The sequence below is a fragment of the Pristiophorus japonicus genome, chromosome 8 (assembly GCF_044704955.1).
Source record: "Pristiophorus japonicus isolate sPriJap1 chromosome 8, sPriJap1.hap1, whole genome shotgun sequence".
Classification (NCBI taxonomy): Eukaryota; Metazoa; Chordata; class Chondrichthyes; family Pristiophoridae; genus Pristiophorus; species Pristiophorus japonicus.
Window position 1 is genome coordinate 148,470,099 of NC_091984.1, and position 72,089 is coordinate 148,542,187.

At 49.3% G+C, this 72,089-nt stretch overlaps 1 gene segment (V, D, J or C); it reads right to left on the bottom strand.

The window, feature by feature from the left end:
• Positions 1 to 24,126: 24,126 nt before the first annotated feature.
• On the bottom strand, positions 24,127 to 43,255 carry LOC139269182 (immunoglobulin kappa variable 3-15-like). The segment is given in 4 exon segments: positions 24,127 to 24,165; positions 35,486 to 35,565; positions 42,747 to 43,019; positions 43,207 to 43,255. Coding segments are annotated over 4 exon segments (441 nt in total).
• Between the last annotated feature and the right edge of the window lie 28,834 nt (positions 43,256 to 72,089).

Genomic DNA, 72,089 nt, shown 5'->3' on the forward strand with positions numbered 1-72,089 from the left:
TGACCACAAACCCCTCACGTCCTGCTATCCAAGTGCAAGGCAATAAACGCCAAAGCCTCGGCACGCATTCAGCGGTGGGTACTCATGCTGGCATCTTCCGACTACACAATAAGGCACAGACCAGGCACAGACAACTGTGCCGATGCGCTTAGCAGGATACCCCTGGCGACCACGGAAAGGGCCGACGAACAGGACTGTGAGATGGTCATGGCAATCAATGCCTTTGAATCCACAGGTTCGCACATGACAGCTCTTCAAATCAGAGCCTGGACGACCAGCGACCCACGTTATCCTCAGTAAAAAGATGTGTTTTAATTGGTGACTGGGCAGAGGCCCGCGATGCCTGCCCCGAGGAGATCAAACCTTTCCATAGGCGCATGCATGAACTATCACTGCAGGCAGACTGCCTAATGTGGGGCAGCCGAGTAGTTATGTCCTTGCGAGGCAGAGAGGCGTTTGTCCGGGAGCTCCACCGCAAGCACCCGGGGATCATCCTTATGAAGGCTGAAGCCAGATCCCACGACTGGTGGCCTGGCATTGACGCGGACTTGGAGCTCTGCATCCGGCGGTGCACCATTTGTGCCCAACTCAGTAATACCCCCAGGGAGGCCCCCCTGAGCCCCTGGCCCTGGCCCACCAAACCGCGGTCGCGGGTGCATGGAGACTATGCGGGCCCATTCATGGGCAAAATGTTCCTCGTAGTCGTCGATGCATTTTCAAAGTGGATCGAGTGCACCATTTTAAACTCGAGCACCACCTCCACCACTGTGGAGAGCCTCAGAACCATGTTTGCAATGCACGGCATTCCTGACATATTGGTCAGTGATAATGGTCCGTGCTTCACCAGTGCAGAATTTCAAGATTTTATAGTTGACCACGGCATAAATCACGTTAAGACGGCACCGTTCAAGCCGGCCTCCAATGGCCAAGAGGAGCGAGCAGTGCAAATCGTTAAACAAGGCCTGCTCAGAATCCAAGGTCCCACGCTGCAGAGCCGCCTGTCGCGACTGCTGCTGGCATACAGATCTCATCTGCATTCGTTGACTGGGGTTCCCCCCGCGCAACTATTGATGAAACAGATCTTAAAGACTAGGCTCTCGTTAATCCTCCCAGACATGCATGAAATTGTGAGGCAAAGCGCCGGAAGCTAACTGAGTACCATGACCGAAATTCGAGGGGAAGGTGGAATGAGATAGGGGACAAAGTGATTGTGCTCAACTATGGCAGGGGTCGCAAATGGCTTGCAGAGACAGTAACAGGCAAGGAAGGAAACAGGCTACTGGTTGTACAAATGGACAATGGCCAAACATGCCGGAGGCATGTAGACCAAGTAAAAAGTAGATTCACCAACAACACTGCAGAACCAGAAGCAGACGACAATGTGGAACTCACACCATGCCTGGTGGACAGACAGAGGGAACAACCTGAGGAAAGGGCAGTCTCAACAGACAGCCCAGGCGAGATACCAGCTAACATACTGAACAAAACAGACAGCCCAGGCGAGATACCAGCAATCACACTGAACGAAAAACAGGCACCAAGGCAAACAACTGAACCACAACTAAGACACTCCACGAGAGAGCGTAGACCACCTGAGAGACTGAATCTATAAAGACAATAAGACCTTGGGGGAGGGTGATGTCATGTATCACACACTACTGTATATAACTGTATCTTACCATGCTCTCCATGACTGTATGACCTGTAACCACAAGCATACTTTACCACCAGGGGTGCACTTGCAGGAGTCACTGCATACCTGTTCCACACAGGTATATAAAGGAGGTCTCAGGCAAGTGTGGCACTCGAGAGCTGTGAAATAAAGGTGCAGGTCCAGAGTGACCTTGACTACAGCCTGTGCCTCGTTTAAATCTGTACTGTGGGGTCAGGACTTTAAAGTTTACTCCTCCAGGATACTCACCGATGTGGAAACAGGGTATTCCAACTGTGAGAGGCACTTACTGGCCACTCACTGGGCTGTGAAGAGATCTTTAATCTTCACAGGAGGGCCCCCTCTCACACTCCTCACCCACCATACACCTTCCCAGATGCTCCTGGATGGGAGGATTAAGGATGGGACAGTGAGCAGTGCTCGCATCGCTCGCTGGACCCTACTCCTCTCCCAGATGGACCTAAGGGTAAAAGGCCTCTGCGAGCCAAGGCTCGCAGCTAACATGGTCTACCCGGGGACAGCCAACCTGTGCTCTGTAGAAGGGGTATGGGAAGTCAACGTAGGTTTTCGGGTCGGGATACACCCCATGGGCCGTGAAATCTATGTGGACGGTTCGAGCACAGTAACTGCTGGTGAATGACTCACAGATGCGGAGTCTATGACCCAGAGGCGAACATTGCACTGGCTATTAAACTCCCCAGCACCATGAGCGCCCAGCATGCTGAACTGTCCGCGGTGGTATATGAGGCCACACACCCCGAGAAATTTCCTACCCCGTACACGATTTGCTCGGGCACTATGGGCCCAAGTTTCGAGCCGCGCCTAGAACGGCGCAGTCCCGACCTGGACGCCCGTTTTTTGCACCACAAAGTGCGCCTAAATAAACCTTCCAGATTCTCCACCTCCCTGCAGGTCCTCTGGCCCTCGGCGCAGCGCAGCAGGAGCTGTAGGGGGCGGAGCCAGGTCCCTGCGCTGAAAACAGTGCCGAGACCTCTGCACATGCGCACTACATTGACAAGGTGAAAGCCCACTCGACCACTGAACCTCGAGGTCAGGGAAACCAGCAGGCAGATGTGCTGGCTAAGGAGGGTGCTCGCACAGGGAAGTTTTGGGATCCATACGTCCTAGACCCCATAGCAGCAATTAGGGGCAGGGTAGGAACGGCAGGCAGGGCAGGGGTTGTATTCGCCCCGGACCTGAAAACAGTTCAAACCCAGGATCCAGTTCGAAGGACTGTTTTAAATGCACTAACCAAAGGAGAAAAGGTAGAAGGACCATACAGCGCAGCAGCCATGACCATTAAAGAAGGCATGCTGTTCACGGGAGAGCAATGGGTAGTGGCACAGCAACACAGGACGGAATTCCTCCAACTGGCCCATGAGGGTCCAGGAGCGGGGCATCCCGGACCTGAGACCACCTGGCAACGGGTGGAACAGGCAGGGTGGTGGCCAAGACTCAGGGAGGATGTCCGCGAGTTCTGCGCCGACTGCCGAGTGTGTGCTGCTAACAACCCTGACCCCCAGAAAAGGAAGGTGTCTGTGGGACACATCAGGAGGGTAGAGGGACCATGGAAGTCGATTCAGATCGACTACATCGGGCCCCTACCCACTGCCCAGAGAGGCTATAAGTACTGCCTAGTCCTGGTGGCTGTGTTCTCCAAATGGGTTGAAGCCTTCCCATGCCGAACAGCCATCACTTTAGGAACGGCTCGGATCCTTGTGAAAGAGGTATTCTCCCAGTGGGGACTACCACAGTATGTGGAGTCTGACCAGGGGAGCCACTTCACAGGTCAGGTAATGCAGGCAACCCTTAATGTGCTCGGCATTCAAGGGAAATGGCATGTTGCCCGCAACCCACAGTCATCAGTTATTGTGGAGCGTTTAAACCGCACCATTAAAGAAAGGCTGCGGAAGGAGACGGGAGACTCACCCCAAAAATGGGTAGAGGTCTTTCTGCTGGTCCTAATGGGGATCCGGAGTAGCCAGTCAAAGAGCACGGGGTATTCCTCGCACGAGCCCATGACTGGTAGTGCCATGCGAACCCCAACCCATGCCCTAGCCCTGGTGCTCACGGAAGGTCAGCTCAGAGTGGTGAACCGGGACCGTTTTGTCAAGAATCTGTTTAAACACCTCAAGCAGATTCACTGGCAAGCTGTTGAAAAAATGGGGAACCAGCATCGGAGCAACCGATTGCTGCTCGAACCCCGCAAGCACCACGAATGGGAGATAGGGGATCAGCTGAGATTTAGGAATTTTGCCCAGGTAGGAACATTTGAAGCCCTATATATGGGACCAGAACATTGTGGACAAGGCAAGCCCCATGGTCTATGCCATAAAGATGCCCCGCCGCATAAAGTGGTTCCATATCAACCATTGTAAGCTGTTTAAACCAGGGGAGCCCGAAAAATGTAAGCAGCAACCAGCAGCCGCTGACTGTGAAAGTCCCAAAGGGGGCGGGGCAGCCAGACAACAGGGCAGGTGGGAGCGATGAACTGCGTTACTGGAGGGACGATCCCACCAATTGCTTGAGACTCGGGTGCACTCCCAGTAACAGTAGCCCCAAGAAGGACTACCCGCACACCACAGCTAAAAGCCCCGTGGTCATCAGCGCCCCAGTTCCAGTAGTTCGGTCCAGGTAAGGCTGCCACCAGAAAGGGGACACTCAAGGTCAGGAAGCGTTCTAAAGATAAGGGCCCCCAGCCTGCAGCCTCAGACTGCGCAAAACCTACAGAGCAGAACTCTGCGGCCACACCAAAAGGGGCAGTGTGCTGCATCATCAAAGGGAACAGGTCCCCGATCGCCTGGGACACAGGGCAAACTCCAGTAACATTAGGGAGAGCCCTCCAGATGTTGCGGCTCAGGCCGCCTTACCTTCAGCCTTACAAGCTGCCCAGAAGTCGTCCCAACCGGAGACAAAACAGGAATTAGCCTGGCCACCCGGAGATGGGTGGCAGATGTACATACAGCAAGTTCTTAATGGTCTGGGAATTTAAGTGTGGGGAAGGATAGTTTAGATAGTTTAGTTTTAGTTATAAGTGACTATGTAAGGACTCGTTTACCTGTGCCAACCTGGAGAATTGTCACAGGGCATGGCTGCCTTTTATGTATCCCTACAGGAACTGGGAAAGAATTTAAAATGGAAAAGGTGCTGCTCCTGCTCGCCCTAATGCGGGTGAGCACCGGTGACTGAGACGACGTGGAGGAATCCCGCATTTATGGGTGCTCGGGAACGAGAGCACCAACGGTGACTACTGGGGCTGGCACACCGGGTGTGGAGGAGATCGCGATCTACTTCCACGAGGGGAAGTGGCCAGGTGGCTGGGGTCTAACTCTACTTGGTAATCCAGCCAGGACAGATTCACCAACGGGAAGTCTCCATCCCATGCCCCAGGGTACAAATGGTTGCAGTGCGGGTCAGTGTTACCGAAGGAAAGCGTGTGTGCATTACCTGTAATGGTCAGATTCCTCTGGATAGGTGGTGGTGGCTCAGGAAGCTGAGCAAGGATGCGGTAGACCACAGAACCGACTGGGAATGACTGGGGAACGATACGTACCGCACCATCACGGGGACCGAGGGGGGAGTGAGTGTGTGTTGGGATAAGTGGTGGGAGTCTGAACAGGGGAGTTATGTCTGCATGTGGGGATCAGAGAGGGTCTGTCTCACAGATATGTCAATTGCCTTTGCCAGACAATGGCAAGACACTGGAGAGGGGATGGCATGGGACTCTAGCCTGCTGGAGTGTGAGGTTCCATATTCTCCGGTCCCAATTAACGCCACTGAACTGGTAGCATGCCCCAAAAAGCCCCTGCCTACTGTCCCGACAGTACAGACAGCAATACAAAGGTGTCCTACCACCACCAAGGGACCAGGGAATGGATTAGTTCTAGTATTGACCGAAAAGGTACTCTATCAGGGGATACACTGTGCAGTAGCCTCAGTTATCTTAAACCTTACCGAAGTATACTTACCTGCATGGTGCCCCAAAGAAACGGAACAACTGTACCAGGCACTACTTAAAGAAATGTTTAGAAAATTTTACGATGTAGACAAAACAGAATTATACAATTTAGACCCCACAAACACTATGGGTACCGGGAGACAAAAGAGGGGAACCTGAAACGATGTCTTTATGCAATTCCTCCTCTACCCGAACATCTTACCTCTTTGTTGAAATCTATGGAAATATCACAAAAACATTTCTACACTCTAGATCAAAAGACAATTAAGATAGGGAGTGAGATCTTGGCTATCATTGTTCCACCCTGGTGGGACATTTTCAAAAATATAGAAGTCCCTTCTTGGATCAGGATGGCCTCCCATCTTTTGGTAGTATGTCAGCTCGGGATAGTGTTGTATCTGTGGTGTTCCAAGTGCAAAGGGAAGAACCGCAGGCACCAATCCCGATATTACAGGGTGGTGGACAAACCTTAGGAACCCTATTAGCAATTCAAGTTTGTAATTTTGTGTGATGGATTTGAAATATGTATTATTCTTGTGAAGTGAAGTGTAACTTGCCTATTTGCCTGTAAAGGGAAGAGGATGTAACTGAATGCTGTATCACGTAAAGGGGAATGTATGCTATGGGTGTTTAATTTAGGTAATTTGCGGAAGGTTGGTACTTGGGTGTCAGGTATTTTTGCTCACCTGTAAAGTGACACTATAGTTGGATAGTGTCATAGCGGGGACTGAAGGGTTTCCAAAAATTCCCATGAGTCCCTCTCCCTGAAAATTAAAGAAAAGCTTCTCTTGGACTGTTAAAAATGAGCTTTGGATTTTTCAAGTGGGGATCGAAGTTTTAAAAGGAAAATGGCAAAAGTGGGCCAACCTCCTGGAAACCCCCTCAGTGTTTGCACTTTTTGAAAAGAGAATTCAAAATGGACCTAAATTACAGAAGCCTGAGATCCCCTAAACATCTATGGGAAGGAGCATATCAATGTTAAGATTCTACAACATTTTGGCTGCGATAAAGAGTTACCGAATACAGGAGGTGGGGCTAACCTCTGTGAAGCAAATTCGTGTATTAAGGATTCCAGACTGTCTGGGGGAACTATGCAGCACCAATTCATCCCCAAAGAGACAATTAAATTACAAGCCATTATCTAAACGACAGAACTCATCCAAAATATGCAAGAAGCCAATTACCCAATCAACCACTATGGAAATCATGGGCCCAACTAGATGGCCAGGAAACGGGACAATCCTAAAACAATGCAAAACCAGTGATAGCACATTATCATACCCTAATCGAGTTACTGCTCACTAGCCCACCAAAAACACTGACAAAGTAAACATTTGAAAATCAAAGGATAGAACAGTTTAAACAAAGCCCAAGAACTGATTTGGCACGAAGATAAGAAAGCCTGTTTTAGTATAATTGAAGGCCTGTTCTGTCAGTTAAGGGTGCTTCTAGAGACACTATTAAGGTAGCAGTCTCGTGGCATAAGTTTAGCACCAGCCTCAAAAAGTGGGACCTCGAAACATCGGCGAAAGGAATCTCTAAAACCCAGAAGGACAGCACCACGACAGCAAACAGGCTTTCAAAACAACTATCAGAAAGTTTCGGGCCATCGCGACTGTTGTAGAGAGTAGAAATATATATAGACTTAGGCATTAGGCACCTGCTGGATATTTAAAACTCACATAAGCTTAAATGGACACACACATAAAATGGCTGCCCAGGCATTATGGGAAATCAGGTAGTCAAACTGTGAACTGTTGAACGTTCACTGACCGAGCAATAACCCTGTGAGGCCCACTGTAGGAATGCCTGGGAAGACAGAGATAAGAAGGAAACCATCTCCTGTGAACAAGGCCATGAAACCAATTATTTCAGGAAGAAAGATAAGAGGGAAACCATTTGCTGTAAACAAGGATATATACCAATTATTTCTCCCAGATGAAAGAACTAGGGAGAGAACCTATAAAGCCATCGATCAGCCCAAGCTGACAATAACCGAACATATGGTTCCCTGGATATTAGGAGAATTCTATTGGGTTAAAGAACCTATATGTAATCTATAATCGTTGTGATTGGCTTGTGTCCAGCCGTGATGGGCTGTGTAACTGTAGTAAACTGTTTTGTAACTGTTGTGAAACATATAAAGGTACATGTAACTCTTTGTTCTGTGGAGAGAAACCTGGATACGGTCCTGTGTGTTTCCTCCCCGCTGAGCGTTATTAAATACCGTCAGGCATTGGAACCGACTCTGAGTGTTGAGTGATTCTTCAGAGAAAACACTAACGCTAACAATGGCGTAGTCGACGGGATTCCCCGAAGTCGCTGAACGCACTTGGAGTAAACCCGGGTGAGTATAAACACAAACGATTTTTAAATTATAAAAGTGCGGAAGGTGGATGCTGGTTGATCGACACGAGGGAACGGTCCAATATCTCAAACACCTAGCCTGAGCCTGAATTAAGAGGACAGTAGTCCCACGTAACGGCCAGGAATTAAGTAGGTGCCGGGAACACACTTGGACCGTGGGATCGTGATACCGAAAGACACCTTCCGGACCCAGTAGTGTAATTGGAGATAAACCCCGGGGTAGAACCAAGCAGTGTGCAGCGGCTAACGGAATCCAAACCTGTGAACAGGGTCGGACCAACGGGCCGAGCGGTGGTAGGTAGTCGTTAAGGATATGTAGAGCACTGCGGGAATTGCTTAAACGCGTTTTTAAGAATTGTATAAGTTTGTGTAACAGCAGAACTTGTGACCTGACAGTAGCCAAGAGACAGTTTACTACAAGTCGCGCTAGAAAGAAAGCGGACCTCTGAGAGTAGATTCCTAACGGTACTAGTCCTACCCAGGAATGGCCATGGAAACGAATAAACTTGAGTGGGGACCAGAAGGGTCACTTACCCGCCACCTGGCGGAAAAACAAAAGAAGCTAATCGAAAAAATGATCAAAGCAGGGTGGAATCCTCAGGAACTACCAGCGAAGCAAAGGGAATGGTGGGAGAAGGAAAAGAAAGATAAAGAGGAAAAGGCAGTAATTTTGATATTGCGAGCACATATAAAGTTAACAGAAAAAGTTAACCGGTATGTGCAAATAAAAAGGAAGCAAGTAGAGGCTGATAACGGACAGACAGTTTTGCCAGTTCTGGCAATAAATAGCCCAAGTGCACCACCTAGTGAGGAAGACTGGGAAAGCCTAGAGAATGAAACAGATAGTTGCAACTCCATTAAAGGGGACGTCTTACCTCCCCCATATAATACTATTAACTCAGCTCCGGCTGCCCCGTTGAAGGTAGAACATATACCCAGGATCCCAGCCGGGACAAGACGTCATGACAGTCCCGCTATACCCGCGCAGACACGAGTAACATACTTATCGCTGACCCCAGGGGACACGATGCAGTTGTTAGAGAAACTGCCACCCCTAGTGCCCCGCCATAACAACGCAACCTTCTGGCAGAAGCTCAAAGAAATGACAATTTGCCACCAGCTCCATAACCGAGATATCGCTGGTATAGTTAGGATTAAAATGCCAGAGAGTTACTGGGACAGACTAGATAATGATCACCAAGACGGTACCTGGTGTGCCGACCTGTCCGCTACAAAAGAGGAGCAGGAGGATTCCATGATAGAATTTAAAGCGAACGTGATACGCGTTTTAGGCCAGGTCCCCGTAAACTGGAACGTTATAGTGGGAGTAGTACAAAAGAAGGATGAACGGGCACCAGAATACGGGGCAAGGAAATTTGAGACGTTCCTAGCACACGGCGGAATACCCGGAGCCGACCGGCAGAACCCGGCTTTCATACAATTGTATAAGGACGGACTAAGCCCTGCACACCAAGCCATTTTAAAAACAGGCTTGGTGATGTACAATAATTTTGATGACCTGGAAAGATGGGCGACCTCGGTAGATAATCAACAAAGGTCCAAAGTAGCCGCAAGTACAACGGAGGTCTGTGCAGCCACTGACAAAAAGGCGGCTGAGACATGCTATAATTGTAACAAGACGGGGCATCGCCGCGCTGAGTGTAGAGCCCCAAAACGCAACGGACGAAAAAAGTGTAGCAATTGTGACCGACTAGGCCATGAGGCAAAGGACTGTTGGGCCAAGGGAGGTGGCAAAGAAGGGAAGGGACCTAGATCGGGAAAAACGATCAATGAAAAAGCCCCGGACGTTAGTGCCCTCGGGAACCAGCAGCTGCTGGACATCATACAGCAGCTGACCCAGAAGCAGGCGAGTCCCCAATGAATCGCATCGGCCCCCGGCCAAGAACCCGATCCCCGTATGTGGATCAACGCATCGTTAGGGGGCCGGCGATGCGATATGTTGATAGACACCGGGGCGTCGGTATCCATAACGAACCTCGACATACCCACTACCCGAAGATCCATCACGATCCAAGGGGTAGGGGGGGACAGGACCACGGCATATCAAAGTGAAACCCAAGTGCTAGAGGTGGACGGTATAATGATGCCGGTCCAGTTCTGGGTATGTAAAAACTCAGAGGGAACTATACTAGGGATGGACCTACTCCGCGAATTAGGAACAATAGTGGATGCGCAGCGAAAACGGGTAACCTGGAAAGGTACGAAAGGGTATAAGGATAAAGTGGCCAGGAAATGGGCACTAGTAAAGAACATAGCCACATTAGGTAAAACGGATACTCTGACGAGAGACTGGTCTAAGGACGGGATGTTGGGATTACTGTGTCAGGCTATCCCGGGAGTTTGGGCAAAAAGCAAACAGGACTGCGGACTTGTTGACATGACACCGGAGAAGGTCACGGGACCGGTACACCCTCCCCACAAGCAGTACCCTATCAAACCAGAGGCCATGCGGGCCACTGAGGGGATAATACAAGCCCTGGTAGAACAGGGCATACTACGACAGACCGTGTCAGTCACAAACTCCCCGATGTGGCCAGTTAAAAAGCCGGATGAAAGCTACCGACTAACGATAGATTACACAGCCCTGAATAAAGTTACACCCAGGGAACACCCGATTGTGGCCAGCCCAGCGACTATCTTCAACGGTCTGAATCCGGAACATAGGATTTTCACCGTCTTAGATATCGCTAACGGATTTTGGTCAATCCCGCTGGACCCGGAGTCTCAGGAGAGATTCGCATTTACATCCAGAGATAGACAATACACATGGACCCGACTCCCTCAGGGATTCCATAACAGCCCGAACATTTTCCACCGAGTCATGAGTAACGCTTTGGAATCATGTAACCTAACCCCGTATAATAGTACAATCCTTCAGTACGTGGACGACATCCTAATAGCCTCATCAAGTGACCGAGAGCATTTAGGGGCCGTAGCCATGGTCCTAAGGACTCTAGATAAGGCAGGGTTTAAAATAAATCCAAAAAAGGCGCAGATCGGACAAGCCACGGTTCGATATCTGGGACACGATATCAGTCAGGGAAAAAAGACTCTTCCGACAGACCGAAAGACAGCCATCGTTGATATGCCCCGACCAACTACAGTCCGGGCAGTGCGGCGGGTGATGGGTTTGTTCAACTATTGCAGGAATTTCATTCCTCAATTTGCGAACATAGCCGAACCCATTCAGCGACTAGTGAAGGGAGGAAAACCAGGAACAGAGCAGGTAGACTGGGGATCGGAGCAAGAGGAAGCCTATGGGAAATTAAAAGCCGAATTGGTGGCAGCCCCAGCGCTGAAGCTACCGGATATGACAAAGCCGTTCCATGTACATTACGATCTCGATGGAGGTTTTTATAGCGCCATTATAACCCAGGAGAAAGGGGGGGTAATGAGACCAGTAGCGTATTACTCAACACAAGAGTCCCCGGTAGTGAAGGGACTCCATCGGTGTGTGGCTGCCCTCGATTGTGCCGCTTGGGCTGCCAGGATATGCGAACCAGTCACAATGTCGGGGCAGATAATTTTACACACGAAGCACACCATAGTGGAATTGCTAAATACCGGGAGGTTAAAAACAGTGTCAGATGCGCGACGAGCTACCTGGGAAGCAGTACTATTACCCAAAGATCAGTCCATACAAATAATTAGGGATATAGGCTTTAATCCCGCGGAGGGAATAGTAACCGAAGGTGAACCCCATAGCTGCAAGACTGAGATAGACGAAGAAATAGAAGGGGGAATAGCCGACGAACCTCTGAGGGACCCCGATTTAACCCTTTACGTTGATGGGTCCCGACGATATGTCGACGGAAGATTCCGCACCGGGTGGGGCGTGGTAGATCAGGATGGTGTCACCCTCCTGCGAGGGGCACTGGAAGGAACAGTGTCCGCCCAAGTGGCAGAGCTTGTAGCGTTGACCGAAGCCCTCAAATGGGCAGAGGGGAAGCGTGTAAATGTTTATACAGACAGCCGGTATGCATTCGGGGTAGTACACGATTATATGATAGCGTGGAGTAGACGCGGATATATAACCTCGGGGGGGGGACACATTAAACACGAGAATATAGTTCGGGAGCTGGTCGAAGCCGTTAAAAGGCCTACGACGGCAGCAGTAATAAAGATCAAGGCACATCAAAAGGTAGAGACCAGGGAACAACGGGGAAACATGCTGGCAGATCAAGCAGCTAGGAGCGCGGCAGAAGAAGATGAGCCCCAGATAATTAAAGTGGCCATGATAGGACCAGGAGAGCTAAGTGTCCGTAAGATACAGGAAGAAAGTAGCTCGGAGGAACGGTCACAATGGGAAAGCAAGGGGGCCAGCATTGGGGAGGACGGGGTGTGGAGGAAGGGATTACAAGTAGTCGCCCCGTCTTCAATCCAGACCGAACTACTCCGGCTACACCATGAGCCGGACCACACTGGGCGAGACGGAATGCTGAGCCGTCTGCTCAAAGACTGGTGGTGGGCCGGGGTAGGGCGAGATGTAGCCAAGCACTGCCAGCGCTGCATAGTATGTGCACAGCATAATCCAGGCAGACCCGTAAAGGTCAGAATGGCACATCAGACACGTCCCAGGGGCCCGTGGGAGAATCTACAAATTGATTTCACAGGACCCCTACCCCTCAGCCGGGGAAAGAAATACTGCCTGGTTATTGTAGATCAGTTTACCAGGTGGGTTGAGGTCTTTCCCACCCGGGATTGCGGAGCATCCACGGTCGCGCAGATTCTCGCATTCGACATAATCCCACGGTGGGGAGTGCCCCTTCAAATTGACTCGGACCAGGGGACGCACTTCACAGGACAGGTCATGAAGCGGGCATGCGGTCTGCTTGGACAACGGTTCCACATCCCGTACCACCCCCAGAGCTCAGGAATGGTGGAGCGAATGAACCGTACCCTTAAGACAGCAATTGCCAAAGCTATAACAGAGACCGGGAAGGAATGGGTAGACGTTTTGCCCTGCATATTAATGAGACTTAGGGCTACCCCTAACCGAACCACAGGACTGACCCCCTTTGAATTAATGACAGGAAGGGCAATGAGACTTCCTGAAGGGATCATAACAGGGGGGGAGGAAATGGGGCCTCTACGAGATCGGATTAAACAATTTGTAAAACAATTAGATTCACAGCTAAAGGAACTAAGGAAAGAGGTGGTAGAGCAAGAGGCCCTACGGGACTTGGAGACCCAAAACAATGGGAAGGCCGACGCATCCCTTCCACAGGTAGGCGACAAAGTATTAGTCCAGGTCACTCCAGGCAGGACGGGGTTTGCCCCGAGGTGGACCGGACCGTATGACATCATTTTGACAAGCGACACGTGTGCATGTGTCGATATGAAAGGAAAAGGCCGGTGGAAGCACTGGTCACAACTAAAAAGGTATAACCCAAAAGAATAATGGCCGAACCAAGGGTGATACGCCTAGACGAGACGGAATGGTATGCTGTAAAGTACCAGGAGTGGTTAGACACCCTTTCGGAAGGGGTGTTCGGAGGAATAGCTTTGGCTTTAATGTTAATAGGAGTTTGGGTAATATTTAAGTGGGTAAAGACACGGGCGAACGCCCCACATATTCAATTCGAAATGATTCAATTGTAACCCTGTGCTTCTGATTTTGCAGGGTGACCGGGACACTCGTAGAAAAACAAAAAAAAAAACTTTAACCCCTGGTGACGACCAGGCAGTCTGTTTAAAATTACAGATAATACTTACCGAGATGGGAATACGGACGACCCTACTCGTAATATGGATAGCCCTGCGACATACACGAACCCTGGGCAACACCGACGGACAACAGAGCACGCTGGAAATAAACAATTACATGAACTATGGAGTGTTGTTCAATTTGACGGACGGAATATGTGTTCCAGCGACTAAGGATTGGAGCAAGGACAGAACTTATTTTAATGCATGGTTACAAGTGAATCCTAATAAGGACCGGGTATGTGTACAGTGCTCCACGGGTATAAGGAGCAGCTGCATTAAACGGAGGGATGTCAAAGGGCCCGATGAATGCACTTTCGGCATAATTTGCGCGCCTCCGGGACAATCCCAGCAATCAGTCATCCGCAAAAAGGGCATGGGGCTGTGTGGGTATTACGAGGAGGTGGGGGCGGCTGCTATATCAATGTATGTATGTTTCTCACCCCCTCCAACACCGCGCCCCATAAGAACCACTACATTGCCCGAAGAACTGCCTTGTCCCATAACTACTAAGGGACCAGAAAATGGGATTGCAATGTACAACGAAGGGGAATTATTGTATGATAATGTTAAACATGAAATTGTGCCTGTTCTGATCAATATTTCAGGCATCCAGATGCCGGAATATTGTACCGAACAGTCAAGGAAGATGTACAATGTATTAAGTAAAGTTGTAATGCAGCAGGCTGCCGATGCAATGGGTGCCAGTAGGTTCCGGGGACAGGGGTTAGCCCCCAGGATGAAGAGGGAAATAGTAAATGATGTTGCTACCGTTTTCAATACAGGAACCTCCGTAGTGAACTCGATAGACATACAAGGGTTAAATGAGAGGGTAGAACAGCTTAAAGGGGTGATGAAGGGGTTATTGGAGAGGGTGGAGCAAAACCAGGAAGACCAGGCCAACCTAGGAAAGGAGGGGGCCGAAATCCAGTTGGATGGCATCTCAGTCCTGGAAGCTCACGCTAAAACCATTAATCACCTCATTGATAGAGAACAAGAAGATACAATAAAGCAAAGACAGGGGCAACTCTGTCATGCTTATGGTCTGTGGATGGTGGGACAGATCCGCCACAACCTCGACCAGATCCAACGCGGGGAGGTACCCGATTGGATAGACAGTTCACATTTAGCTCAGTTGGCGAACCAAAGGGGGACACTGGATAATTGTACTCTGAAGGGACTGACCCGAGTATACCCCGCAATTCCAGATTGCCAGATGGGTAGGACTACCGGGATAGGGATAGTCCTGTTGATCCCTATAGCAACGCCGGACTCAGGGCCGTTCCCCTTATACCACCTAGAGAATATTGGAGTAATCCGGGAAAATGTCTCCATACGCTACTACCTAACCACCACCTCTGCCGTTCGTCGAAACAACATACTTACTGGGATTTCCCTAGCTGATTGCAAGCAAAGGGGGGAAATCACAGTATGCCCTCACCCGGTGGGCCGAGGGGAACTAGACGAGTGCGGGTTTAACCGAACCAATGGGTGTGTACTAGAAATAGTGCCCGCACACATGCACTTCGCGAGGGCAGGCTACGGAGGGAGGGGAAGATACTGCGTCTCTACCACAGAGCGTTCATACCAGTATAATGACCTACAGTGCCCTATACCGCAGCCCAACTTTTGCTTTACACCGCTACGACCTGTCGCGATCGGGCAAGCACATATCACCCAGGTTAGGCGCCGGAAGTCCGAAGTTATTGAAATAACTGATCAGCTCCATGATCATTTGCAGGATTATGACGAGCCAGAGCAAGTCCCTATCCCACATCTAACCGAGGTATTACGGGAGTTAAGGCTCAGAGTGGGGCAATCCGTAAAACTCTATCACCAGATACAAACTAAAATCAAAGAACTGGAAGAAGATACCGAGGTAGACTTACAAAGTCAGAGTTGGTGGAGAAAAGTCTGGGACTGGGGAATAAATGTGAACATCCACCCATGGATCCAAATTATTTCACACACACTGGTCGGGATACAATTAATCTTAGCAATAACATGGGGCGTGATGGCCTGCCAGGTATGCAGGCGCCACAAACGGCGGAAACGGACCAATCACCGTTCCCTGGATATTAAACAAGCCTGTTTGATAAGGGGACGGGAGGAGCTAGCCTTTGTTAATTTGATCTAAGCAACCGGGACTCCTGAAACCGCGTGACTGGCCAGCACGTTGAGGCAAGGAGTACCGGGCAGTGCACAAATATCAGATAAAGGCAGTACGGTCGGTTAAAAGGGGACTAGGACTAGTCCCTTTACCGAAAGGGGGGAATTGTTGTAGAGAGTAGAAATATATATAGACTTAGGCATTAGGCACCTGCTGGATATTTAAAACTCACATAAGCTTAAATGGACACACACATAAAATGGCTGCCCAGGCATTATGGGAAATCAGGTAGTCAAACTGTGAACTGTTGAACGTTCACTGACCGAGCAATAACCCTGTGAGGCCCACTGTAGGAATGCCTGGGAAGACAGAGATAAGAAGGAAACCATCTCCTGTGAACAAGGCCATGAAACCAATTATTTCAGGAAGAAAGATAAGAGGGAAACCATTTGCTGTAAACAAGGATATATACCAATTATTTCTCCCAGATGAAAGAACTAGGGAGAGAACCTATAAAGCCATCGATCAGCCCAAGCTGACAATAACCGAACATATGGTTCCCTGGATATTAGGAGAATTCTATTGGGTTAAAGAACCTATATGTAATCTATAATCGTTGTGATTGGCTTGTGTCCAGCCGTGATGGGCTGTGTAACTGTAGTAAACTGTTTTGTAACTGTTGTGAAACATATAAAGGTACATGTAACTCTTTGTTCTGTGGAGAGAAACCTGGATACGGTCCTGTGTGTTTCCTCCCCGCTGAGCGTTATTAAATACCGTCAGGCATTGGAACCGACTCTGAGTGTTGAGTGATTCTTCAGAGAAAACACTAACGCTAACAGCGACCAATCAAACAGTGAACCGGAACCAACCCGACAAAACCGAAGAAAAACCGAAGATTTTTCCACTCTACAAGCAGGTCCTCTGCTACCAAGGGGTAAAACATTACCTAACGGAACTTTTAAGACTACCCTGACCAAGGAAAAGTGAATATTTACCCCACAAGTCCAATACGCACCTTACCGCATCAGCGGACTCAGCTCAACTGAAGAAGTGACGCAGGTTGAAGTCCCCAACGAGGTCCAGGGTACAGACTACAGAACCTGGACAACTAAAGCGAACTCTAGAGTTTGGAACAGGACCAGGACAACTGAGGCGAACCCCGGAGTTGGAACTGTCAAAAGGGAATTGGTGAGCATGGTCCCTGAAACCCCAGAGTTCTAACCTAGCTAGATAGTGGGTCTGGGAGGTTGGGGTTTTTTTCTTACTGTTCCTACCTGTTGATGTTCTTGTGTGTTTTCCCCTTCCAGGTTTAGTGCATAAGTATTTTGGGAGTTGGGTGGACAGTGTTCTTTTAATCTGTTATATGTGTTATGTGTTCTTCCCAAATATAGATAATTTGAGTTGCCATTTCTCTCTATTTGTACCTGATTACTATGATTATTAAAAACGTGCACTTTTACTCTGTTTGAACACAATGAAACCAGTTTTCCATCCGACCCAACTGACTCTGTCTCAGTTTCTCACAACACCCAAATCAGTCCACAGTCTAGAATCCAGGGTGTGGGGCACCTCAAAAACGCCAAGGAGTCAGAAGACCTGACAAAAACACCACCCTCTACACTACAGAAATTGGCGAGCGCGGCAGGACCTCGGCGTTGGGAATAGGATCACGGACACAAAACCAGGGCAAGAACCCCGAGGGAGATTTGGTTACGTCTAAGGTCGGCTAAAGTAGTCGAAAATAATCTTCTCAAGGGTGGCTAGGATGACCAGGAGATAAACAGTCTCAGACAGGCAGGATTAGTCTCGAGTCGACTAGGGTAACCAGGGAGAAAAGAAGTCGCAGGTAGGCCTGCGCGGGGGTCTCAGGGAGACCATAGTATGCTCAAGGGCAGCTAGAGCAGCTGGCAGAGGAAGGAAACAGTCTTGGAAAGGTAGGAGTAATCCCGCATTGACGAATGTAGCTACCGAGAAAGCCGCAGGCTTATTGCGAAGGGGTCTCAGGGAGGCCAAAGTAATCTCAAGGGGGACCAGGGTAGCCAAAGAGCTCCGGCTGACTAAGGCAGCCACTGGGAGAAGTAATCGCAGGTAGTCTGCGCAGGGGTCTCAGGGAGACCAGGGATAATCTCACGGGCGGCCAGGGCAGCCTGAGGAGAGAAACAGTCTCGGATAGTCTGGAGTAATCTCGGTTGACTGAGGTAGTCACAGAGAAAAGTCAATAGTAGTCTCTAATAGTCTCAGGGAGGCCAAGGGTGATCTCAAGGGCGACTAGGGGACCAGGAAAGAAAGTCTCTGACAGGCCAGAGTAGTCTCGGGTTGACTAGGGTAGCCACAGAGAGAAGCCAGAGTAACAGGAACCGCAGGTCACTGCGAGGTGGTCTCAGGGGACACCAAGGTAGTCAGGGAGAATTTCTCAGCCAGAGGCACTGGAAATGGGCTCACCGCAGCAAAACGCGGTAGAGCCCGCGGCTAACAGCCATCGTAGGAAGTCCATGGAGGCTAAGGTACCTGCATATATAGGCAACAAATTGGACATTTCAGGGCCATGGGCACAGGAAATGCTGCACTCTGGGGATCCGCAGGAAAAAGCGGCAGAGTGGACAGTCAGTAGTAACCACAAAGGGTCAAAAAAGAAGGTGATTTGGCTCATGTACCTGCAGAAGCAGACACAACTGTTCAGAGAAAGGGTAGGAAAGCTGGAGAAGGAGAATAAAGAGTTAAAGGGCGAGGTAGGCAGTTTGGAGAAGGAAAGGCAGGACCAGGGTAGGAAGGAAGAAACGGCACGGAATCACTTTGAGTATTTAGGTGACCGAGTGCAAAAAGCAGCAGCAGACCCACATTGAACAAAGTGAAAGGCATTTAGAAAGAGCCAAAGAGGCAGAGGACCAGCTCAGGAGAGTCGATAGCCTATCAGGTAGCTCAGAAACAGGGTTATGCGAGAGCAGATCACGGACCTTGTAAGGAAAAGATGCACCAGTTAACGGCAGAGTTAGATGGGACCAAAGGGATGGTTTGTCTCAGGGCACCCGGAACAGGTGAGGAAGATTGGGATCCAGAGGGGAAAGAGTCAGATGATGGGCCTGAGTATAGCGAGCATCGGCCGGCTCCCGAGGCACCGGGACCCCCGAAACCGATGTGTCCTTTGAGACAGCAGAAATTCAGCCCACCCCCACCAAATGGTGGTCCGGCACCATTACAGAGCGACTATGTGATCCCATACACACCGCTTCAGCTGCCGGAGATGCTGACGGGTGTAGTACAGTTAAAGCAAGGAGGAGATGTCTCTGTTCATTTTACTAATATAGAGCAGATAGGGGGTATCAATAACTGCAGCGAGGAGGAGAAAGTGAAGCTAACACTGCTCTCGCTGGAGGGGAAGCTTTATCAGAGCTTGTCGACAGCCACCAAGTTAGGTGCAGGAACCCCACAGGGCTTAAAGGAGCAAATCATGGCAGTGCTCGGGTACAGTCAGGGTAGTCCGTTCTGGCAGGTAGAACAGACTAGGCAGCAAGTAAACGAATCACCCGATACGTTTGCAGACAGACTGTGGGCGATGTATTTAAGGGCCGCTGGAAGAAATCTGGTGTGGGCAGATTAAATAGGAGAAACCAGGGACCATTGGCTGAGAACCGTAATGGTAACAGTTTGCCACGGCTCAGAGCAAAGGTTGAAGCATGGTTTGACCCAGACCATCTCCAGAATACAGAGGCAGGGGTGCTGAGAAGATTAACTCTAGCTTTAAGTCCAGGCAAGGGGAGGAGGAGAAACTAAACGGGAAGGTACACGAAGTAAAAGGAGAGGTTAGGCCACAGAAAGAATGGAGACAAGAGGGAGGTAATGCGGGTCGATCGAAAGGTGAATGTTTTAACTGTGGGAAGTTGGGACACTGGAGCAAGGATTGTAGGCTCTCTAAAGGAGGGAAGCCAGGGTACGAGGTGCTGAGGCAGGAAAAGGCCAGAAGAAGGTAGCCGACGACCCAGTGCAGGTTTTAGTGGCCGCATTACAGCAGGTTATGGTCACGGGTGGAGGAAAGCTGGACGCAGCAGTGGGAGAAAAGGGACCCAATGTGTCGGCACCCCCACTGTGACGGTGTGCCCAGCCAGAATACCTGTGTCTGCTCGTATATGATGGGTGGGGCAGGCCATGTGTGGATGTGAAGGTGGAAACAGTTAGGGGAAGGGATCTAGTAGATACAGGAGCCTCTAGCACGGTTGTCCACTCACCGAATCCGACCACTTCCCCGTGGTCGAGCGGAGTCCCATTCATACTGATGGGTTTTACGGGTAATGAGCAGGCTGGGGCAGTGTGGAAACCCTTAACCGTAGAGTTAGGACCGAACATAATGAAATGGGAGTTCTCGGGGCCGATTGCATGTTGGCGCACCATGCCATAGTGGATATGGAAAACAATTGTCTATGGGGGGCAGTTGATGCAGATAGGATGGGAGAGATCGTAGTGATTCCTAAAAGGTTCTGCAAAACCAACCATGGAGACATGTGGCAGGGAGAATGGGAAGATGCCATCATTGAAATGACCAACTGCAGCCAACAGCCTGTAAACCACGGAGGATGATGGGACTCTGGCCACCCTGTACAGGCAAAATCTCCCCAGTAATACACAAGGCAACACAAAGGGTATCAGTTTGAATAATTAAACAAAGGCCCACAGGTCTGATGCAATCAGTTTGGCCAGCCCAGACAGAGTGGCACCTCTGTCAAGATAGTGAACAATCATCTTCATTCCAGACAGATGGATACACATCGAACTGCCATTCACACCCTATGAACAGACTATAAGAAAACCTGTAAAAACACACAAGGAAGTTGGAGAGGTTGGAGGTTTTGGAAGGTGGGAGAGATTTTGGAGAGGGGGGAGGTTTTGGAAGTTGGAGAGCTTGGGGCTTGGAGCTGGCAGCTTGCAGCTTGTATCTGAGAGAGCTCTCTCTCCCCCTCGCTCTCGCTCCACCAGAGGAAGAAGCAGCAGTTCCACAGATGAAGCCACCGAGACTGAAAACCAGCAGGCAGTGGCAGTGACTTCCCACAGCTGAGCTGAGCAAGGAAACCAACCAGAGGTTGGAGGTTGGAGTCAGCTTTTGGGAGTTGAGTCAGCTTTTCACAGGGCCCTCGCTCTGGGGAAGGTGTGCTTAACTCCAGCAGCTTTTTGCTTAGGAGCCAACCGAAAGGCAAAGAGAATAAACCGACGCAACATCGAGGAGGAAAACCGAACCGACCAACAACGTAAAACCCACCCCAGAGGGACCCCGAGCTGAAATAAGTGCCCCCAGAACCCCAGAGTTGATAGGATTGTGAGTGTAGCCCAAACCCCCTCACAGACACAATTTAGGACAGGAATTGGTAAGAAGGGTGGAAGTGGGAGGTGTGGTTGTGTGTGAGTGGAATGTTTTAACCTCTTATTTTCCCCTTCCCTGTTGCGAGATTTTTCGTGTTGTTGAGTGAGATTGTGCCATTACTGCTATTTACGAACTCTTCCTATGCCCTCTATCTTGGTGTTTAATATTCTAAAAAAACAACATGAGCCATTTTGTACTTTTACCCACTGTGTCTGCTGCCTCATTACTCACCCATCCTCATAAATCTACATACAGAACCCCAAGGAGTATGGAATCGAACCCATACCCCAAGCTCCCCTTACATTCCCAGGGACAGTACAGACAAAGGCAGCATCTGCACGAAGAAGCTGAAAGGGAGTTGTGACTTTGAGGGATTAGTCGATAACATTCCGGCCCGATATCAAGGGTATGTACGGAAGAATATGGTTGCATTTGCCATGCACAAGCACGATTGCGGGAGAGTAACTGGGGTAGAGGTGAAGATAGACGGGGATCCAATGACACGGCCTCAAAAACAGTATAATTTTCAACCTCTCCGGCCCAGAAAGGATACAACTGAAACTGTGGAGTCTCAGTACTGCCCCTCCGGCTGTGCAGTGTTCCCTCAGTACTTACCCTCCGACAGTGCAGCAATACCTCAGTACTGCCGGTCGACAGTGAAGCACTCCCTCAGTACTACTCCTCCGACAGTGCGGTGCTCCCTCAGTACTGCCCCTCTGACAGTGCAGCACTTCCTCAATACTGCCCCTCCAACAGTGCAGCACTCCCTCAGTACTGCCCCTTCGACAGTGCAGCACTCCCTCAGTACTGCCCCTTCGACACTGCAGCACTCACTCAGTACTGCTCCTCTGACAGTGCAGCACTCCCTCAGTATTGCCCCTCTGACAGTGCAGCACTCCCTTAGTATTGCCCCTCCGACACTGCAGCAATCCCTCAGTACTGCCCCTCCAACAGTGCAGCAACCCCTCTGTACTGCCCCTCTGACAGTGTGGCACTCCCTCAGGAATGCGCTGTTAAGTCCTGACTCTAATGTACTGATTTACACGAGACACATGCTGAAGTCAAGGTCACTCAGGACCTGCACTTTTAATTCCAGCTCTCCAGTGCTGCACTTGCCTGAGACCTCCCTTTATATACCTCAGTGGGACAGGTATGGAGTGTCTCCTGCAAGTGCACCCCTGGTGGTAAGGTATGCTTATTGTTACAGGTCATATCCAGTTGCAGTCATGTATAGCATGGTAAGATACAGTTATATACAGTAATGTGAGATACATGACATCACCCTCCCTCAAGGTCTTATTGCCTTTATAGATTCAGGCTCTCAGGTGGTCTACGCTCTAGCGTGGAGCGTCTTAATTGTGGTTCAGTTGTTTGCCTTGGTGCCTGTTTTTCGTTCGGTGTGCTTGCTGGTATCTCGCCTGGGCTGTCTGTTGAGACTGCCCTTTCCTCAGGTTGTTCCCTCTGTCTGTCCACCAGGTGTGGTGTGAGTTCCACATTGTCGTCTGCCTCTGGTTCTGCAGTGTTGATGGTGAATCTACTTTTGACTTGGTCTACATGCCTCCGGCAGGTTTGGCCATTGTCCATTTGTACCACCAGTAGCCTGTTTCCCTCTTTGTCTGTTACTGTCCCTGCAAGCCATTTGGGACCCCGGCCATAGTTTAGCACAAACACTTTGTCCCCTATCTCATTCCACCTCCCCCTCGAATTTCGGTCATGGTACTCAGTTAGCTATTGACGCTTAGCCACAACAATTTCATGCATGTCTGGGAGGATCAACGAGAGCCTGGTCTTTAAGGTTCGTTTCATCAATAGTTGCGCGGGTGAAACCCCAGTCAATGAATGGGGATGAGATCTGTATGCCAGCAGCAGTCACGACAGGCGGCTCTGCAGCATGGGACCTTGGATTCCGAGCATGCCTTGTTTAATGATCTGCACTGCTCGCTCCGCCTGCCCATTGGCGGCCGGCTTGAAGGGTGCCGTCTTAACGTCATTTATACCGTGGTTAACTATAGAATCGTGAAATTCTGCGCTGGTGAAGCATGGACCATTATCACTGACCAATATGTCAGGAATGCCGTGCGTTGCAAACATGGTTCTGAGGCTCTCCACAGTGGTAGAGGTGGTGCTCGAGTTTAAAATGGTGCACTCGATTCATTTTGAAAATGCATCAACGACTACGAGGAACATTTTGCCCATGAATGGACCCGTATAGTCTACATGCACCCGCGATCACGGTTTGGTAGGCCAGGGCCTCCCTGGGGGCATTACTGAGTTGGGCACAAATGGTGCACCAACGGATGCAGAGCTCCAAGTCCGCATCAATGCCAGGCCACCAGACATGAGATCTGGCTATGGCCTTCATACGAACGATCCCTGGGTGCTCGCGATGCAGCTCCCGGTCTAACGCCTCCCTGCGTCGTAAGGGCATAACTACTCGACTGCCCCACATCAGGCAGTCTGCCTGTAGTGAGAGTTCATGCATGTGGCTATGGAAGGATTTGACCTCCTCGGGGCCGGCATCGCGAGCCTCTGCCCAGTCACCGGTTAAAACGCATCTTTTAACGAGAGATAACGTGGGGTCACTGGTTGTTCAGGCTCTGATTTGGCGAGCCGTCATGTGCGAATCTGTGGATTCAAAGGCATTGATTGCCATGACCATCTCACAGTCCTGTTCGTCGGACCCTTCTGTGGTCACCAGGGGTAGCCTGCTAAGCGCGTCGGTACAGTGGTCTGTGCCTGGTCTGTGCCTTATTGTGTTGTCATAAGCCGCCAGCATGAGTGCCCACCGCTGAATGCGCGCCGAGGCGTTGGCGTTTATTGCCTTGCACTCGGATAGTAGGGACGTGAGGGGTTTGTGGTCGGTTTCTAACGCAAACTTGGCCCCGAAAAGGTATTGGTGCATCTTTTTGACACCATACACGCACGCGAGCGCCTCCTTCTCAACCATACCGTAACCGCGCTCCGCCCGCGAAAGTGACCTGGAGGCACAAGCAACGGGCTACAATTTACCCGCATCATTGACGTGCTGTAAAACGCACCCGACCCCGTTCGCTGACGCATCACACGTAAGGACTAGCATTTTACCTGGGTCAAAAAAGGCTAAAACACTCTTGGAACACAGAAGGTTGCGTGCCTTATTGAAAGTGCATTCTTGGGCGTCCCCCCAAAACCAATCGCACCCCTTTCTGAGTAGCACGTGGAGAGGCTTCAGCAGCGTGCTCAACTTCTGCATAAAGTTCCCAAAGTAATTGAGTAGCCCGAGAAAGGCGCGTAGTTCCGAGACATTCCGGGGCCTGGTTGCAAGGCGAATCGCTTCGATTTTGGATTCGGTTGGGCGGACTTCATCAGCGGCAATCCTTCTGCCCAAAAATTCAACCTCAGGTGTGAGAAACAGACACTTGGATTTCTTAACTTTTAGGCCTACCCGATCCAATCGACTTAGTACTTCCTCAAGATGGCGGAGATGAGAGTCGGTGCCCCTGCCCGGGATGAGTATGTCATCTTGAAACACAACCATCCTCGGGATGGACTTGAGCAGACTCTCCATGTTGCACTGGAATATAGCAGCTGCCGACCTGATGCCGAATGGGCATCAATTGTACACAAAAAGATCGTGATGTGTGTTGATGGTGGTGAGTAGCTTAGACTCTTCGGTCAGTTCTTGCGTCATATACGCAGATGTGAGGTCAAGTTTCGAGGAAAGTTTTCCTCCAGTCAACGTGGCAAATAGGTCCTCCGCTCTGGGCAGCGGGTATTGGTCCTATAGGGAGACTCTGTTTATGGTAGACTTGTAATACCCACAGATTCGCACGGATCCATCAGGCTTCATGGCAGGGACGATGGGGCTTGCCCAGTCACTGAATTCCACGGGAGAAATTCCGCCTTCCCGCAGAAGCCGGTCCAGTTCGTTTTCAATCTTTTCCCTCATCACATAAGGCACAGCTCTAGCCTTGTGATGGACTGGTCTGGCATTCTGTGTGATGCAGATTCTAACTTTAGCCCCTTTGAAGGTGCCCACACCTGGCTGAAAGAGATGTTCAAAACGGCTTAGAACTGTTGAGCAGGTGGTCCATTCCTCTGACGACATGGCGTGAACATCATCCCATTTCCAATTAAGTTCTGCTAGCCAGCTTCTCCCCAACAGGGCTGGGAGATCCCCAGGGACAATCCACAGGGAAAGTTGGTTCACCATCTCTTTGTGTGTGGCTGAGAGCATGGCGCTGCCAAGGACGAACGATTTCTTTAGTATAGGTCCTTAGTTTGGTGTCGATCCTTGTGAGTTTTGGTCTGTTGCTTTTGTGCAGCCACAGCTGTTCAATTTGTTGAACGCTCATGAGAGATTGACTGACCCCCGTGTCCAGTTCCATGTTGACGGGTATCCCGTTGAGTAGAACCCTCATCATAATTGGAGGCGTCTTGGTGTGAGAACAGTGGACATTGATCGTGTTAACCCGCTGTACCTCGGCGCCCCGTGCACTGTTCCAACCATCTGCTGGTCCGCTTTCCGACCCTTCTGATTCGTATACCAGCCGAGCTGCTGTTTTACTGCACATGCGAGCCAGATGCCCTGTGTTGTTGCAGTTTCTGCAAACGGCATGCTGAAATCGACACACCCTGGTTGAGTGCCTTCCCAATCTCCAACACAGACCGTTTCCATTGTTTCCGAAGGATGAGCTGCGTCTGGCTGATCTCCCTTGAGCTTCTCTCAATCTGTTGTTGATTTCTCGCATTGTGTGTTGATGAGGTGTGATCGGCCGTTCATGTGGTCCTTCATTTTGATGGCTTGTGGTGCCACTGTCTGCTGTTGAAGGCCTGCTCTCCTGCCTTTGTCTGTGTGTGGGGGTTGCGGTTTATATCACAATGTGAACCTCTTGTTCCGATGCCTCGTTGATTGTCGTACCCGAAGAAAAAATCAGCCTCGTTTCTTCTTCGCCTGCCAAGAATGTCTGTGCGACCAGTGCTGCTGTCTCTAGAGTCAAGTTCTTAGTCTCAATAAGCTTTCGGAATATGCCTGCGTGGCCTATTCCTTCAATAAAAAAATCTCTCAGTACTTCTCTCCTTAGTTCATTGGGGAACTCACATGAACTAGCCAGCCTCCGAAGTTCCGCCACGAAGTCGGGTATGCTTTGGCCCACACAGCGTCTGTAGTTGTAGAACCTGTGTCTGGCCATGTGGAGGTTGCTCACTGGCTTCAGGTGGTCTCTCACCAGTGTGCTCAACTCCTCAAACGACTTGCTTGCTGGTTTCTCGGGTGCCAGCAGGTTTTTCATTAAAGCGTATGTTTTCGAGCCACAGCTGGTCAAGAGATGGGCTCTTATCTTGTCTGTCTTACCATCGCCTAGCCAGTCTTTGGTCACAAAGATTTGCTGGAACATTTCTATAAAGTTATCCCAATTATCTCCAACATTGTATTTCTCATCTGAGCTGTTGGTAGCCATTCTGTGGATTCTGTGATCCCATAACTCGTCGCCACTGTTAAGTCCTGACTCTAATGTACTGACTTACACAAGACACATGCTGAAGTCAAGGTCACTCAGGACCTGCACCTTTAATTCCAGCTCTCCAGTGCTGCACTTGCCTGAGACCTCCCTTTATATACCTCAGTGGGACAGGTATGGAGTGTCTCCTGCAAGTGCACACCTGGTGGTAAGGTATGCTTATTGTTACAGGTCTTATCCAGTTGCAGTCAGGTATAGCATGGTAAGATACAGTTATATACAGTAATGTGAGATACATGACATACATAGTAGTGTCAGTCTTTATTTTGCACTCAGGCCATGAGATAAGGAGTCGGGCAACGTCGGTGAGAGATGACAGTCCAGGGTCGGTGAGAGGCCAAGAAAAGGCATGCCAGTGCAACTACAGGAAGAAGGCAAAAAAGAAGTAGAAAGAAATACAAAGGTGATGTCACAGCCAAGGGGGTAAATGATGGTGACTGGTAAGTAGTTTTTCTTTTTCTCTTCTATTTCACTGAGTAACTTTTAGCATTGTTGTTGCCAATTTAAGTTAATCTAAGGGTTAAGTCATGGCAGGAGAGCTCGGACACGTGTTATGCTCCTCCTGTACTCTGTGGGAAATCAGGGACTGAAGACTACGTGTGCGGGAAGTGTATCCACCTCCAGCTCCTGACGGACCGCGTTGCGGAATTGGAGCTGAGGGTGGATTCATTCTGGAGCATCCACGATGCTGAGAATAACATGAATAGCACGTTTAGTGAGTTGGTCTTATGGCAGGTGAAGGGTCCACAGCCAGAAGACCAAAATAGACAGCAAGGCATTTTGGCAGTGCTAAATGATATATACTTCAATGCAAGAAGTATAGGGAATAAGGCAGATGAGCTGAGAGCACAGATAGACACTTGGGAGTACGATATTATAGCTATTACTGAGACATAGCTGAAAGAAGGGCAAGTATGACAGCTCAACATTCCTGGTTACAGGGTTTTCAGACGGGATAGAGAGGGGATAAAAAAGGAGGGGGTCGCAGTTGTGAAACAATTGAAAGAAACAATTACAGCTGTGAGGAGGGATGATATGTCGGAAGGATCATCAAATGAGGCCATATAGGTCGAATTGAAGAACGAAAAAGGGGTAATCACACTGCTGGGAGTGTACTATAGACCCCCAAACAGTCAGAGGGAGAGAGAAGAGCAAATATGTAGGCACATTTGTGAAAAGTGCAAAAACTATAGGGCAGTAATAGTAGGGGATTTCAACTACCCGAATATTAACTGGGATAAAATTAGTGTGAAAGGTATAGAGGGTGCGGAATTCCTAAAATGCATTCAGGAGAACTTTTTTAGCCAGAATGTAACAAGCCCAACAAGGGAGGGGACGGTTCTGGACTTGGTTTTGGGGAATGAAGAGGGCAGGTGGAAGGGGTATCAGTGGGAGAGCATTTTGGTGCTAGTGATCATAATTCAGTTAGATTTAGGGTACTTACGGAAAAGGACAAAGATAGACCAGGAATAAAAGTTCTCAATTGGGGAAAAGCCAATTTTGCTGAGCTGTGATGAGATTTGGCCAAAGTGGACTGGAAACGGCTACTTGAAGGTAAATCAGTGTCAGAGCAGTGGGAGGCATTCAAGGAGGAAATCTTGTGGTTTCAGAGTAAGTCTGTTCCCTTAAAGAAAAAGGGTGGGGCTAACAAATCTGGAGGCCCCTGGATGTCAAGGGAAATACAGTGTCGTAAAAGTAGAAAAGGGAGGCTTATGACAGATACCGAGGGCTCAATACTGCAGGAACTTTAGAGGAGTATAGAAAGTGCAGGGGTGCAATTAAAAAGGAAATTAGGAAAGCAAAGAGAGAGCATGAAAACATTTTGGCAAGTAAAATCAAGGAAAACCCAAAGAAGTTTTATAAATACATTAAGAGCAAGAGGATAATTAAAGAAAGAGTAGGGCCTATTAGAGACCATAAAGGTAATCTGTGTGTGGAGACGTAAGACGTGGATATGATTCTCAATGAATACTTTGCATCTGTTTTCACAAAAGAGAGGGGCGATGCAGACATTGCAATGAGGGAGGAGGAGTGTGAAATATTAGATGAACTAAACATAGTGAGAGAAGAGGTATTCAGGGGCTTAGCAGCTTTGAAAGTGGATAAATCCCCAGGGCCTGATCAAATGTATCCCAGGCTGTTAAGAGAAGCAAAAGAAGAAATAGCAGAGGCTCTGATCATCATTTTCCAAGTACTGGAGGGCTGCTAATGTTGTACCTTTGTTTAAATAAGGGAGAAAGGGATAGACCGAGTAATTACAGGGCAGTCAGCCTGACCTCATGGTGGGAAAATTATTGGAAAAAACCCTGAGAGACAGGATAAATCTTCATTTAGAAAGACACGGATTAATCAAGGACAGTCAGCATGGATTTGTTAAGGGTAGATCGTGTCTGACTGACTTAATTGAATTCATCGAGGAAGTAATAAGAAGTGTCAAAGAGGTTCGTGCGTTTGATGTAGTGTATATGGATTTTAGCAAGACTTTTGATAAGGTCCTACATTACAGAATGGTCATGAAAGTAAAAGCCCATGGGATCCAGGGCAAAGTGGCAAGTTGGATCCAAAATTGGCTCAGAGGCAGGAAGCAAAGGGTAATAGCTGATGGGTATTTTTGTGATTGGAAGGCTGTTTCCAGTGGGGTTCCGCAGGGCTCAGTACAAGGTCCCTTGCTTTTTGTGGTATATATCAACGATTTAAAGTTGAATTTTGCAGGTATGATAAAGAAGTTTGCAGATGCTACGAAAATCGGCCTTGTAGTTAATAATGAAGAAGATAGCTGTAGGCTGCAGGAAGATATCAATTAAATGGTCAGGTGGGCAGAACAGTGGCAAATGGAATTTAATCCAGAGAAGTGTGAGGTCATGCATTTGACGAGGGCTAACAAGGCAAAGGAATATACATTAACTGGTAGGAAACTGAGAGGTGTAGAGGAACAAAGGGACCTGGGTTTGCATGTCCACAGATCCCTGAAGGTAGCAGGCCAGGTAGATGGGTTTTTACGACAATCTGGCAGTTTCATGGTCACCATTACTGACACAAGCTTTTTATTCCAGATTTATTTAATTAACTGAATTTAAATTCCCCAGCTGCCGTGGTGGGATTTGAACTCATGTCTCTGGATCATTAGTCAAGACCATAGTAGTCCATAGCTTTGTCAAAGAGCCAACACAGGTTTGACAGGCTGAATAGCCTCCCACTGTGCTGGGAGATGCTGTGATTAAGGAGCGGGGCTCCAGCTAGCGTCAGCAATGTGGGTTCAAGGGTTGAAATCAGGGGTTTGGGTGGAGCCCATATAGATGTACCACAAGGGGGCGCTACAGCATCGATTGATCCAATTATTGGCAGCGGGGAAACCGGGGATGGAAATAGATTCAATAAAATGTATGCTACGACTTTTAAAGTGGTCAACACCACCAGCACGATCATAGAATCACAGAAAATTACAGCACGGAAGGAGGCCATTTTGGTCCATCGTGTCCGCGCCGGCCAACAAAGAGCTACCCAGCCGAATCCCACTTTCCAGCTCTGGGTCCGTAGCCCTGTGAGTTACGGCACTTTAAGGGCACATCCAAGTACTTTTTAAACGTGATGAGGGTTTCTGCCTCTCCCACCCTTTCAGGAAGTGAGTTCCAGACCCCCACCACCCTCTGGGTGAAGACTTGTTTCCTCACCTCCCCTCTAAACCTTCCAACAATTACTTTAAATCTATGCCCCCTGGTTGTTGACCCCTCTGCTAAGGGAAATGGGTCCATTCTATCCACTCTATCTCAGCCCCTCATCATTTTATACACCTCAATAAGATCTCCCCTCAGCCTCCTCTGTTCCAAGGAAAACACCACCAGCAGATCCAATCTTTGTTCATAGCTAAAATTCTCCAGTCCTGGCAACATCCTCGTGAATCTCCTCTGTACCCTCTCGAGTGCAATTATATCTTTCCTGTAATGTGGTGACCAGAACTGCATGCAGTACTCTAGCTGTGGCCTAACTAGTGTTTTATACAGGTCAAGCATAACCTCCCTGTTTTTATATTCTCTACCTCGGCAAATAAAGGCAAGTATTCTGAGTGCCTTTTTAAGCACCTTATCGACCTGGCCTGCTACCTTCAGGGATCTGTGGACATGCACTCCAAGGTCCCTCCGTTTCTCCACCCCTCTCAGTACCCTCCCATTTATTGTGTATTCCCTTGCCTTTTTGCCCCTCCCCAAATGCATTGGAACAAGGCTGCAGTTAGAGCAACCTTTCCACCCGCTGACAGCGTTCACTGAGTCTGACTCATGGCATCGATCAACTGGACATTGATCTGGAAACACCAGCCCCCTGGTGAGGGAATCAAGGCTCTGATGCGACTGATAAAAGTCAAGATGAGGTTGCGGAGAGGGACACAGCTGCTGCTGGGCACAATGAACAGGAGGAGGCCATTCAGCTCCTCGAGCCTGTTCCCCCATTCAATCAGATCACGGCTCATCTGTATCTGAACTCCATCTACCCACCTTGGTTCCGCAAGTTCCAAGTCCCATACTCTCCAGAGTTTAGAAGAATGAGAGGGGATCTCATTGAAACATACACAATTCTGACAAGGCTGGACAGGGTAGATGCAGGGAGGATGTTTCCTCTGGCTGGGGTGTCTAGAACCAGGGGTCACAGTCTCAGAATAAGGGGTAGGCCATTTCGGAGTGAGATGTGGAGAAATTTCTTCACTCAGAGGGTGGTGAATCTCTGGAATTCTCTACCCCAGAGGGCTGTGGAGGCTCAGTCCTTGAGTATATTCAAGATGGAGATCAATAAATTTTTGAATATTAAGGGAATCAAGGGATATGGGGACAGTGCAGGAAAGTGGAGTTGAGGTAGAAGATCAGCCATGATCTCATTGAATGGCGGAGCAGGCTCGAGGGGCCAAATGGCCTATTCCGGCTTGGGAGGGGCGGAGGGGATGGGAGGGGGGAGGAGAGGTGTGTGAGGTAGGGGTGCAGGAAGATTGGGAGGGAGTAGTGGGTGAGGGATAGGGGTGTTTGAATAGCAGGGAGGGATGGTGAGGGAGGGGTGTGAGGAGGGCGGGAGTGAGGGAGGAGAGGGAGGGAGGCGGGGGTGCTGCTCGTTGGTGGTAGGGGGGAGGGTAGTGACAGACATTGGCTTCCGGTCAAGCAACACCTTGATTTTTTAAATTCTCATCCTTGATTTCAAATCCCTCCATGACCTCGCCCATCCCTATCTCTGTGATCTCCTCCAGCCCCACAACCTCCCGAGATGTCTGTGCTCCTCCAATTCTGCCCTCCTGAGCATCCCTGATTGTAATCGCTCAACTATTGGTGGCCGTGCCTTCTGTTGCCGAGACCCCAGCTCTGGAACTCCCTTCCCTAAACCTCTCTGCCTCTCTACCTCTCTTTCCTCCTTGAAGACACTCCTTAAAACATCCCTCTTTGCTCACTTATACTAATTTCTTCTTATGTGACTCGGTGTCAAATTTTGTATCTCATAATACTCCTGGGAATTGCCTTGGGACATTTCTCTACGTAAATGGCGCTATATAAATACAGGTTGTTGTTGTTGAATGGACGGAAAATCTGGTATTCTGGATGTCACCGCACCTTTTAACGCCCTCTCCAAAGCACGCACAGCAAATGTAACACCCCTATTTAAAAAAGGAGACAGACAGAAAGCAGGAAACGATAGACCAGTTAGCCTAACATCTGTCGTTGGGAAAATGCTGGAGTCCATTATTAAGGAAGCAATAGCAGGACATTTGGAAAAGCATAGTTCAATCAAGCAGAGTCAGCACGGTTTTATGAAAGGGAAATCATGTTTGACAAATTTACTGGAATTCTTGGAGGATGTAATGAGCAGGGTGGATAAAGGGGAACCAGTGGATGTGGTGTATTTGGATTTCCAGAAGGCATTCAATAAGGTGCCACATAAAAGGCACAAGATAAAAGTTCACGGGGTTGGGGATAATATATTAGCATGGATAGAGGATTGGCTAACTAACACAAAACAGAGAGTCAGGTTAAATGGGTTATGTTCCCGTTGCCAAACGGTAACTTGTGGGGTGCCACAGGGATCGGTGCTGGGGTCTCAATTATTTACAATCTATATTAATGACAAAGGGATCGAGTGTAAAGTAACCACGTTTGCTGGGAGGACAGAGGCACCAACATTAGCGTCCTCGACCAGTCCAACATCCCCAGCATTGAAGCACTGACCACACTTGATCAGCTCCACTGGGCAGGCCACATTGTCCGCATGCCAGACACGAGACTCCCAAAGCAAACGCTCTACTCGGAACTCCTTCACGGCAAACGAGCCAAAGGTGGGCAGAGGAAAGTTACAAGGACACACTCAAAGCCTCCCTGATAATGTGCAACTTCCCCACTGACACCTGGGAGTCCCTGGCCAAAGACCGCCCCCAGTGGAGGAAGTGTATCCGGGAGGGCGCTGAGCACCTCGAGACTCATCGCCGAGAGCATGCAGAAATCAAATGCAGGCAGCGGAAGGATTGCGCATCAAATCTGTCCCACCCACCCTTACCCTCAACAACTATCTGTCTCACCTGTGGCAGGGACTGTGGTTCTCGTATTGGACTGTTCAGCCACCGAACGACTCATTCTCAGAGTAGAAGCAAGTCTTCCTCGATTCCGAGGGACTGCCAATGATGATGGATGGGAAAGCAAATTGTGAGGAGGACAGAAGAAATCTGCAAAGGGATATAGACAGGCTAAATGAGTGGGCAAAAAGTTGGGAGATGGAGTGTAATGTGGGAAAATGTGATGTTATCCACTTTGGCATAAAGAATAGGAAAGCAGTTTATTTTTTAAATGGAGAAAAAATTGCAAGCTATTGCAGTACAGAGGCACCTGGGGGTCCTTGTGCATGAAACACAAAAAGTTAGTATGCAGGTACAGCAAGTGATCAGGAAAGCTAATGGAATGTTGCCCTTTATTGTCAGGGGGATGGAGTATAAAAGCAGAGAAGTCCTGCTACATCTGTACAGGGTATTGGTGAGACCCCCTGAGAACCCCCACACCCGATCGCCCAGGTTCTCCCCCCCCCCCAGTTCCCACAAGGTCAGCCCCCGATCACTCCCTCTGGTCTCCCCTCCACTCCCCCATCCCCCATCCCCCCAGCCTCCTAACGACCCCCGACTCCCCCAGGAGCTGGAGCATCACTGCGGAGCTCTCCTCAGGCCGACATAACCGTGCTGGGTAACACTCACACACACACACACACACACACCTGCAGACAGTGCTGGGTAACAGTCACACACACACACACACCTACAGGCGGTGCTGGGTAAGCCACACTAACACTCAGGAACATGTACACGGTGATACACTGACTGCTCCTCTCCCTAAGCTGAGGCCTCACTCGGTACAGTTTTGTGCTGCTACCATGAGCCACACGTTAAGGAGAGAGAATGCAACGTTGTGACTGTGGCCTCCTGCCCCCAGATTGCCCCCAGCAGTCAGCACACAGTGCACAGTGCGATCCCACCATCGGGGGCTGCCCCAACACCCTCAGTGTGCTGAGTGAGAGCCAATGCTCAGACAGAGAGGGTTTAATTTTTTTTTTTTAATTTTTCGTTGCCAATCTTTCCAATTCTTTGTCAAATCACAAACGCCAGAGGTCACCTTGCACACATCATGGATCACTCTGCGCCAATGCTTTTAGCCAAAAGGCCGGGAGCCACTGCACTGTTCCTGGAAGTACTGCAATACCAGGTTCGTGCCATGGAGGTGGATGGGTCAGGTCCCCCACACACCTCCGTGGAGGTGGATGGGTCAAGCCACCCCACCCACCCCAGCAGCTTTTAGTGTCTCTGTGTTTAATCTTGTTCACTCCAGGGGTTCAAGGCCAAATTGATCGTTTTAAAATGATTGATAACAGGCTTTGAATCAAATTTCCTTCTGATGTGCCATTGATTGACAGCCCACCCAGCCAATCAGGACAGACACTTACTGAAATGCAGCCAATCCAGTTGAGGGGGAGGTGGGACATTTCCAAAGCATTCGCCAGACACAGACTGAATATTCTTCACGTTTATTGCCTTTTACAGATTCACATTTACAGAAATAAGACTTGAATAAACAGCCCAGTGAGAGCGAGCTGGAGACATTCACAGGGAGAATGCAGCTTTATTAAAACAGTTGTGGGGATTTTCTCCACACCGTGAGAATCCTGTCCCTTTAAACGGGGACAAAACCTTGAATTATAACAGCAGGGTAAGCAGGGAGGGGATCTGCTTACTGAAGCGGCACTTCGCAGTTTAACATTAGTTTTACTCTGCGGACAGTCTTCAGCATCTTCGAGAGGTTTTACGAGTCAACACTGTCCCATCAAACACTCCCAGGGCAGGTACCGCACGGGTTAGATACAGAGTAAAGCTCCCCTGACACTGCCCCAATAACATGCCTTACCCCCTGACCCTCAGATGCTTTCCCTGACATAGTCCCGAGAAGGAAGAGAGTAGAAATGCAGTGCTGACAATGACCTTTGGCCTCCCGGCTCACCCCCTGTTCTGTTTAAAGTTGCGTCTCCCCCGCGGACTGTCCCTGACACACTACGCACATTCTGCTCTCCTGACGCCCTTGCTGAGGGGAGAGGAGAGGCTCTCGTGGGTGAGGCTGCAGGAGAAGCTGGCGTTGGACTCCCAGTCGGAGCCAGAGAGGGTCAGCAGGCTGCTGACACTGTAGGTGTTGTCCGAAGCTCGCAGGTAGTCGCTGGTCTGGACCCCGGCCGAAATGGTCGCCCCGTCCTTCTTCCACTCCACCTCCACCGCATCGGGGTAGAAGTGATCGGCGAGGCACACCAGGGTGGCAGTGCCCTTGGTCGTGACCTCCTCCGGGGAGGGGGGCAGCAGGGTCAGCGTGGGTGGTGTCTTCCCTCGACCTGAAAGGGAGGAGAAATCTGTTTAATAGATGTATATTAGTGTGTGTGTGTGTGTGTGTGTGTCACTGTGGGTGTTTCCGTGTGGGGATAATTCAGATCTGATAACGGAGACCTGGGTTAATGAACTCCTGGCTGGCGATTAACCATTAGAGGCGAGCAACACTAATTCTTCATCTTCTTTGCCTCGCTTGATAAGTTTAATCTAAATATAAATGCGTTTAATGTTAAGGTGTAGAATTTACCAATATTTCGCAAAGATTCCTAGTACCTTTCCCCTGCAGAGGAGAAGAATCCCTTTCTGGACTTTTAAAATGAGTTTAAAGGGGCAGACGGCGCCTGCAGGGGATAAAAGGGGATGCATTCATGGAGACCTCCCCTGTGTTTGGACTTTTTGAAAAGAGAATTCAAAATGGACCTAAATTACAGAAGCCTGAGATCCCCTAAACATCTATGGGAAGGAGCATATCGATTTTAAGATTATACAACATTTTGGCTGCGAAAAAGAGTTGCCGAATACAGGAGGTGGGGCTAACTTCTGTGAAGAAAATTCGTGTATTAAGGATCCCAGACTGTCTGGGGGAACTATTCACCCCCTAAGAGATAATCGAATTACCCAATCAAGCATAATGGAAATCATGGTCAGAAAAACTGGACAATCCTAAAACAATGCAAAACCAGTGATAGCACATTCTCACACCCTAATCGAGTTACTGCTGACAAAGGAGACATTTGAAAGTCAATGGATAGAACAGTTTAAACAGAGCCCAAGAGATTTGATGGGAGATAACGGAACCTTTTTTTGGGATATATCTATCCCCCAGTTTTACAAGGAAAAACTAACAGAACACAGACTGGAACTCGCACAGACTCGAACAAGGACACAGACTGGAACACAGACACAGACAAGCAGCCTGCTTGCTCTACAGTGAAGAAATGGAATAGTGAAGGAAACTACCAGAACTGATCAGGAACTGACCGAGCACGAGGCCCACGAAACGGAAGGTTGTCAGCAACCAAATTGACAACCACTCTACAATCTACTTCTGAACGTCCCAATGGGGAAGAAATTACCAAAAGGGACTCACTAAAACTATTCCTAACCAAAGAAAATGGGTACTTACCCCATACATCCAAAACGCAACTTACCGCATCAACGGATGCATCCCAACCGAAGACTACGCAGTCCGAAGTCCTCTCCTCCATCCGGGGTACGGCTAGCCTAGAAGGCCAAGTGCAGAGAACCCCGAAACTGTGATTCACCGGCAACTGTCTAAAGGGATTGGTGAGCATAGCCCCTGAACCCTCAGAGCTCTAACTTAGTTAGTTAGGGGAATTGGGAGGGGGGAGGCTGGGATAACTTGTGTAAATGTATCTGCATTCTCCTCTTTACCCCATTTAGAGTTGAAGCTGTATTCTTTTCCCCACAGGCTGTAATTTGACAATTTATTCAATGTATTGTACTCCTCAGTGTGTATTGGTCTGTGTGTGTTATTAAAGGTGTGCCTTTTACTTCTTTTTAAAAACAATAAAGGCATACCTGCTTCCTACCTTGAAACCGATTGTCTGTCCAAGTCTGTCACAATCCCTTCATAATTCCAATGTCTGGGACCAAGGGTGTGGGAGCGATTCGAAACCGCTCATATAAGGTCAGAAGGGAAAGCTGACCCCCTGCAAACCACCCCTTACAAAGGTGATTAAAAAAAATAAAAGCCATGCATTTATATTACACCTTTCACAACCCCCATACGTCTCAAAGCACTTTACAGCCAATGAAGTACTTTTGGAGTGCAGTCACTGTTGTAATGTGGGAAATACGGCAGCCAATCTGCGCACAGCAAGCTCCCACAAACAGCGATGTGATAATGACCTGAAAATCTGTTCTTCTGTCATGTTGGTTGAGGGATATATATTGACCAGGACACCGGTGAACTCCCCTGCTCTTCTTCAAAATAGTGGCATGGGATCTTTTACATCCACCTGAGAGGGCAGACGGGGCCTCGGTTTAACGTCTCATCTGAAAGACAGCCCCTCCGACAGTGCGGCGGTCCCTCAGCAATGCACTGCAGTGTCAGCCTAGATTTTTGTGCTCAAGTCCCTGGAGTGGGACTTGAACCCACAAACCTTCTGACTCAAAGGTGAGAGTGCAATGCACTGAGCCACGGCTGATACTCAAAATCATATTGGACTGTTGTATTAACATCTGCAGTGCAGGGTTGGCACACATTCAGCACTGAAATGGTTAACAGTAAGAGTCGGTAAAGACTGAGTGTCCCGTTAAGATGCTGTTCACTGGCAGGAAGCTCGAACTGTAGATGGGTGGATACAGGGGAAACAGGCTCAGCAGTGAGAAAGCTCAGATCACACACAGATCGGGAGAACTTTATCCGGGAACATTGCGGCACACTTGTATAAACACACTTCAGCAAGGCTTCATGTTGGGTGTCGGTGTAGAAGCTTCTAGATTGCGTTTAAAAGCTTGCTGCCCAGCACCGGGGTGAGATCAAAGGTGAGGCTACAATTAGCCTCAGTGTACCGGGGTCAGGCAGGGTCACTGCTCCCAATGATCCCGTGAGCTCCTGGAAGGTCAGAGTGCGCAGACAATGGGCGAGGGTCAGGATCAGGGCCGTCCCACTTCAATGAAAGAAGGCCTTGAAATTATATAGCGCCTTTCACAGCCTCAGGATGTCCCAAGGTGCTTTACAACCAATTGCACACAGGAAGATTTACGAGGATGTTGCCTGGACTGGAAAATTTTAGCTATGAACAAAGATTGGATCTGCTGGGGGTGTTTTCCGTGGAACAGAGGAGGCTGAGGGGAGACCTTATTGAGGTGTATAAAATTATGAGGGGCCGAGATAGAGTGGATAGGAAGGCTCTATTTCCCTTAGCAGAGGGGTCAACAACCAGGGGGCATAGATTTAAAGTAATTGGTGGAAGGTTTAGAGGGGAGATGAGAAAACAATTCTTCACCCAGAGGGTGGTGGGGGTCTGGAACTCACTGCCTGAAAGGGTGGTAGAGGCAGAAACAATCTCCACATTTAAAAAGTACTTGGATGTGCACTTGAAGTGCCGTAACCTACAGGGCTACGGACCCAGAGCTGGAAAGTGGGATTAAGCTGGAGAGATCTTTGTCGGCCAGCGAAGATACGATGGACCAAATGGTGTCAGCCAGTGGCTCAGTTGGTAGCAGCCTCACCTCTGAGTCAGAATTTGAGGGTTCAAATCCCACTCTGGTGTCCTGGCCGATATTTATTTCGCAACATGACAAAAACAGGTTATTTGGTCATCAGCACATTGCTGTTTGTGGGAGCTTGCTGTGCACGAATTGGCTGCTGCATTTCCTACATTACAACAGTGAGTACACTTCAAAAAGTACTTCATTGGTTGTAAAGCACTTTGGGATGTCTGGTGGTCGTGAATGTCCCTCAGAGCCGAGCGTGCAAGTGACTGAGCCACGGCTGATACCTCACTGTCGATAAGCATGACACACTCAGTCTCAGGGATCACACTGGAACAGTGAGCCCACTTAGGGAGGGGAGCTGTGCCCCAGCCAGAGGTAGTGCCTTCAGGAGTGAGATGGGGAGCAGATGACGGGCAGCCTGTGGTGTAGAGGTGCGACATTTTAACGGCCGAGGGCAGGTGCTAAGCCCGTTTACCTGTAAGAATATGGTAAGTGGATGGGGAAAGTGGGCCGGGCACTGAGGTAACGTCCTGCGTTGCTGGTGGAACTCCTGCTGTCTGCTCCATCACGTATGACAAACATGAAGACACATCAGATGGACATCTGGGATGGGGGGATTGTCCTATGGAGAGATTGAGTAGACTAGGCCTATATTCTCCAGTGTTTAGAAGAATGAGAAGGGATCTCATTGACACATACAAAATTCTGACAGGGCTTGACAGGGTAGATGCAGGGACGATGTTTCCTCGGGCTGGGGAGTCTAGAACCAGGGGTCACAGTCTCAGTATAAAAGCTCGGCCATTTAGGACTGAGATGAGGAGATACCTCTTCACTCAGAGTGTGATGAATCTGTGGAATTCTCTTTCCCAGAGGGCTGTGGAGGTTCAGTCCTTGAGTATATTCCGGAGATCGATAGATTTTTGAATATTAAGGGAATCGAGGGATATGGGGACAGTGCAGGAAAGTGGAGTTGAGGTAGAAGATCAGCCATGATCTCATTGAATGGCGGAGCAGGCTCGAGGGGCCGAATGGCCTCCTCCTGCTCCTAATTCCCAAGTTCTTATGGAACATTAGTCCGTGTTCTGGGGATTTTCTGCTGGGTCCAGATTTAATCAGCAGAGGAATTGTACGATGCCCAGTTAATAAAAAGAAAAGAGAAATTAAAGAAAGGCCTGCATTTATATAGCGCCATTTACACCTCAGGATGTCCCAAAGTGCTTCACAGCCAATGAAATACATTTTTGAAGTGCAGTCACTGTTGTAATGTGGGAAACAGGGCAACTAATTTGTGCACAGCAAGCTCCCACACACAGCAATGAGGTAAATAAGCATTTTAAGCGATGTAGGTCGAGGGATAAATATCGGCCTGAACTCGAGCCACAGAAACAGCAACTGAGAGTCTCCCCACAACCCTGGAGCACTGCAGCTGCCGGATTGGAGCCCTGCTGCCCCTGTTTGTGATCAGAAGTTGGACAGGAGGTGAGCGGGGGCTGGACAGATCAGAGTTGGAGCTGGGGGAGGCGGGACCTCGGGAGTGTCAGTGTGCTGAGGCTGAGCTCAGTTATATCAGAGACTGTGACAGGAGCACAGACTGCCCCCAGCGAGCTCACTCACTCACACCCACACTCTGCCCGTGTCTCACACACCGTGTCTGTCACACTGAGACAGGCAGGAGGCTCGGGAGCGATTTCCGGGGATGGTGCAGGGATGGGACCGCAGTGTGCCAACGTCCAGATCTCCTCCACACGGTGGGTAACAGTTCGTTACTTGTACTTTGCTGGGTGAAGGGGGAGTGTGGGTAAAGGAATACAGCCAGGCTCCCTGTCATACACAGCACTCTTCAATTAACCCTTTCATTCACCGCAGCTCCCCACCATATTATATAACCCATACACAGGCACTGGAGAGGGTGCAGAGAAGGTTTACAAGGATGGGACCAGAAGTGCGAGGGTTTACATATCAGGAAAGGATGAACAGGCTGGGGCTCTTTTCTCTTGAGGCTGAGGGGTGACCTGATAGAGGTCTTTAACATTAGGAAAGGATTTGATAGAGTGGATACAGAGAGAGTGTTTCCACATGTGGGGAAGAGCAGAACTAGAGGCCATCAATATAAGATAGTCAGCAAGAAATCCAATCGGGAATTCAGGAGAAAATTCTTTACCCGGCAAGCGGTGAGAATGTGGAACTGGCTACCACAGGGAGTGATTGAAGTGAATAGTATCGATGTATTTAAGGGGAGGCTAGACAGGGATATGAGGGAGAAGGGAATAGAGGGTTATGCTGATAGATTTAGATGAGGAAAGACGGGAGGATCGAGTGTAATCATATGTAAACTAACACCTTCGCACATTCAGCATTTGTGTCTTAGAAAGATTCAGTATTTAAAGTGTTAATAACGGAGCATTGGGTTTTACTTACTCAGTCTGAGCTTGGTTCCTTTACCGAACGTGAGCCACAGTGACAGCTTCCAGTGCAGCGGCTGTACAATATCCTCCGTCCCTGGCTCACTCAGTCTCTCTCCCCCGCTCTCTGTCTGTGTATGAGTGTGTCTCACTCACTCTGTTTCTCATACTCTCTCGCTCTCTCTCACAGTCTCGCTGACTCTGTTTCTCCCTCCCTCTCACACTCTCTCTCTCTCCCTCACTCCCTCTTCCTCCCTCCCTCTCTGCCGCTCCCTCTCCCTCAATCTGTCTCCCTCCTTCTCCCTCCCACACTCACTCAATCTCTCTCCCATTACAATCACGCTCTCTCGTGCTCTCTCTCTCTCTCTCACTCCCTCCCTCTCCCTCTCTCCCTCCCTCTCTCTCTGTGTCTGAGTTGCCTGTGGCAGTGCCCGGGAGAGTTGGGAATCCGACGTGTTTGGGACAAATCTCCCAGCTGCCCTTCCCGCCCCATCAGACGGTAACCCTGGGGCCATGGAATTGCTGGAGAATGAAAGTCCCCCTCACACAGGGCTCACCTCTTTGTGCCCCTTGAACAACGGGCTCCGTCTGCAAGCGAGATGTTTGTGTTGCTGACACAGGCCTTCCTCGGGGATCATTATAAAATAACGAGTTTCAGGGGCTTTAGAAACCTGTTTCCTCAGTCCGTGACCCGTGTGTACATGGAGTGTGAGAGGATGCAGCCCCTCTTCCACTATTTGAAGGGGCTGCTCCTCGATTTCTGGCTCCACTTCAGTCCCACGCTCCTGGGCCTGGTCACCCGGTGCGGGGGGAGTGGACGGGTCGGAGGGCCTCCCTGTGGGCCTGCTCCTGGGCCTGGCCACCCGGTGCAGGGAGAGTGGACAGGTCGGAGGGCCTCCCCATGGGGCTGCTCCTGGGCCTGGTCACCCGGTGCAGGGAGAGCGGGCAGGTCAGAGCGCCTCCCCGTGGGCCTGCCCATGGTGGCCATCCACAGGTCCCAGTTGGACGGGGCTCATGGGGTGGTCGCGCTGCCTGCCTGCCTCCCTTCGAGGGCTATGTCCACATCAGGATGACCCTGGGGATGGAGCCCAGGGTAGGCTTGAGGCCTTCTGCGACGAGTGGGCACCGCAGGGCCTGGAGTGTGGGGTGGGCAGTGAAAGAGCACGACCATTTCACTTGTTCACTTTCCTTTCATGTTTATGCCTTGAGTTTTATTAGTTGTGGCCCTCTCAATAGTGGGGGGTTTGTGAGATTATTTGGATTGAGGACAGAGGGACCATCCAGTGTCTCCGTGCTGTCTGAATGTACAGAGTAGAGCTGTGAGATTGTCAGTGATGAAGACACAGCCCCAACTCCTCTCTGACCCACTCCATCCTTTCCCAATTCACTGCAGCTTCCAGCTGAATATTCCTGCCGTCACTCCCATCGAGCTGTGTGTCAGTCATGTGTTAAACCGTACAGGAGGTGGGGCTGTGTGTCCATTATTATATATTATATATAACTGTGGGGTGAGTCAGTACAGGAGGTGGGGCTGTGTATATTGAGGTTTTTGTACGGCTGTGTATCACAGTGTCCAGCGGAGCTATACCCATACTGACAGTAATAGTTTGCGACATCCTCGCTCTGCACGTTGCTGATGCTCAGGGTGAACGTGTTGGACTGGTAACTGCCGGTGAAGCGATTGGAGGTTCCAGTGAAACGATCTGTTGCCTCATAGATCAGCAGAGTGGGTTTCTGCCCGGCTTTCTGCTGGTACCAAGCAACATCATTGCTAACGGATGCACTGGCAGTACAGGTGATCTTTGCAGTCTGTCCCTCACTCACTGACAGCACCGGGGGAGACTGGGTCATGATGATGTCCCCACTGATACCTGAGGGGGAAATGGGGAAAGAAAGTGAAGTAAGCACTGTCACAGAAAGACGCTGTAAAATGAGAGATTGCTCGAGACACTGAGTTCTCCTCTAGTGTCAGCATTTGCCCTTCAATCACTGGTCAGTAGAGTTGGACAGAAATCGACAGCAGGAAGATATTAAACGTGGAAGGAGAGAGATTGGTACCTGCGACGCAGAATGCCAGAGGCCAGATCAGCTGGATGGGTGAAATCATGGTGTCTGCTCCTGTCCCTGTGCCTGCTTACTGATAAACTGCCCTTCACTGGGCTCTGCTTTATAAACCTGCAGCCTGAGAGAGTCTCACTGCCCATCCCTCAGTATGTAAATGTCTTCACCCAGAGAAAGCCACGTCAGCACCTTGCACTTCCTCTTCTTCTATCCCTCCCTCCCACCATCACCCTCTCCCTTCCTCTCTTTGTCTGTCACCCTCTGTTGCTCTTTCGCGATCGCACCATCTCCATCTCCCCCTCTAACCTTCTCCCCCCTTCTCTCCCCCCTTCCCTTCTCGCCGTTCCTCACCTTCTCTCCCCCATCACCTTCTCCCCCCTCCCCTCCTCCCCTCCCCTCCTACGCCCCCCTCCCCTCCATCCTCCTTCCCTGCCTCACACCAAGTGCTGATCCAAAATGACCCCTGAACTCACTGACCTGCAGCCCCTGACCTCACTGACCTACTGCCCCTGACCTCACTGACCTACTCATCATCCTCATCGACGGTCCCTCGAACGAGGATGACTTGCTTGCACATGAGTTCAGAGATGTTTCAATGAAGGACCCGATGTTCCAGTCCTGAACTCCAATTGAAGAGGTTGAAGATGCCTGTGCATGGATTGTTTTAACGTGTGGTGACTGTTGCACATCAGCCACTACACAGGCTTGACAGAGCTAGGCCTTTATCCAGTGGCAAGGGTTAACCAGGACGACTGGAGACCTGCTCTACTGCATGGGCCTAGTGCGCACACATATCGCAGTGTAGCCTGGTCTATGCTGCTCTTGGGCCCTCGGCTCTCCTGGTGCCGAATCCTCATTTACCGCACCTCCACCATGATCCCTCACCAAATCTCCGCCACGATCCCTCACCGCTCCTCCGCACCAAACATTGGCTGGAACTCCGCCATGACCACTCAGCAAATCTCAGCCACGATCCCTCATCGCTCCTCCCCTCGATCACTCGCCACACCTCCCCGTGACCTTCCCGCTTCTCTGCTTTACCTAGGCTCAGCCGATGCTCCTGCCCATGCTCCAAATGGCGACCTGGGTCCTGATGACGTCACCCAATCGCCCACCTCGAAGCTGTCGCTCACTTGGAGCAGCTCGCGCTGGAAGTTGTCGTGGTATGACTTGTAATGGGTGATTTTAACCTCCCTATTGATGGGACAAATCAAATTGGTCAGGGTAGCGTTGAAGAAGAGTTCATAGAGTGCATAAGGGATGGGTTCCTTGAGCAGTCTGTAACGGACCCAACTATGGGGCAGGCTATCTTAGATCTGGTCCTGTGTAATGAGGCAGGATTAATAAACAATCTCCCAGTAAAGGATCCCCTTGCAATGAGTGATCATAGCATGGTTGAATTTCAAGTTCAGATGCAGAGTGAGAAAGTTGAATTTCTAACCAGCGTACTAAGCTTAAATAATGGAGACTACAAAGGTATGAGGGCAGAGTTGGCTAAAGTGGACTGGGAAAATAGATTAAAGTGTAGGATGGTGGATGAACATTGGTGTACATTTAAGGAGGTATTTCACAACTCTTGAAAAATATATTCCAGTGAGGAGGAAAGGGTGTGAAAGAAAAGATAGCCATCCGTCGCTCGCGAAAGAAATAAAGGATGATATCTAATTAAAAACAAGGGCATACAAAGTGACCAAAACTCATGGAAGGACAAAAGATTGTGAAGCTTTTAAAAGTCAGCAAAGAATGACCAAAAAAATAAACAAGAAAGGAAAGATGAAAGTAAGCTAGCACAAAATTTAAAAACAGTTAGCAAGAGTTTCTCCAGGTATATAAAAAGGAAAAGAGTGGCTAAAATAAATGTTGGCCCCTTAGAGGATGAGACTGGGGAATTAGTGATGGGGAACATGGAGATGGCAGAAACTCTGAACAAATATTTTGTAGCAGTCTTTACGGTAGAGGACACTAACAATATTCCGACAGTGGATAGTCAGTGGATAGTGGGGGGAGGAACTGAACACAATCACAATCACTAAGGAGGTGGTACTCAGTAAGATAATGTGACAAAAGGCGGATAAATCCCCTGGACCTGATGGCTTGCATCCTAGAGTCTTCAGAGAAGTAGCGAAAGCGATAGTGGATGCATTGGTTGTAATTTACCAAAATTCCTGGGGAGTTCTGGGGAGATCCCAGCAGATTCAAAAACTGCAAGTGTAATGCCTCTAATGATAAAAAGGATGCAGACAAAAATCAGGAAACTATAGACCAGTTAGCCTAACATCTGGAGATGGGGAAATATTGGAGTCCATTATTAAAGAAGCAGTAGCAGGACATTTGGAAAAACATAATTCAGTCAGGCAGAGTCAGAATAGATTTATGAAGGAGAAGTCAAGTTTGACAAATTTGCTGGACTTCTTTGAGGATGTAACAAGCAGGGTGGATAAAGGGGAACCAGTGGATATAGAAACATAGAAACATAGAAAATAGGTGCAGGAGCAGGCCATTCAGCCCTTCTAGCCTGCACTGCCATTCAATGAGTTCATGGATGAACATGAAACTTCAGTACCCCCTTCCTGCTTTCTCGCCATACCCCTTGATCCCCCGAGTAGTAAGGACTTCATCTAACTCCCTTTTGAATATATTTAATGAATTGGCCCCAACCACTTTCTGTGGCAGAGAATTCCACAGGTTCACCACTCTCTGGGTGAAGAAGTCTCTCCTCATCTCGGTCCTAAATGGCTTACCCCTTATCCTTAGACTGTGACCCCTGGTTCTGGACTTCCCCAACATTGGGAACATTCTTCCTGCATCTAACCTGTCTAAACACGTCAGAATTTTGAAAGTTTCTATGAGGTCCCCTCTCATTCTTCTGAACTCCAGTGAATACAAGCCCAGTTGATCCAGTCTTTCTTGATAGGTCAGTCCCACCATCCCGGGAATCAGTCTGGTGAATCTTCGCTGCACTCCCTCAATAGCAAGAATGTCCTTCCTCAAGTTAGGAGACCAAAATTGAACACAATGCTCCAGGTGTGGCCTCACCAAGGCTCTGTACAACTGTAGCAACACCTCCCTGCCCCTGTACTCAAATCTCCTCGCTATGAAGGCCAACATGCCATTTGCTTTCTTAACCGCCTGCTGTACCTGCATGCCAACCTTCAATGACTGATGTACCATGACACCCAGGTCTCGTTGCACCTCCCCTTTTCCTAATCTGTCACCATTCAGATAATAGGCTGTCTCTCTGTTTTTACCACCAAAGTGAATAACCTCACATTTATCCACATTATACTTCATCTGCCATGCATTTGCTCACTCACCTCACCTATCCAAGTCACTCTGCAGCCTCATAGCATCCTCCTCGCAGCTCACTCTGTCACCCAACTTCGTGTCAACCGCAAATTTGGAGATACTACATTTAATCCCCTCGTCTAAATCATTAATGTACAATATACATGTGGTGTATTTGGATTTCCAGAATGCATTTTACAAGGTGCCACATAAAAGGCACAAGATAAAAGTTCATGAGGGAGGGGGAGGTAATATATTAGCAGGATAGAGGATTGACTAACTAACTGAAAACAGAGGGTCGGGATAAATCGTTCATTCTCGAGTTTGCTAACAGTAATCAGTGCTGGGACCCCAACTATTTACAATCTATATTAATGACTTGGAAGAAAGGACTAATTGTAACATAGCCAAGTTTGCTGATGATACAAAGATAGGAGGAAAAGCAATGTGTGAGGAGGACACAAAAATCCTACAAAAGGACATAAACAGGCTAAGTGAGTGGGCAAAATTTGGCAGATGGAGTATAATGTTGGAAAGTGTAAAGTTACGCACTTTGGCAAAAATAAATCGAAGAGCAAGTTATTATTTAAATAGAGAAAAATTACAAAGTGCTGCAGTACACAGTGGGACCTGGGGGTCCTGGTGCATGAAACACAAAAGGTTAGTGTGCAGGTACAGGATCAGGAAGGCCAATGGAATCTTGGCCATTATTGCAAAAGGGATGGAGTATAAAAGCAGGGAAGTCTTGCTACAGTTATACAGGGTATTGGTCAGGACACATTTGGAATACGGCATACAGTTTTGGTTTACATATTTACGAAAGGATATACTTGGTTTGGAGGCAATTCAGAGAAGGTTCACTAGGTTGATTCTGGAGATGAGGGGGTTGACTTATGAGGAAAGGTTGTGTAGGTTTGGCCTCTACTCATTGGAATTCAGAAGAATGAGAGGTGATCTTCTCAAAACGTATAAAATTATGAGGGGGCTTGACAAGGTGGATGCAGAGAGGATATTTCCATTGATGGGGGAGACTAGAACAGATGTCATAATCTTAGAATAAAGGGCCACCCATTTAAAACTGAGATGAGGAGGAATTTCTTCTCTCAGAGGGTTGTAAATCTGTGGAATTCGCTGCCTCAGAGAGCTGTGGAAGCTGGTTCATTGAATAAATTTAAGACAGAGATAGTCAGTTTCTTAACCGACAAGGGAATAAGGGGTTCGGGGAGCGGGCGGGGAAGTGGATCTGAATCCATAATCGGATCAGCCACGATCATATTAAATGGCGGAGCAGGCTCGAGGGGCCGTATGGCCTACTCCTACTCCAATTTCTTATGTTCTAATCCTTCCCCCTCTCCAGCGCTCTCTCCTCCATCAAACACCATCCTTTCACCCAGGCCTTCAATCACCCTTCCTAAAGCCCCCTGAACCCACGCTCCCCTGTTCTTACAGCAGTGATGTGAAGCATCTTGAGACCTTTGGCATGTTAAAGGCACCAGATCAATGCACGCTGTGTGTGGATTTCGGGTGAGGACAGTGCTGGACACAGTGGTGAGGCCTCCTGCAGTCGTATATCCTGCTGAGAGGGTCCAGGCTTACACACCTGGAATGGGGAAGTGGGTGAAGTCGGAACGTGCTGTCGGGGCCCATGGAACTGGACCCCAGCATGAAGCCTTCCTCAGGAGAGGAGAGGGAACGTTCAGAGCCCTGGGCTCCATTTCCCATACCAGGCATTTCCTGTCCCAGTGAATGAATGAGATGCTAATGTTGTGCCCAGGTTAGGGGCAGTCTAGTGCTGTGGGCCCAGGTCTGCAAGAGGGAATTGGATATATACTTGAAAAGGAACAATTTGCTGGGTTACGGGGAAAGAGAGAGGAAGTGGGACTAATTAGGTAATTTTTTCAAGGAGTCGGCACAGGCACGATGGGCCGAATGGCCTCCTTCTGTGATGTAAGATTCTAGGCTGTGAGCGCGGTTCACAGTTTTCTCCCGTGTCATGAACAAACGTACAGCTGTGACAACCTCCCTCTTTCACTTCCTCTGTGGGTGAAGTTTCATTCTTCCGATCTGACAATCTCTTCAGTTATTTTTTGCACGGGGGATTTCTGCTGTGGTCTGTGTCTCTAATAATAACCGTCCAATCAGGCAGAATAACAGCAGCTCGGACCGGCTAGGACAGTGGACCCAGGCTCAGTGCTGACCCTGCAACGTCCTCCTCACCAACATCTGGGGACTTGTGTCAAAAGTGGGAGAGCTGCCCCACAGACGAGTCAAGCACCAGCCTGACATAGTCCTACTCACAGAATCATACCTTTCAGCCAATGTCCCAGACTCCTCCATCACCCGAGGTGGCGGCTCAGTGGTACACAGTCGGGAGGGAGTGGCCCTGGGAGTCCTCAACATTGACTCCGGACCCCATGAAGTCTCATGGCATCAGGTCAAACACGGGCAATGAAACCTCCTGCTGATTACCACCTCCCGCCCTCCCTCAGCTGATGAATCAGTACTCCTCCATGTTGAACACCACTTGGAAGAAACACTGAGAGTAGCAAGGACATAGAATGTACTCTGGGGCAGGGAACTTCACTGTCCATCACCAAGAGTGGCTCGGTAGCACCACTACTGACCGAGCTGGCCGAGAGGGGCGATGCTGACATTGCAATCCCAGGTACTGGAGGACTGGAGGACTGCAAACGTGGTACCTTTGTTTAAAAAGGGAGAAAGGGATAGATCGAGTCACTACAGGTCAGTCAGCCTAACCTCGGGGACGGGATAGGAGGAATCTTCATTGAACAAAACACGGATTAATCAAGGACAGTCAGCTTGGATTTGAATAACTAGATTGAATTTTTTGAGGAGGTAACCAGGAGGATCGATGAGGGCACTGTGTATGATGTAGTGTATATGGATTTTAATAAGGCTTTTGATAAGGTCCCACATAGAAGATTGGTCATGAAAGTAAAAGCCCATGGAATCCAGGGCAAAGTAACAAGTTAGATCCAAAATTGGCTCAGAGGCAGGAAGCAAAGTGTAATGTGTGACAGGTGTTTTTGTGACTGGAAGGATGTTTCCAGTGGGGTTCTGCAGGGCTCAGTGCTGGGTCCCTTGCTTTTTGTGGTATTTATCAGTGATTTAGACATGAATGTGGGGAGTATTATTAAGAAGATTGCAGATGATACTAAAATCGCTGTGTGGTTGATAATGAAGATTAAAGCTGTAGACTGCAGGAAGATATCAATGAACTGTACTGCAGCTGTCATGTATCCTACATGGCCACTGTTGGTACTATATCAAGATGTGCCATTAGAGGGCACAGCAGTGAGAGACTCGTAGGTTACCTGTACAGGCGTGCCTGACATAGTGTAAAAGGCAGGCCACCAGGTGTGATCCTTACTCTGGAGTTAACTAATAAAGGCCTAAGGTCACTCCAGTTCAAGCACAACACACTGCCTCGTGGAGTCATTGTTAGCGCATCTAAGCACACAACAGCAGCATTTTGTAATCTCTGCCCATTTAAATAATAATCTGCGTTTTTATTTTTCACATTATACTCCATCTGCCAAATCTTTGCCTACTCACTTAGCCTGTCTATATCCATTTGCAGAATCTTTGCGTCCTCCTCACAACTTGCTTTCTCACCTATCTTTGTACATCAACAAATTTGGTTACATTACACTCAGTCCCTTCATCCAAGTCATTTACATAGACTGTAAATAGTTGAGGCCCCAGCACTGATCCCTGCGGCACCCCACTAGTTACAGATTGCCAACCTGAAAATGACCCATTTATCCCGACTCTCTGTTTGCTGTTAGTTAGACAATCCTCTATCCATGCTAATATATTACCCCCAGCCCTATGAGCTCTTATCTTGGGCAGTAACCTTTTATGTGGCAAGGACGGCAGGTTTCTTTCCCTAAAGGACGTCACTGAACCAATTGGGCTTTTGTGACAATTTGACAGCTTTGTGGTCACTTTTACTGAGACCAGCTTTTTATTTCTAGAATTTAAAAAAGAGCTGAATTGAAATAGTCAAAGGGCCATGGTGAGATTGTGGGGATTATTAGTGCAGGCCTGTGGAGTGCTCTGCAGCAACATAACCACGACATGACTGTACCCACAAGAGGTGTGTGTGCTGCTGGTGCCCGCGATCACAGGGCAATCATCGGCAAAGCAGCCCTGATAACATTCAGCTTTGGCTTTACATTGATCATTGTCCTGGATTGGTGCTGGGCACATCTCCTTGGGTTCTGTCCTCGGGTCTGGTGCTCACATTGTGCATACTATGGGGAGGTTGTGAGTGCATGATGTCACAATCAATGTTTACAATGTTCCTGTCTTGATACATTGAGTATTCCCACCACTTCAAAGTTCTTGCCTTCAGTGTTTAATTAACAGTACGATTTCTTCGGATGAGACATTAAACCGAGGGTACAGAGGAGATTCACGATGGTGTTGCCTGTGTTCTGCATGTAAACCTGTAAATACCATGTCTAAACACCAGAGGGCTCATCCTCTGGAGTTCCAAGGGATCCCACAATCCCTTGGGAGCACCTGCATATAAAGAGGCCTCACAGGCTGGAGAGGCACTCTGAGATCTGTAATAAAGGACGACAGTCACACCTTACTTTGAGCTTGCAGTATCTAGTCTGACTCTTTATTCAAGACACAACAATTGGTGACGAGATACAGATGACAACGCAGAGAAGCGTGGGCATCCTGGAGGAATTTTCAGAGGGAGATGATTGGGAAATCTTCATGGAGCGACTCGACCAATACTTCATGGCCAATGAGCTGGAAAGAGAAGCGAACACTGCTAAACGAAGGGCGATCCTCCTCACTGTTTGCGGGGCACCAACGTATGGCCTCATGAAAGATCTGCTCGCTCCAGCGAAACCCACAGACATGTCGTACGATGAGTTGTGCACACTGGTCCGCGAGCAACTAAACCTGAAGTAAAGCGTTCTGATGGCGAGGTATCGGTTCTACACGTACAAGGCCAGGAAGTGGCAAGCTACGTCACCGAGCTAAGGCGCCTTGCAGGACATTGCGAATTTGAAGGACACTTGGAGCACATGCTCAGGGACTTCTTTGTATTTGACATTGGCCATGAAGTAATACTTCGCAAACTTTTGAATGTAGAGACCCCAAACTTGAGTAAATCCATAGCGATATCCCAGGTGTTTATCGCTACCAATGACAATACCAAACAAATCTCTCAGCACACTAGTGCTGCTCCAAGTACTGTGAACAAAGTAATGTTGTTTTCGAATCGAAATGTACATGGCAGGACTTACACACCTGCAGCTGCACGTCTGCCGTTGAATCAGAGTCCACCATTAAGGGTGGTGAATATAAGGCCATTAACAACTTGTTGGCGCTGCGGGGGTGATCATCGTTTCCATTCATGTCACTTCAAAGGATACGTTTGCAAGGGCTGTGGAACAATGGGACACCTCCAACACATGTGCAGGCGAGTGGCAAACCCTGCTAATCCTGCAAACCACCATGTTGCAGAGGAGGACAGATCCACAGTGGATCACGAAGAAACAGAGCCTCTGGCCAAGTAGGCAGATGTATATGGGGTGCACACATTTACCAAAAAGTTTTCCCCGATAATGCTGAAGGTTGACTTAAATGGACTCCCGGTGTCCATGGAGCTGGACATGGGCGCAAGCCAGTCCATAATGAGTAAAAAGACTTTCGATAAATTGTGGTGCAACAAGGCTTCAAAGCCAGTCCTGACTCCCATTCGTACTAAACTGAGAACTTACACAAAGGAACTGATTCCCGTAATTGTCAGTGCTACCGTAAAGGTCTCCTACGATGGAACAGTGCATGATTTACCACTCTGGGTGGTACCGGGCAATGGCCCCATGCCGTTCGGTCGGAGCTGGCTGGGAAAGATACGCTGGAACTGCGACGACGTCCGAGCGCTTTCTGTCCTTCGACGACACCTCATGTGCCCAGGTCCTAAACAAGTTCCCCTCGCTGTTCCCCAGGCATCGGGAAGTTCCAAGGAGCAAAAGTGCAGATCCATTTGATTCTGGGGGTGCGAACCATCTATCACAAGGTGAGAGCAGTACCTTACATGATTAGAGAGAGGGTGGAGATCGAGCTGGACAGGCTGCAACGAGAGGGCATCATTTCGCCGATCGAATTCAAGCAGTGGGCCAGTCCAATTGTTCCAGTCCTCAATGGAGATGGAACCGCCAGAATCTGTGGCGATTACAAAGAAACTATCAATCGTTTCTCACTACAGGATCAATACCCGTTACCAAAGGCAGATGACCTATTTGCGACACTGGCGGGAGGGAAACCGTTCAGGAAGCTGGAATTGACCTCGGCCGACATGACGCAGGAGCTGGAGGAATAATCGAAAGGCCTCACCTGCATCAACATGCACAAAGGTCTCTTCATTTACAACAGATGCCCGTTTGGGATTCGATCGGTCGTGGTTGATACGTCCTTACTATACAGTATAAATGCACACGAGGCCCATGCTTGAGAGAAGGTCAGTCTGTGACCTGTCCTTTATTCCTTAGCACTCAAGTGATGAATGTGGGTGGAGCTTCCCCTTTTATACCTGAAGGTCCAGGTTAGGAGTGTCTCCCACCTTGTGGTCATTGTTCTCACAGTGTACAACTTAGGTCAGATTATACATGGGTTACAATGCTGGTTGACATCACCGCCCCCGCAAAGTCTTATTGGGATCACAGGTTGAGTCTCTCTGGTGGTTTACGCTCTCTTGTAGAGCGCCTGAGTTAGGGCTCTGGTTGTTGGGCGCTGGCCTGAGTGTCTGCTGTTTGAGGTGCCTCAGGCCTAACCAGACTGCCCACAGTGATTGGGCTCTCCTCCTTTTGGTTCCGGTGTTCGGTCACCTGTGGTGGAGTGAACTCGACATCGTGTTCTTCCTCTGCTTCTTCTATGGGGTTGCTGAACCTCCTTTTTGTTTGATCCACGTGTTTGCGGCAGATTTTTCCATTGGTAAATTTAACTACCAGAATCCTAATTCCCTCTTTGGCAATCACAGTGCCTGTGAGCCATTTGGGCCCTGCAGCGTAGTTGAGGACAAAAACAGGATAATTTACATCAATACATCGCGCCCTCGCATTCCTGTCATGGTAGTCATATTGTGGCTGGCGCCTGCTCTCGACAATTTCTTTCATGGTGGGGTGAAAAAGGGATAGCCGGGTTTTGAGCGTCCTTTTCATTCGCACCTCTGCGAGTGGAACCCCTATGAGCGAGTGTGGTCGGGATCTATAGGCCAACAGGAGGCATGATAAGCGGGTTTGTAGGAAACCCCCTTAGATTCTGAGCATCCCCTGTTTGATTATCTGCACTGCTCATTCTGCCTGGCCGTTTGAGGCCGGCTTGAACAGTGCTGTTCTGACATGGTTAATTCCATTACCTGCCATGAAGTCCTGGAATTCAGTGCTTGTGAAGCACGGGCCATTGTCGCTGACCAAGACGTCCGGTAGACCATGGGCGGCGAGCATTGCCCACAGACTTTCTACCGTGGCAGAGGCTGTGCTTGAATTTAAAATGACACATTCGATCCATTTGGAGTAGGCGTCTACTACAACCAAAAACATTTTTCCCATGAAAGGACCTGCGTAGTCCACATGGATGCATGACCAAGGCTTGGCGGGCCATGGCTAGGGGCTAAGGGGGGCTTCCCTGGGCACATTGCCCAGCTGGGCACACGTGTTGCATCTGCGAACACAAAGTTCCAGATCTGCGTCTATCCCTGGCCACCAAACGTGTGACTTGGCAATTGCCTTCATCATGACAATGCCCGGGTGCTCATTGTGGAGTTCTCTGATGAACACCTCTCTGCCCATCTGGGGCATGACTATGCAGTTTCCCCACAGTAGGCAATCGGCCTGAATCGAGAGTTCATCCCTGCGCCTGTGAAATGGTTTAAATTCCTCAGGGCATGCCCTGTACGTGGCTGCCCAATCCCCATTCAGGACACATTTCTCGACGAGTGACAATAGCGGGTCTCTATTTGTCCAGACTTTAATCTGATGGGCTGTCACGGGTGAGCCTTCATTTCCGAAAGCTTTAACAGCCATGACCATCTCAGCAGCATGCTCAGTAGCCCCCTCAGTGGTGGCTAGTGGGAGCCTGCTGAGTGCATCGGCGCAGTTTTCGGTGCCCGGTCTGTGCCGAATTGTATAGTCATAGGCGGCTAACGTGAGTGTCCACCTCTGTATGCGGGCCGATGCGTTTGCATTTATGGCCTTGTTGTCGGCCAAAAGGGACGTTAGGGGTTTGTGATCTGTCTCCAGCTCAAATTTCCTGCCAAACAGGTACTGATGCATTTTCTTTACAGCATATAAACATGCGAGCGTCTCCTTTTCTACCATCCCATAACCCCTTTCTGCTGGGACAGAAACCTGGAGGCATAAACTACCGGCTGTAACTGACCCTTGACATTGACATGCTGCAACACACACCCGACACCATAGGACGACGCATCGCACGTTAACACAAGTTTCTTACATGGGTCGTATAGTGTTAACAGAGTGTTGGAACATAACAAATTTCGTGCTCTATTAAAAGCCCTTTCCTGCCTGTCCCCCCAGAACCATTCGCGACCTTTGCGTAGGACATGTGTAGCGGCTCTAGCAGCGTGCTCAATTTGGGAAGAAAGTTACCAAAATAGTTCAGGAGCCCCAGGAACGAACGCAGCTCCATCGTGTTACGGGGTCTGGGTGCTCTCTGGATCACTTCCGTCTTGGACGCAGTAGGGCTGATCCCGTCTGCTGCTACCCTCATCCCCAGGAATTCTGCCTCTGGAGCTAGGAAGACGCACTTCACCTTTTTCAGTCGCAGCCCTACCCGGTCCAGTCTGCGTAGCACCTCTTCCAGGTTGTGGAGGTGTTCTTCAGTATCGTAACCCGTGATGAGGATGTCGTCCTGAAAAACCACCGTCCCTGGAATCGACTAGAGGAGGCTTTCCATATTTCGTTGGAAGATCGCGGCGGCCGAGCGAATCCTGAACGGACATCTGTTGTACTCAAATAACCCCTTGTGTGTCATGATAGTGGTCAGCTTCTTCGACTCACTCACCAGCTCCTGGGTCACGTAAGCTGAGGTCAGGTCCAAGTTTGAAAAAAGTTTGCCACCGGATAGCGTCGCAAAGAGGTCCTCCGCTCTCGGTAGCGGGTACTGGTCTTGGAGTGACACCCGATTGATGGTGGCCTTGTAATCACCACATATCCTGACCGACCCTTCCACCTTGACCACCGGCACGATCGGGCTCACCCAGTCACTGAATTCGACTGGCAAGATGATGCCTTCCCTCAGCAGGCGGTCCAATTCGCCTTCTATATTTTCCCGCATCACATACGGCACCGCTCTGGCCTTGTGGTGTACTGGCCTGGCGTCCGGGTTTATATGAATCACTACCTTGGCCCCCATGAAAGTGCTGATGCCGGGTTGAAATAATGAGTCAAATTTGTCCAGGATCTGTGAGCATGATACTCGCTCCACAGAGGAAATTGCATTGACATCGCCCCATTTCCAGTTCATGACAGCAAGCCAACTCCTCCCCAGTAGTGCGGGACCATCCCCTGGGACAATCCAGAGTGGCAACCTGTTCTCCGAATCTTTGTGGGTCACGACTACCATGGCGCTGCCGAGCACCGGAATGATCTGCTTTGTTTAAGTTCGTAGCTGTGCGTCAATCGCCGATAATTCTGGCCTCCTGGCCTTGGACGCCCACAACTTTTCGAACTGTTTGATACCCATCAGGGACTGGCTGGCCCCCGTGTCTAGCAAATTGATACTGGGATGCCATTGAGGAGCACTTTCATCATTATCGGTGGCGTCCTGGTGTATGAACTGTGTACATGCTCCACATGAACTCGCTGAACTTCAGCTTCCAGCGATTTCTCCCAGCATTCACTTCTGCAATTTCTGCAGGTATTTTGCTCATCTCTGCAAACTCCGGCTGAGTGTGTGTCTCCACACATCCAACATGAGCTGTTGTTTGAAACAAAAGGTCCCTTGCCAGTCGATCGTCCCTGACTGCCCCTGTGACTGTCCTTGAATGTGCCATTAACAAGTGTTGATGGCCCCATTACTGGCCGCATTGTCCCTTGCAATGGTGTGAATCGACGTTCAGCTTGCCTCTGTCGAACTCCTCCTCTGGGTTCGACTACATGTTGGGTCATGCCCGATTGCCCTTGTCTGCGTGGAGAACTGTGTGCTGCTTTAACAATGTTGAATCTCTGTCCCAACCATTCCTTAACACAGTACCTCTCGTCTGTTCTGCTAGTGGCCATGCTCGCGTGGTTTAAATCCCAGTTTCTCGTCGCCATTGATACGTCCGTACTATACAGTATAAATGCACACGAGGCCCATGCTTGAGAGAAGGTCAGTCTGTGACCTGTCCTTTATTCCTTAGCACTCAACTGATGAATGTGGGTGGAGCTTCCCCTTTTATACCTGAAGGTCCAGGTTAGGAGTGTCTCCCACCTAGTGGCCATTGTTCTCACAGTGTACAACTTAGGTCAGATTATACATGGGTTACAATGCTGGTTGAATACATGACAGTGGTGATATTCCAGAGGAACATGGAAAACTTGTTGAAGTCGGTCCGGCGCACCATGGTCTTCCAGGACGCTAGCTTGGTTACAGGTCAGGACACCTTCAAGCACCTGCAGAACCTGGAGGAGTTTCTTAGTCGGCTTAACCGTGTGGGGCTCAGGCTAAAATGCTCGAAGTGCATTTTCCTGGCGCCTGAAGTGGAGTTCCTGGAGAGAAGAATCGCAGCGAACGGCATCAGGCCCACTGATTCGAAGACGGAGGCAATCAAGAATGCACCGAGACCACAGAAAGTGACGGAGCTGTGGTCGTTTCTCGGACTCCTGAACTATTTTGGTAACTTCTTACCAGTTCTTAGCACATTGTTAGAACCCCTGCACTCTTTACTGAGTAAAGGAGATGAATGTGTATGGGGTAAAAGCCAAGAAAATGCCTTTGTAAATGCTAGAAAATTGTTAGACTCAAACAAATTGCTTGTGTTGTATGATCCATGTAAGTGTTTGATACTAGCATGTGATGCATCGTCGTATGCCGTGCTTTACCAGTGCCGAGTTCAAGGAGTTCATGACCCGCAATGGGTTCAAACATGTCACACCTGCCCCATTCAAACCAGCATCCAACGGTCAGGCAGAACGAACAGTTCAAACAATCAAGCAGAGCTTGAAAATGGTAACTGAAGGCTCACTGTAGACGCACCTATCCCGAGTCCTGCTTAGTTACCGCAGAAGACCCCACTTGCTCACTGAGGTCCCTTCCGCTGAACTGCTCATAAAAAGGGCACTTAAGGCAAGACTCTCATTTGTCCACCCTGATCTACATGAATAGGTAGAGAGCAGGCGGCTTCAACAGAATACATATCATCCTCACGCAAATGTGTCACGCGAAATTGAGATAAATGATCCTGTATTTGTGTTGAACTATGGACAAGGTCCCAAGTGGCTTCCTGGTACTATTTTGGCCAAAGAGGGGAGTAGAGTGTTTGTAGTCAAACTCTCAAATGGACTCACCTGCAGGAAACACTTAGACCAAACCAAACTCAGATTTACGGACTATCCAGAACAACCCACAAAAGACTCTACTTTTTTCGACCCTCCAACACACACACAAGTGGCAACCGATCCAGCGGTTGACCACGAAGCAGCACCCATCACCCGCAGCAGCCCAGCAGGACTCCCCACCCCCAGCAGCCCAGCAAGGCCAACTGTGCAGCAGCCCAGCGAGGGTCCAAAAATGACTCACTAAAACCAACATTTGCACCGAGATGATCTACCAGGGAAAGGAAGGCCTCAGATCGACTCACATTGTAAATAGTTACACTATTGACTTTTGCGGGGAACGGCGGGTGGGGAGTGTTGTTGTGTATGTAACCCTGTAATTACCATGTATAACCACCAGAGGGCTCATCCCCTGGAGTCCCAAGGGTTCCCACGATAGGAGTCCTCACAGGCTGGAGAGGCACTCTGAGATCTGTAATAAAGGACTACGGTCACACTTACTTTGAGCTTGCAGTATCTACTCTGATTCTTTATTCAAGACATAACAGTCTGGACTGGAGAATTTTAACGATGAGGAAAGATTGGATAGACTGGGTTTGTTTTCTTTGGAACAGAGATGGCTGAGGGGAAACCTTATTGAGGTGTATAAAATTATGAGGGGTCTAGATAGAGTTGGTAGGATGGATTTATTTCTATCAGCCAGAGAGATCAACACCAGGAGGTATAGATTTAAAGTAATTGGGGGGAGGTTTAGAGGGGACTTGAGAGGAAATTTCTTCACCCAGAGGGTTGTGGGGGTGTGGCCAAGGCCCCAGGGGCAGCACGGGCCAGCCCACACTGCGATATGTGTGCACACGCGGTCTGTGCAGTAGAGCAGGTCTCCAGTCGTCTTGGGTAATTCTTGCCACTGGACCAAGACCAAGCTCTATCAGGCCCGTGTGGTGACCATACGTTAAACAAATCCATGCACAGGCATCTTCCACCCTTCAGGATGTAGTTCGGGATCTGGAATATCAGGTCCTTTATTAGTAGAGGCAGAAACCCTCACCATACTTAAAAAGTACTTTGATGTGCACTTGAAGTTCCGTAACCTGCAGAGTTATGGACCCAGAGCTGGAAAGTGGGATTAGGCTGGATAGCTCTTTGTTGGGCGGCGCAGACATGATGGCCTGAAATGGCCTCCTTCTGTGCTGTAAACCTCTGTGATTCTATAATTCTATGACATATCTGCCAGACTGGGCCCAGAGCAGGTGGGGAGAGAACCAACACGAGGGAAAAACCTACTTAACCTCGTCCTCATCAATCTACCTGTTGTGGATAGAATCATCGAAATTTACAGCCATTTCAGCCCATCGTGTCCACGCCGACCAAGAGCTAGCCAGTCTCATCCCACTTTCCAGCTCTTCATCCCTAGCCCTGTAACCTTTGCATCCTCTGCACCCTTTCCAGTGCAATCACATCTTTCCTGTAATGTGGTGACCAGAACTGCATGCAGTACTCTAGCTGTGGCCTAACCAGTGTTTCATACAGTTAGAGCATAACATCCTTGCTCTTGTATTCCATGCCTCGACTAATAAAGGTAAGTATCCCATATGCCTTCTTAACCATCTTATCTACCTGGCCTGCTACCATTAGGGATCTGTGGACCTGCACTCCAAGGTCCCTTTGTTTCTCTGCACTTTACAGTGTCGTACCATTTAATGTGTATTCCCTTGCCTTGTTAGCCCTCCCCAAATGTATTACCTCACACTTATCTGGATTAGATTCCATTTGTCACTGTTCTGCCCACCAGACCAGTACATTGATAACTTCCTGCAGTCCGCAACTTTCTTCTTCATTATCAACCACATAGCCAATTTTAGTTTCATCTGCAAACTTCTTAATCATACCCCCAACATTCAAGTCCAGTTCATTGATATATACCACAATAAACAAGGGACCCAGCACTGAGCCCTGCGGAACCCCACTGGATACAGCCTTCCATTCACAAAAACACCCATCAACTATTACCCTTTGTTTCCTTCCTCTGAGCCAATTTTGGATCCAACTTGCCACTTTGCCCTGGATCCCAGGGGTTTTACTTTCATGATCAGTCTGCGATGTGGGACCTTATCAAAAGCTTTGCTAAAATACATATACACAACATTATACGCACTGCCCTCATCGATCCTCCTGGTTACCTCCTCAAAAAATTCAATCAAGTTAGTCAAACACGACTTTCCCTTAACAAATCCTTGCTGACTGTCCTTGATTAATCCATGTCTTTCCAAATGAAGATTTATCCCTCAGGATTTTTTCCAATAATTTTCCCACCACTGAGGTTAGGCTGACTGACCTGTAATTACTCGGTCTATCCCTTTCTCCCTTTTTAAACAAAGGTACAACATTAGCAGTCCTCCAGTCCTCCGGCACCACACCTGTAGCCAGAGAGGCTCTGCACGCTTTTGGGTTCGGGACGCATTTCGCCGCCCGGATCTGACTTTTGTAAGTTGCCGCGGATTGTCTGATTAAGGTCTTTGACAGCACCCCTTCGCTTTGGGAGAGAGGTGCGCCAGGGATGCCCCATCTCCGGCCAGTTATATGCCATATGCCTGGAGCCTGTCCTGCGCCACTTGTGGAAGAGGTTAATGGGATTGGCTCTGCAAGGATCGGGCGTGGTGGCCGTCCTCTCGGCTTATTGACCCCATTGACCTGTGGAGGATGCGTGAGTGCCACGAGATTTATTCGGCCACATCCTCCGCCAGGATCAACTGGGAGAAATGTTCTGGACTCCTGGTGGGTCAGTGGTGGGTGGACTCCCTGCCGAAGGAGCTCAGGCCTTTTGCCTGGAGAACAACCCATCTCCTCTATCTGGGAGTCTACCGTAGCCCTGATGAGGAAGCCTGGCCGGTGAACTGGCAAGAACTGGAGGCCCAAGTCACAGCTCGCCTAGTGCATTGGACAGGAATGCTCTGAGTGCTGTCCTACAGTAGTCGAGCGCTAGTCATAAACCAGCTGGTGGCCGCTATGCTGTGGTACCGGTTGGTCACTTTGGCAAGATACAGAAGAAGCTGCTGAACTTCTTCTGGAACAACAGGAAGCACTGGCTCTCTGCTGTGGTTCTGAATCTCCTGCTTAGCGAGGGCGGTCAGGCGTCGGTGTGCGTTAGTACTCAGCATGCGACTTTCCGTCTTCAGATCGTGCAGAGATACCTGTACGTTGAGCCCCCTCCTAGGTGGTGTGCGCTGGCGACGTATTTCTTCCGCCAGCAGTATGACACGCAGTTCCTGTTTGTGAGCCTGGGAGGCGTCAGGACCACCATGCGGGGGCTGCCCCATCTTTTACCAGGTACTCATCAGGGTCTGGAACAGAGTCGCCACCAAGCATAGTTCTTCCCCATCTGGAGTGGCGGCTGTCCTTCGGGAGCCACGGTTCAGGAATCCATACATCAATGACCGCGGTTTTAGGTGGCAGGCAGACGAGAGGGATGTAGCTGGCGAGGTGACCAGGGTCAGGGACCGGCTTTATGGTGGAGGAGCGGGCTGGATGGCGCCAGAGGAGCTGGCACGGCGCCTATCCTGGGCCGACGTCCAGCGCGTGGCCAATGCCATCGCATCGGTAAAAACAGCATTGGGCTCTGACTCCGTTAGGTGTGTCGAGGAAACTCAAGCAGGTGGGGCGATCCCGTCCGAACTGACCCCCAATACCTCGCTTGGGAGCTGGCGCCTCACAACTTGAGCCTCCTCCAGGAAATCTCCTCCATGCCTTTGAGTTCTGCGTGGAGGGGCTTCCTGTACGGGCTGCTCCTGCACACTATCCACCTTGCCATCCTCGTCTGCCATCTGGACATGCAATGGTGCACCATCTTGCTGTCTGGAGGAGGCGGGGGTCCCCAGTGGAGTGCACTCTACGTGGGAGTCATCCCTCTATATATTGGGGACTTGGCCTGGAGGGTGGTGCACGGAGCAGTCCCGTGCAATAAATTTTTAAGTCAGTTCACAGTCTCCTAGGCCTCCTGTAATTTCTGCGGTCTAGATGAGTCCGTATTCCATGGTTGTATAGAGTGTGCGAGGTTGCAGGCCCTATTCCATTATTGAAGGGGCTGCTCCTCAAATTCTGGTTGCACTTCAGTCCCACACTCCTGATCTTTGGGCACCCTGCTCCCCTCTTTGGCCATAATAGTGCCGGGAAGCCACTTGGGACCTTGTCCACAATTCAACACAAATACAGGATTGTTGATTTAAATTTTGCGTGACACATTTGCGCTATCATGGTATGCACTTTGTTGAAGCTGCCTGCTCTCTACCTGTTCATGGAGATCAGGGTGAACTAACGAGAGCCTTGTCTTAAGTGCCTTTTTCATGAGCAGTTCAGCAGTGAGCAAGTGGGGTCTCGTGCGGTAGCGAGTCTGCAGTGAGCCTTCAGTTACCCTCTTCAATCCCTGCTTCATAGTTTGCACTGCTCTCTCTGCCTGACCATTGGATGCTGGTTTGAATGGGGCAGATGTAACATATTTGATCCCATTACAGGTCATGAACACTTTGAACTCAGCACTGGTGAAATATGGCCCATTGTCGCTCACAAGGACATCAGGCAGTCTGTGTATGGCAAATATGGCCCGCAGGCTTTCTGTGGTGGCAGCGGATATGCTTGCCGACATTATTTCACATTCAATCCATTTGGAGTACGCATCTACAACCACAAGGAACATTTTACCCAAAAACGGGCCTGCATAGTCGACATGGACGATGGACAGCGGTTTGGAGGGCCAAGATCATAAACTTAGTGGCGCCTCCCTGGGTGCATTGCTTAACTGCGAGCATGTGTTACATTTGTGCATGTGGGACTCTAAGTCCGCATCGATACTGGGCCACCACACATGGGATCTGGCTATCGCTTTCATCATTATGATGCCTGGGTGACTACCGTGGAGGTCACGGATAAAAGTGTCCCTGCCCTTCTTTGGGACCACTACCCGATTACCCCAGAGAAGGCAATCTGCCTGTATAGACATTTCATCTTTGTGCCGCTGGTATGGCTTTATTTCTTCCTGCATTTCCACTGGGACACTGGACCAGCTCCCGTGAAGCACACATTTTTTACTAGGGACAGTAAGGGGTCCTGGCTCATCCAGGTTCTAATCTGTCGGGCTGTGACGGATGATTGTTCACTCCCGAATGCTTCCATAACCATGACTAAATCTGCATGCTATGCCATTTCCACCCTCATGGTGGACAATGGCAGCCTACTGAGAGCATCGGCACAGTTTTCTGTGCCTGGCCTGTGGCGGATGGCGTAGTTGTATGCGGACAACGTGAGCGCCCATCTCTGGATGCGGGCCCATGCATTCGTATTTATCCCCTTACTTTTGGAAAAATGGGATATCAGCGGCTTACGGTCAGTTCCCAATTCAAATTTGAGCCCAAACAGATATTGATGCATTTTCTTTACCGCATAAACACACGCTAATGCTTCTTTTTCAATCATGCTCGAGGCTCTCAGTCTTACACAGACTTCTGGATGCATAAGCAACCAGTTGCAATTTCCCAGATGCATTAGCTTGTTGCAATACACACCCGATGCCGTACAACGACGCATCACATGCTAGTACCAAACGCTTACATGGATCATACAACACAAGCAATTTGTTTGAGCATAACCATTTTCTAGCTTTTACAAAGGCATTTTCTTGGCTTTTTCCCCATATCCAGTCATCTCCTTTACACAGTAAAGCATGCGGTGGTTCTAAAAGTGTGCTGAGACCCGGTAAGAAGTTACCAAAGTAGTTCAGGAGTCCTAGGAATGACCGCAGCTCCGTCACGTTCTGTGGTCTCGGTGCGTTCTCGATTGCCTCCGTCTTTGAATCGGTGGCCCTGATGCCAGCCGCCACGATTCTTCTCCCCAGTAACTCCACTTCAGGCGCCAGGAAAACGCACTTCGAGCATTTTAACCTGAGCCCCAAGTGATTGCGTCGACTAAGAACCTCCTCCAGGTTCTGCAGATGCTCGACTGTGTCCCAACCTGTAACTAAGATGTCGTCCTAGAAGACCACTGTGCGTGGGACCAACTTCAGTAAGCTTTCCATGTTTCTCTGGAATATCACCGTGGCTGATCGAATTCCAAACAGGCATCTGTTATAAATGAAGAGACCTTTGTGCGTGTTGATGCAGGTGAGGCCCTTCGATGATTCCTCCAGCTCCTGCGTCATGTAGGCTGAAATCAAATCTAGGTTCGAGAACGTCTTTCCTCCCGCCAGTGTAGCAAAAAGGTCATCAGCCTTTGGTATGGATATTGTTCCTGCAGGGAGAAACGATTGATAGCTACTTTGTAATCACCACAGATTCTGAGGGTGCCGTCTCCCTTGAGGACTGGAAAAATCGGACTGGCCCACTCGTTGAATTCGATTGCCGAAATGATGCACTCTCGTCGCAGCCAGTCTAGCTCGATCTCTACCCTTTCTCTCAGCAGAGACGGTACCGCTCTCGCCTTGTGATGGATGGGTCGCGCCCCCGGAATTAGGTGGATCTGCACTTTTGCTCCTTGGAACTTCCCGATGCCTGGTTCGAACAGCGAAGGGAACTTGTTTAAGACCTGGGCAGACGAAGTGTCATCAGCGGACGAGAGCGCTCGGACGTTGTCCCAGTTCCAGTGTATCTTTCCCTGCCAGCTCCTCTGAGCAGCTTGGGACCATCGCCCGGTACCACCCAAAGTGTAGCTTGTGCACCGCTCAATCGTAGGAGACCTTTACAATAGCACTGCCGATTACGGGAATCAGTTCTTTTGTGTAAGTTCTCAGTTTAGTACGAATGGGAGTCAGGACTTGAAGCCTTGTTGCACCACAATTTATCAAAAGTCTTCTTACTCATTATGGACTGGCTTGTGCCAGTGTCCAGCTCCATTGACACTCGGAGTCCATTTAATTCAACCTTCAGCATTATCAGGGGACACTTTGTTGTAAATGTGTGCACCCCATATACCTCTGCCTCCTCGGCCTGAGGCTCTGGTTCATCGTGATCTGCCGTGCATCTGTCCTCCTCTGCAGCATGGTGGCTTGCAGGACTAGCAGAGTTTGCAGCTCGCCTGCACATACATTGGAAGTGTCCCACAGCCCTTGCAAACGTACCCTTTGAAGCAGCATGAATGGAAATGATGATCACCCCCACAGCGCCAACAAAGATGTTACTGGCCCTGCATTCATCAATCTTGATAGTGGACTCTGAGACATCTACGGATGTGCAACTTCAGGCATGTGGGGCCTGCCCTGTATGTTGCGATTTGAAAACAACATCACTTTGTTCACAGTACCCGTGTGCTGAGAGATTTGCAGGGTATTGTCATTGGTGGCCATGAACGCCTGGGCTATCGCTACGGCTTTACTCAAGGTTGGGGTCACTACAGTCAAAAGTTTGCGAAGTATCACTTCATGGCCAATGCCAAGTACGAAAAAGTCTCTGAGCATGTGCTCCAAATGTCCTTCAAATTCGCAATGTCCTGCAAGGCATCTTAGCTCGGCAACATAACTCGCCATTTCCTGGCCTTCAGACCTTTTGTATGTGTAGAACCGGTACCTCGCCATCAGAACGCTTTCCTTCCCGTTCAGATGCTCCCGGACCAGTGTGCACAAATCATCACATGATTTCTCTGTGGGTTTCGCTGGAGGAAGCAGATTTTTCATGAGGTCATACGTTGGTGCCCCGCAGATGGTGAGGAGAATCACCCTTCGTTTGGCAGCATTTGCTTCTCCTTCCAGCTCGTTGGCCAGGATGTATTGGTCGAGTCACTCCACAAAGGTTTCTCAATCATTTCCCTTCGAGAATTTCTCCAGGATGCCCACTGTTCTCTGCATTGTTGGGTTCATCATCTGTATCTCGTCGCCAGTTGTTATGTATCAATAATGAGTCTGACTGGATCCTGTGAGCTCAAAGTAAAGTGTGACCTTAGTCTTTTATTGCAGGTCTCCATAGTGCCTCTCCGGCCTGTGAGGCCACCTTAAGTATCTGTGCTCCAAGGAATTGTGGAATCCCTTGGGACTCCAGGGGATGAGCTCTCTGGCGGCTATAAAAAGTATATAAAAGTTTATATATAATAAAAAAACCAAGGGGGCACTTGAAAATTTTTTGAAGTGTGCCCCCCTCTTCCTTAATCAGGGGGCATTTGTTTAATGTTCACAACTAAAATAGTTCTGTGAGGCTGGCACCAGTTAAATCTGGCCTGCACCTCTTAATGGACAGGTGAAATGTGTCTGGAGCAGTTGCTGGAAGTGGCTGTGGAAGACATTTTGACCTGGACCAAGACGTACTGATGACACAACAGGGGAGAGAGCCGGCTCCAAGATCCTCCAGCACTGCACTGGAGGCCTTGGGGGAGTAGGTGCAGAGGGGGAGAAATGTTCTCTATCCACATGGGGTGAGGAGGCTCCACCAGACAAACGTTTCAAAGGCAGTGAGACCAGGACCCGAGCACCGGGATGCTGTGCCGTCAAACATTCAATGACCTCACGAGTGTGGTCAAGGTCGGTGAATTCATCTTCAAATGCCATGTCCCACCAACTGCTCCACTAGTCTCACACACTACTCAATGCACCACACCCCCATCACCTACCTACCAACCATCTCTAGCAATCAGGACTCATTACACAAGAACATAAGGGATAGGAGCAGGAATGGAACATACAGTCCCTCGAGCTGGTCCACCATTCAATAAGGTCATGGCTGATTTGATCTTGGCCTCAACTCCACTTCGCCGCCCGCTCCCTATAACCCGTGACTCTCCTGTAGTTCAAGAATCTGTCTATCTCAGCCTTGTTTATATTCAATGACCCAGCCTCCACAGCTCTCTGGGGTAGAGAATTCCAAAGATTCACGACCTACTGAGAGAAGAAATTCCTCCTCATCTCCGTCTTAAATGGACGACCCCTTATTCTAAATCTATGCCCCCTAGTTCCAGATTTCCCCACGAGGGGAAACATCCACATTCACAGCTTCACCTCACCCTCACACACTTAGATTCTGCTGCAAGCCTCACGCCCACATCTCACAGCTTGCACACACTGCCAGCTCTTCAACCATGACAGGCACATCACACAAACACATGGCACCACACTCACCGATACACTTCCCTCTCTTGCAGAGCAAGGTGGCCCAGAACCCGAGGCAGCAGGAGCTCAGTGGCGGGGGGCAGGCGCGTCCGGATGTCCTTATCCCCGTGGAGCAGACGGTGCTCGCCATCATTGGCGTGCCCATCGGTGAGCCAGTGGCGGGGCAGAACCACAGAAGATGATGGTATGGCCTACCTAATCCTCCTTCTCATATCCCATGTCCCCCTCAGCCCACAATCCCTTCTGATTTACAAGCTGCAGATGGTGTAAAGCATGCCCCTCTTACATCGACCCCCCCCCGCAACCACCCTCCTGGCACTGCAACCCTCCCCTTGTACCTTTCTCCTTTCACATACCCAGGAACTGCCACTTGGCCAGGCAGTGTTGGAAGAGCAAGAGGTGGAAAAGACAGAAGACATGATGGTGAAGACACACCGTCACTCCATTTCACACTCGCAGCCACCAGCTCAGATACTGACACTGCGTGTATGTAGAGGGTAGTGTAGAGGTGGGATCGGCACATGGTGAGACACCAGGCACAAGGGGCATGCAGCCAGGGCAGGGGGCAAGGATGGCGCAGGTTCCAGCTCGCCGGAGGGTGAGGTCACACACGGGTTCTGGTGTAGAGGACTCAGATGAGGATTTCGATGGGTGGGCTACAGAAGAAGGCTGATGGGTATGTACAATGAAATGCTTGGTGCATTGGGAAGCCTGTCAGAAAGCCTGCGCTCAATGTCAAGGAGCACGGAGGAGTCAGGCACCAGCTTGGCACAGGGCTTTGTGCAGAGCTTGGAGCCCATCTTTTCCAGCATGGAATGGTGGCCCACTCCATTAGGGTTCTTGTGGACCCGGCCATGATGCAGCGTCTGATGGTCGATGTCTCGGCTTCCATTGTAGCACAAGCAGCAGCCACCCAACGCCATGCAAGCTCAGACTGCTGCCATCATGGCTGCAGATTCCAGTGTTCAAAGGGGCTTGCAGGGTGTCACAGCAGTCCAGCAATCTGCCCTCCAGCAATGATGCCCCACCTTCCCCCTGGGAGTGGCAGTGGCTCCGTGGAGCACAAACCTACTGCCCTCTCTCAGAATGACAGCATTCCTTCAGACACCACTGCCACTCTGCCAGTGTCGATGCTGTTGCCTGTCAGCTAGCCAGCCCACACTGCTGCCGCCAAGGCCGAGGTGGTACAGTCCGCAGCCTGGCCTTCCAGGACCAGAGCTGCTCGAGGTCGCCCTCCAAGGCCATCTCCAGTCTCCCCAACTGAAAGTCAGCAGCCTTCCAGCAGCCCTGCTGCAGCCCCTGGGGTAGCACTGCGTGACATCAGTGCGATAGGCAAAGACACACACAAGTCAGTGACTAATGGCGATCAATTGATTTTTTGATGTAGTGTTGGATGCAGATATGGATAAAGTTGGATTGGAAAGTTTGCTTTGTGGGGGGCTTTTATTTCAGCATTGTGGCCAAGAGGACGCTGTGATGGTCAGTAACAGAGGGATGGTAAGGTGTGTGACTAATGTTGAAAGGGGATTGGGGATGTCGTCACTCGGACCGCAGGCGGATGATTCGATTCCGGATATCCCGGCCAGAAAGCGACTGTCTGGGTTGCCTCCTTCCTTCCATTTCCTCCTCCTCCCTTTGCGAGCAAAAGCTGGAAATCTGAAATAAAGGCAATAAATGTAGGAAATACTCAGCAGGTCAGGCAGCATCTTGAGCTGAAATGTTAACTCTGTCTCTCTCCATGGATGCTGCCTGACCTACTGAGTATTTCCAGCATTCCCAGTCTTTCCAGGGACCTTCCTTTACCACCAGAAGCCTTGCAAGTGTCCAGCAGCACCCCTTGCATTCCCTGCACACTGAAAAAACATTGAGCATTTATTGCACCAAGCCATTACTTCCACAAAATATATTGTTTGAAACAGTCCCGAGCTTAAATGCAAACATACCTGAAAGATGTATGGCCCATTAAGAAGCACCAACAGCGTCTGTGCAGGGCTGCTTCACGCCTGCTTTTCTGTGCGTACTTAGGGCAGGACGATATGGTGAGCGCAAACGCCCCAATTAGCCATCGTGGCTCGAGTCAGGCATTGGTGTCACCATCTGACAATTCATATTTTGAGGCGTGTGCTGCCAATGACAGCGGTAAGGCCCTTACCAAAATGATGGATGACGTGTCCCGGGCTGCAAGCAAGGCGGCCATGATTATTTCAACAAAACCCTCTCAATGGCTGGTGCTACACCCTGGAAATTCTAGGCCAAAGAATCATAAGAACAAAAGAAATAGGAGCAGGACTCGGCCATTTGGCCCCTCGAGCCTGCTCCGCCATTCAATAAAATCATGGCTGATCTGATCCTGAGCTCAGCTCCACTTCCCTATCCGCTGCCCATAACCCTTTACTGCCTTATCGTTCAAAAATCTGTCTATCTCCACCTTAAATACATTCAATGACCAGCCTCCACAGCTCTCTTGGGCAGAGAATTCCACAGATTTACAACCCTCTGAGAGAAGAAATTCCTCCTCATCTCAATTCTAAATGGGCGACCCCTTATTCTTTAACTGTGCCCCCTAGTTCTTCATTCCCCTATGACTGGAAACATCCTCTCTGCATCTGCCTTGTCGAGCCCCCTCAGAATCTTATATGTTTCAACAAGTTCATCTCTCATTCTTCTAAACTCCAAAGAGTATACGTGGAGTGGGCGTGGAAGTGGAGCTGAGTCCATGATCAGATCAGCCATGACCTTATTGAATGGTGGAGGGGCCGTATGGCCTACTCCTGTTCCTATTTCTTATGTTCTGATTAACCTGCTCAACCTTTATTCATAAGTCAGCCCCTTCATCTCAGGCAGGAATCAACCTCGTGAACCTTATCTGAACTGCCTCCAGTGCATATAAATCTCTCCTTATAATAAGGAGACCAAAACTGTACACAATACTCTCGGTGTGGTCTCACCAATACCTTGTACAGATGTAGCAGAACTTCCCTGCTTTTATACTCTATCCCCCTTGCAATTAAGGCCAACATTCCATTTGCCTTCCTGAGTATTTGCTGTACCTGCATACTAACTTTTTGTGTTTCATGCGCAAGGAACCCCAGGTCCTGCTGTACTACAGCATTTTGTAATCTCTCTTCATTTAAATAATAATTTGCTCTTCGATTTTTTACACTCGGTCCCTTCATCCAAGTTATTACCATAAATTGTAAATAGTTGAGGCCCCAACACCGATCCCTGTGAAACCCCACTAGTTACCGTTTGCTGACTCCCCGTTTTCTGTTAGTTAGCCAATCCTCTATCCATGCTAATATATTAGCACCAACCCCGTGTTCTCTTATTCCCACAGTGCTGTTATAGAGGGAGTTCCAGGGTTTTGCTCCTGTGATGATGAAGGAACGGACTATATTTTTCCAAGTCAGGATGGTGTGTGACTTGGAGGAGAACTTACAGGTGATGGTGTTCCCATGCACCTGCTGCCCTTGTCCTTCTAAGTGGTAGAGGTCGTGGGTTTGGGAGGTGCTGCCGAAGAAGCCTTGGTGAGTTACTGCAGTGCATCTTGTACATAGTACACACTGCAGCCACGGTGCGCCGGTGGTGGAGGGAGTGAGTGTTGAAGGTGGTGGATCAAGCGGGCTCCTTTTTCCTGGATGGTGTCGAGCTTCTTGAGAATTGTTGGAGCTGCCCTCATCCAGGCAAGTGGAGAGGTTCCATCAAACTCCTGACTTGTGCTTTGTAGATGGTGGAAAGGCTTTGGGGAGTCAGGAGGTGAGACACTCGCCACAGAATACCCAGCCTCTGACCTGCTCTTGTAGCCACAGTATTTATGTGGCTGGTCCAGTTAAGTTTCTGGTCAATGGTGACCCCCAGGATGTTGATGGTGGGAGGTTTGGCGATGGTAATGCCGTTGAATGTCAAGGGGCAGTGGTTAGATTCTCTCTTGTTGGGAGAATGGTCATTGCCTGACACTTGTGTGGCATGAATGTTACTTGCCACTTATTAACCCAAGCCTGAATGTCTTCCAGGTCTTGCTGCATGCGGGCACAGATTGCTTCATTATCTGAGGAGGATTAATGAAGGAAAGCCAACACAGATTTATTAAAGGCAAATTGTGTTTAACTAAATTGATTGAGTTTTTTGATGAGGTAACAGAGAGGGTTGATGAGGATAATGCAGTTGACGTATTCCAAAAGGCGTTTGATAAAGTGCCATATAATAGGCTTGCCAGCAAAGTTGAAGCCCATGGAATGGGGAATGGAAGCATAGTGGTAATGTTACTGGGCTAATAATTCAGAAAAGTAAACCAATAATCCTACAGACATGAGTTCAAATCCCATCACAGCAGCTGGGAAATATATGTTCAATTAAATAAATCTGGAATAAAAAAGCTTGTGTTAATAATGGTGATCATGTGGTTAACACTTAATGGCCCAGTGAGTCACTGTAAGATGTGTGGATTTACCCCTCACACCGTCCAACAGTTTATAGAGTTCGGACCTGTGGAACAGACAGCTCAAGACAAAAATTTCTGGAATAAGTTCTCTTTACTTAAAATCACCAAGAGGTTACAAGTAAGTCTCTAATAGTACTGTTACACTCAGTAATCCCGGATTATAAACAAGCCTCTAATAATAATTTTGAAGCTCTTTTTATACTACAAAACTAGGAGTAATGGGCAGTCCCTCAGTGTGTCCGTGTCGCATTCGATGGGAGTAATGGGCAGTCATTCAGTGTGTCCGTGTCCCATTCGATGGGAGTAATGGGCAGTCCCTCATTGTGTCCATGTCCCATTCGATGGGAGTAATGGGCAGTCTCTCAGTGTGTCCATGTCCCATTCGATGGGAGTAATGGGCAGTCTCTCAGTGTGTCCGTGTCCCATTCGATGGGAGTAATGGGCAGTCCCTCAGTGTGTCCATGTCCCATTCGATGGGAGTAATGGGCAGTCCCTCAGTGTGGCTGTGTCTCATTCAATGGGAGTAATGGGC